General features: G+C 35.2%; 2 protein-coding genes across 4 annotated transcripts in view; both read left to right on the forward strand.

Annotated features, from left to right (window-relative positions):
• Positions 1 to 3821: 3821 nt before the first annotated feature.
• On the forward strand, positions 3822 to 48605 carry CASP8AP2 (caspase 8 associated protein 2). Of its 3 annotated transcripts, XM_074187163.1 has the most exons (11): positions 3822 to 3917; positions 14037 to 14119; positions 20621 to 20689; positions 27593 to 27693; positions 29444 to 29518; positions 30675 to 30790; positions 39075 to 41254; positions 42254 to 45317; positions 46127 to 46226; positions 46597 to 46649; positions 47847 to 48605. In XM_074187163.1, the coding sequence occupies exons 2-11, from the start codon at positions 14065 to 14067 to the stop codon at positions 47848 to 47850; spliced, it is 5817 nt and encodes a 1938-aa protein (XP_074043264.1). In that variant the 5' UTR covers positions 3822 to 3917; positions 14037 to 14064; the 3' UTR covers positions 47851 to 48605. The 3 variants fall into 3 exon arrangements, with proteins under 3 accessions (XP_074043264.1, XP_074043265.1, XP_074043263.1); XM_074187164.1 differs by lacking the exon at positions 47847 to 48605 and having other exon boundaries at positions 46597 to 46653; XM_074187162.1 differs by lacking the exons at positions 46597 to 46649; positions 47847 to 48605 and having other exon boundaries at positions 46127 to 46569.
• Positions 48606 to 67407: 18802 nt separating this feature from the next.
• GJA10 (gap junction protein alpha 10) overlaps positions 67408 to 72089 on the forward strand; it is a gene marked incomplete at its 5' end in the record, with an annotated part of 11051 nt that continues 6369 nt past the window's right edge. Inside the window, 5 exon segments of the mRNA XM_074190026.1 lie at positions 67408 to 68015; positions 68017 to 68096; positions 68099 to 68295; positions 68298 to 68325; positions 68328 to 68533. Of these exon segments, the coding sequence (XP_074046127.1) occupies positions 67408 to 68015; positions 68017 to 68096; positions 68099 to 68295; positions 68298 to 68325; positions 68328 to 68533 (1119 nt within the window).

A 72089-nucleotide genomic window follows, 5' to 3' on the forward strand; every position in this document is an offset into this window, starting at 1 on the left:
ACAGAAAGTTTGATCTTCAAATACAGGACTCAAGTGAAGTATAGAGATTGGAGGAGAAGGGTAAAATATGAGGGACTTAATGATGCTGAACTACATGTATTCCTGCATAGAAAAATGATACTGATAATACTCATAAGGAACTTCTCATTTAATAGAGCACGCAGAAGGAGCTTTTATGGATGGAGCACAGAAGAGAGCTGAATTTGAAGATATAATATACTGTAAAAATGGAGTCAATGGCTAAAAGGGAAATGTACTGGGTGTAAGAGAAAGGAGAGGTAGAATAGGCTAAGATATTTTTTATAATAAGATTTTTTTTTATTACAATGACTTATTGCAATGATATGTAAGGGGGGAAGGCAAGGGGGAATGAAGGAATCTGCTCTCATGAAATGTGGCTCAGAGAGGAAACAGCATATACACGCAATGGGGTATAGACATTTAGAGTAAGGAGAAAAGGGGGACAGGGGGAAGTGGGGGATGTGAGTGATGGAGGAGAGGGTGGACCATGGGGGAGAGTGGTCAGGTATAACACATTTTCTTTTTTACTTCTTGCAAGGGGCTAGGATTTGGTGGCCTGTCCTGGACCACGGGGCCAGGTGGTTGCTGGGTCCTTAGAGTGGGATGTAGGCTTGGGGCTTCTTGGTCCCAGGGCTGTTGATCAGTCTGCTGCACCACTCAGCTACTCTACAGCACATTTAAGAAGAGGGACAGAGTGAAAGGGGAAAGAAAATATAGTATATGATAGATGGGGAAGTACGAAAGGAGGGAGTTGCAATCAGCAATGGTAATAGTGGAAAAATATGGAAGTAGCTTTTGTGATAGACTTATCATAATGTAATCCACCCACGACAGAGCTGGTAGTGTTGCAACACAGACTAGAGCACATTTATTATTATTATTATTATTATTATAATTTTATGGGTTTTTGTGAGGCAGGTGGGTTGGGTGGCTTGCCCAGGTCCACACAGCTGGGTGATTGTTGGATGTGTGAGACTGGATTTGAACCTGGGTGCTCCTGACTCCAGGGCTGGTGCTCTGTCTGCTGTGCCATTTGGCTGCCTCTATTATTATTATTATTATTATTATTATTTTATTTTATTTTCATTTTTGCAGGGTAATGGGGTTGGGGTGGCTGCCCAGGGTCAAACAGCTGGGCAATTGTTGGATGTCTAAGGCTGGATTTGAACTCAGGTCCTCCTGGCTCTAGGGTCAGTGCTCTGTCCACTGCACCACCTAGCTGCCCTCATTATTATTATTATTTTTTAATATTAATTTTATTTTTTCTCTATTGCTCATGAGGGTCTATTTTTTGGGTGGAGGGGGTATTATGTTTACTCTTAAACAAGAATATTTTAGTAATGTATAGAAACATCATTTGTACAAAAATAAATGTAATATAGAAAAAATAAAAATAAATAAAAAATAAAATAGAAATGAAAATAAAAAAGATTGATTTATTTCTACCTGCTTTATAATCACTTGATTACATATAGTCTTTAGTTTTGTTGGTGTGAATATGTCATTTTGTGGGAGGGAACTGAAACCAAAACTCATTAATCAAACACACCATCATCAGTGCCTATGCTCCCATCAAGATGACCCCTGAAGTCAAAGAAAAATTTTATGAAGACCTGGAGACCCTTATCATCAGTGTACCAAAAAAAGGATAATCTTATAATTCTAGGTGACTTTAGTAGTAGAGAAGATTCAGATTACTAGACAGGAAGGGAGTTCTTGGGAGGAATGGACCTAGAAACAGAAATAGCTATGGTCACCTACTACTGAAGATTTATGACGTTCTCATCACAAATACTCTCTTATTTTACCTAAATGCAATAAAACTTCCTAGATGTACCCCTGTGCCAAACATTGGCATCTAATGAGCCCTCTGATCCTTTATGTAAAAGTTACTAAATCTTATGTTATGCTGATCATGGTTCCTTCAAATTTGAGTTGTTTCTTTCTCACTGCTTTCAATATTTTCTTATCTGGACGAGGGAGTGGGTTTTGAAATTTGGGTATAATATTCCTGGGAGTTTTCATGTTGGGATTTCTTTCAGGACTCTGACTCTAGTATACCTGGGCAGTTTTCTTGGATTATATTTTGGAACATGATGTTTGAGCTTTTTTTTTTAATGACTTCCAGATAATACAATAATCCTTTTTTTTTTTTTTTTTTTTTTTTTAGGTTTTTGCAAGGCAGATGGGGTTAAGTGGCTTGCCCAATACCACACAGCTAGGTAATTATTAAGTGTCTGAGACTGGATTTGAACCCAGGTACTCCTGACTCCAAGGCCGGTGCTTTATCCACTGCCACCTAGCTGCCCCGATAATCCAATAATTCTTAAATTATCTCTTCTTGATCTCTTTACTGCACAATTGTTTTACTAGTGTAATACTTCACATTTTCTTCTATTTTTCAATTTTTTTTGTTTTGTTTCTTGATGTCTTTTGGAATCACTAACTTCAATTTGTGGGATAGTCAGGGAGCAGTACCCCTCAAATCACTCTATAGTTTTGTACTGAAAAAGTTGATTCTGATTAAATAAATCACATAAAATATTTTCTTATTTTCCCCCTTATTATTATTATTTAATTTTAATTTTATTTTTCCCCTTGACTTTATTGCTCATATATTGCTATATTTTTGGGGAGAGGGGGTATTTTTTTTTGTAATCTTCCTGACTTTTCCTTGATCCACATTTTCAATCACTTCCCCAGCCTTGTCCATTCTCCTTCCTTCCCCTTTTCTGTTCTCTATCAGCTTCCCCTAGTTCAGGCCCTCATTACCTGGCCTAGTCTCCCCAATAGCCTTCCAACTGGGCTTCCCTGCCTCCTCCTTTCTCCAGACCAGCCTTCTCATAGCTGCCATAATGCTTTTCTTAAAGGGCCAGCATGATCCTGTCATTCCCCTGATCAGCAAACTCTGACAGCTCCCTATTGCCTCTGGAATCATTCACAAACAGCCTTTAGACAATTTTGGCTTTATTATCCATCATCCCCTCTCCCTCCCTCTCTGGTTCAGCCTACCTAGCCTTCTTGTAGCTCCTCCCTCCTCTACCTTTGCAAAGGCTACTCCGGGCCATTCCACCCCCTCCCCCTTCCCGGTGCTAGGAATTCCTTCTTTTCTCACCCTAGTTCTTAGAATACTGTTTCCTTTAGATCTCCTTTCTAGCCCCACCTTCTACAGGAAACCTTCCCTCATTCCTTAGCCGATAATGCATCCCCTCACCTTGTCAAGGTTGTCTTGCATTTTGGTATGTATTTAATAATAAATAGCATGAATTTGAAATTTTAATAAAATTATATCAGTATCATAGACCTATTTTGTCCCAGATAAACCAGGAGCATAAGGGAATACTTAATTTTGCATTTGTTTCCTTAGCACCTGACACGTAGTTTGTCATAATAAATTTTAATAAATAATAACACACATTTAGTAGTAAGTTTCAATGATAATGGAATGCCGTGGAGGTGCAGGGAGTCCTGCTCGGGCGGCTCGGACTTCCCGCGGGCCGCCTTTGCCGCAGGGCTTTCCCGCCGGGTCCAGGTGGCCTCTGGCCCCGGCCCCGAGCCGCGCCAATCACTTTCACTTTCTGCTTCCCCCGGGGAGTCCCTCAGGCCCCGCCCCTCGCTTCCTGCCCAGGCCCCGCCTCCTTCTCGTACACTATTGACATTTGCGGGGTTGCAGGTGATACTCAGTCCCTGAGTTTCGCGCCAACTGTGTTTTTTTCCCTACTAGAGGCGGGAACTAGGTACGTGCCCCGCGGACGTGCCTCGCGTCTTCTCCGATTGGTCCCGCGCTCCGAATCCCGCCTCCGTCCCCAATCCGGGCGCTAGCATTGGTGGAGAGACCCGCAGGACGGCGGCGTCGGGAGAAGATCCTGGGCTGCTGACCCGGTACGGAGGATCGGGTGAGTCTGCTCGGCGCCCCGCGATGCCCCCTCCCCCCCAGCCCGCCTGTCCCCGGGGCGAGGCGGCAAGGCCGCCGGCCGGGGAGGGCGGTTGAGGCGCCGGAGGAGCGGCGGGAGGGTGGGGGCGCGGCGGAGACGCGGGAGCCCCGGGCGCCCTCCCAGAGTTCGGCCTCAATTGTCCGGGACCCGGCGGGGTGGGCCGCGCCTTTCCGACTGAGCCCGAGCCCGCGGGTAACCGCCCCCCGGCCTCCCCTGCAGCCCCGCGGCTCGAGCTCCGGGGCCCCGCTGCCGAGGGCCGCGGCCCCCTCCGCCCGCCCCCCACTTAGCTGGCCCGGCGCTGGGTGGAGCCGGGCCCCGGGGGGGCTCTGCCTGTTGGGCCCGAGCTAGCCGCGGTGCACGTGCCTCGGCCCGGCCCGTCAGCTCCCCGAGGGCATCTGGGCAAAGCCGCCCGGAGGAAAGGGGGCGCGGACCCCGCGTCTCGCGTCGGGGGGCCCCGGAGAGGAGCCCGGCCTCGGCCGTCCCACGGACTCGGCCACCGGCGTCGGCTTCCAGAAAGTGCCGGCCGAGTGGACCTGCCCACAGGCCGGTCTCCGAGGCGGCCCTCCTTCGCCGCGCCGGTTTAGTGCCACCCCCCGCAAAGTTGTGGGGGGCCCGTGAGCTAGCGCCAGCGCGCATGCAGGAGCGGGCCTGTGTTTACACACGCACGAGTACGAGGTGCGATCCGTCCGGCCCGGCACTGGAGCAGCATTTCGTTTTATAGACAGATCGGGATTTTATTGTCGGAGGGAAGCGCCGCGGACTGATGCAGTTTATAACATAGATCACCACATGTGTGTGTATCAGTGACTTCAACTTATGGATTGACCCGGATTTTACTGGTGTGGAGAAGCAACTCTGCCCTTTTCACTTTAATAACTTGAACTTGTTTATTATCGTGTTAGAGATTTGCCCGAGATAATTGACCCTGCTGCATTTGAACTCAGTTCTATCCCGGCGTGCACATTTTGCCTCTATAGCCGACCTCGCTGCTTCTCAAGACACAAATCTATATTGCTTTTTGGCTTTATTTTAGGTTTTTTGCAAGGCAAACGGGGTTTTGAGTGGCTTGTCTAAGGCCACAAAATCATTAACTGTCTTGAGGTCGGATTTGAACTCAGGTACTCCTGACTCCAGGGCAGGTGCTCTAGCCACCCATTGTTATAACTTTAATGCAAAGAAGTAGTAAGATACTTTGCCTTGTCTGTAGGAAAGGCCTACAGACCAGGGAGGAAGGGATCAAAAGCTTTGGAGAGAAAGATGGCATTTGATTGGACTTTAAAAATTTAGAGCAATATCACAGATAGACAAAAGGGTGCTCACTTAATGGAATTATGTGGATAAAACTAGGAAAGTAGAGAGGGGTCAGATTGTTGGTCAAACTAACTATAGGTCATACCCCTCCCTTCTTAAAGAACTCAATCTGAGTTTATTGTATATATTTGTTTCCAGTGAAAGTTTTTGGTTTAACGTTTTTTTTTTTTGGATTTTTGCAAGGCAAATGGGGTTAAGTGGCTTGCCCAAGGCCACACAGTTAAGTGTCTTGATGCTAGATTTGAACTCAGGTACTACTGACTCCAGGGCTGGTGCTCTATCCACTGCCACCTAGCTACCCACAAATCTATATTGTTATAACTTTTTTTTAGGTTTTTTTTTTTTGCAAGGCAAATGGTATTAAGTGGCTTGCCCAAAGCCACACAGCTAGGTAATTATTAAATATCTGAGGCTGGATTTGAATTCAGGCTCTCCTGACTCCAGAGCCAGTGCTCTAACCACCACGCAACTTAGCCACCCCATAGTTATAACTTTAATGCAAAGAAGTTGTTAGATGTTATTATGAACTCTGTTTTTATAATGGAGTCAATTGAGATTGAAAGTAGTTGTGATTTGTTCAGGGTCCCACTAGTATTACTGAGACAAGATTTACACAGGTCTTCATGATTTCAAGTCCAGTTCTCTGTCCATTATGTACTACCATCTAAGGTAGTGCTCATGGAAGTAGAAGAAGAAAATTCACCCAGATGCCTAGATCTTATCAGGCCATTAGGAAACTTGAGAACTTATGTAATACCAGTAATTTTTGAAGAATGCTTTCCTGTCGTTGAACAACATAAAGTATTTGAATCATCCATATTATGAGGGCAAGCATTGGTAAAGTTCGTCCTAGCAAGGGGAGAAAAGGGAATAAATGCTGGTTGATTTGACTATGAAAGTTCTCTAGTCTCAGTTGAGGAGTTTTGAACTTTTTCCAAGTCTTTAGTCTCCAAAGTCAAAAAGTTTTACAAATACAGATCTATCCTATCTTTGCTTCTTGGCAAGACTACATCACAAACAAATATTTCATTGTTATTTTCTTGAAGTTTCTGAAAAAGGGAGACTGCATAACCTGCTTATTAAGACATTATAACAGCCTCAATTAGAGAAATTTTTTTCTATTGTCTGACTGAGGTGTCTCCTTTATTTTAAGCATAGCTAGGAGCCATTCCTCAATATCATTTGCAAATATATAACTTCTCTTTATATAACTTCTGGTAGTCCTAATAAAGTTGACATTGAATTAATATTATATTTACAAAGAACATTAAATATTCTAGCAGTTTCTGTGAGGTAGGTAATATCTATAATCTGCAGATCTTAATTTTTCTAAGCATTAGTGGTTTCATGGGTTGCTGTACTGCTAAAATTCATTATGTAGTGGTTAGTCTTGCATTAGACAGCCTCTACTCCTAGCTAGAGTTTAGTCCTTGGACAAGAGGTCCGTAGTGGACCCACAAAGAAACGTTTTCCAGTTTGGCATACTTCTGACATAGCTTTAGAGAAATGGCAACCTTTATGCCACAGGGAAGCTCAGAATAGGACTTGTTAGCTTAACAACCTTCCAAGTCACCAATTAAGCTCAATAATCAGTAAATAATCAATAGTCAGCAATCAGCAGGTATTTTTTAAGTGCCTGTTAGGTTCTAAGAACTGTGTTAGATACTGAGGTTCCAGGTACCAAGAAAGGATTATCCTTAAAGTGAACCCTTCTCCCAAAGAGTTTACATGCCAGTGGGGGAGACAAACACATATTAAATATATACATCACACTTAAAATTTAAGTACAGTTGTTTTCAAAGTGTTTAAACATAGGTAGTTGGGGAGACAGGGACACAAGCAGTTGGAAGGATCAAGAAAGGCATCAACGCTGAAGATGGTGCCTTAGCTTCATCTGAAATTAAGGTCTCTGAGGCAGAGGGGGAAAAAAAGGAGTACATTCCAGGTAGGGATAATGACCAGGGGTAGAGATGGGGTATCATGTGTAAGGAATGGAGTGAAAGTCATTTGACTGGGGAGGGAAGTAATATTGAATGACCCTGTGAAGATAGGGTTGGCACCAGTGTGTGTAAGACTTTAAAAGCTAAACAGAGGAATTGACTTGAATTAGGGAAATCAGGAGATTGTTGTAAAATTCTAGGGGGAGAGGTAGAGAGGACTTGAACTAAGATTGTTGCTGTGGAGGGGCGGGTAGAGTGTGAGATGTTGTGAAGGTAGGAACAACAAGATTTAATGACTGATTGGATATGTGAGATGAAGGAAAGTGAGGAGTCCAGGTTAATGTTTAGGTTATGAATCTAAGACACTGGAAGGATGGTAGTTCCTTCAATAAAAGTAAGGAAGATGGAAGAGAAGATCTAGGAAGAAGGATAATGAGTTCATTTTTGGACATGTAGACTTTCGTTATGTCTTCTTGGGTTTTTCTGAAATCATCCCTTTCTTTATCTCTTTAGAGTAGCCTAATATTCCATTACATTCCTACATCATAATTTGTTGAGCCATTATGCAGTTCTTTGTTCAGCTATACAAAAAGAGGGACTATAAATTAAAACATATTTTTGATCTCTTTGGGCTGTGAGTCTACTATTGGTATTCACAGTTTAGTATCCTTTTGGATTGTTATTGTTTAATTGTTTTAGTTATGTCTGAATCTTTGTGACTTATGGAGTTTTCTTGGCAAAGATACAGTAGTTTGCCATTTCCTTCTGCAGCTCATTTTACAGATGAGGAAACTGAGGCAAACAGTTACTCTCTTGCTTAGGGTCACACAGCTAAGTATCTGAAGCCATATTTGAACTCGGAAAGTTGTGTCTTCTTGACTCTAGGCCCAGACTCTGTTCTCTGTACGGGAAAGGCTGGATCATTTTACAGGTCTATCAAGAGTGCATTGGTATGCCTGTCTTCCCACAGCCCTTTGATCAACCATACCTTTTTAATTTTGGTCATACTTGCCAATTTGATTGGGTGAATGAGGTGGATCTTTAATGGTTTTAATTTTTATTTCTCCTGAGAGTAGTGATTTGGAGCACTTTTCTTATGTGACTGTTTATGTATTGGGGAATAGCTCTTGCTTTTAAAATTTTGAAGTCTTTTCCTATCTATAACTTATATATCAGACCTTTATTAGAGAAATTGGGTATTATATGCATTGTTCTATTTCTCCTCAGTTTTAAGTCTCTGCAGGTTTCCTGGAAACTATACCCTTTCATCATTTTGAACAACAGTGGTATTCCATGATATTCTTATCATAATTTGTTCAGCCATTTCCCTCATTTGCCACCATAAAAAGAGCAGCTATAAATATTTTTGTACTTATGGGTCCTTTTCCTCTCTATGTGATCTCTTTGGGGGTATCAGCTTAAGTTGTAGTACTGCTTAGTCAGAGGTTTAAAATTTTTTTGAGTTTAATTCCAAATTGCTTTCCAGAATGATTACACCAATAATAATGATACTTGCTGGCATTTATGATTTAAAGTTTGCATCCATTTTACATACATTTCCATTTCCATTTCCATCCTTCTGAGATAGATGCTATTATTATCATCATTTTACACATGAAGAAACTGAGGTTGTTTAGAGATAAAGTGATTTTATCCAGGGTAACATAGCCAAGTAAGAGTGTGAAGCAGAGGGGCGGCTAGGTGGCGCAGTGGATAAAGCACCGGCCCTGGAGTCAGGAGTACCTGGGTTCAAATCCGGTCTCAGACACTTAATCATTACCTATCTGTGTGGCCTTGGGCAAGCCACTTAACCCCCTATGCCTTGCAAAAACCTAAAAAAAAAGAGTGTGAAGCAGAATTTGAACCCAGAATGTCCTAACTTCAATTCTAGCACCTATGTTATATTATGACACCTACCTGCCAGCATGACTGGCTCAAGTGACAGCTCTACTAATAGTATATGTGTCTCTTTACCTGTGTCTGTTTTCTTTTGTTGTCATCTTTGCCAATCTCTTAGTTGAGGATAGGAACTCCTTTGCTTTAATTTGTACTTCTTCAATTATTATGGTGATTTGGAACATTTTAACATGTCACTGTTGATATCTTGTAGGTCTTTGAGAATGCTTTTCCTAGCCTTTAACAATTCATCATTTGAGGAATGCTTCTTATTATAAATTTGAACCAATTATTTGTCTTGGTAATGTGCCCATTATCAAATGAATTTACTTTAGATATTTCACTCCTAGGTTTCCCTTCTAATTTTAGCAGTATCAGCTTTGTTTATGCAAAAACTTTCAAATTTTATATAATTAAAAATTGTCCATTTTATTTTTTGTAATCTTCTCTGTTCCTACTTTTGTCAGAAGTTCTTTCCCATGTCAAAGGTACATATGTGTTATGATGTGACCTTGAATATCTATATCAAAAATCCAGATGTAGTTCTTTATTAATAGTATTTCATTGTGGGGGGGCGGCTAGGTGGCGTAGTGTATAAAGCACCGGCCTTGGAGTCAGGAGTATCTAGGTTCAAATCCGGTCTCAGACACTTAATAATTACCTAGCTGTGTGGCCTTGGGCAAGCCACTTAACCCCATTTGCCTTGCAAAAAAAAAAACACAAAACAAACCTAAAAAAAATAGTATTTCATTGGTCAGGTTTGATCTTTGATGAGCTTTGATTCACTGTGATAGAGGGCTCCAAGGCTGAATAACATGTGACTGCTGCGGGATATGTGCTTATATACTAGTAGAGGAAATAGTTTGTTCTAAACTATGTTCCAGGCTGTTTTTTTCTTTTTTGGGGGGGACTCACAAACAATGTTTCAGCTCTTCAATGACAGGGAATGATTTCATGAAGCAGATTTTTACAGGATGATCTTACAGGTAAAGTTAAGATTAAGGTGACAGTTCCCCACTGCCCTGCTAGAAGACTCAAAAATGGAAGTATGTTGGGCACATTTGGAAATAAGATTTTTGAGAGGGAGATTTGGAAGATAAGGATGGAAAGTTAGGTTAATATATTTGGTATTGGATATAAAACTAAGAAATTCACATTTTAATTGCTAGACAATGAGCTATTGAAGACTTTAAAATTTTTTTTACCATTTAACTTTTTTTGGCAAGGCAGTGGTGTTAAATGACTCGCCCAAGGTCACACAGCTAGGTAATTATTAAGTGTCTGAGGCTGCATTTGAACTCAGGTGCTCCTGACTCCAAGGTGAGATGCTGCACCACCTAACTGCCCCTACCATTTAACTTTTAATATTTTTCTACAGTGGTATTAAATACTGAAAACCAGATAAGGAATAACTTTAATGTTGTACCTAACATTATAAATTTATAACATTTTCTGCCCTAGAAAAGAAGTTTAGTAGGAAGATATAGTTCTTTGGGGTTTCTGCCTTTTATTAAACTGTTCTCTAATATTCACCTTTATCCATTTTTTCTTATGCCTTTTTCTTTCTCCTTTTTGTTTTTTGAGAGCTTCAGGGGGATCTCTAGTCTCTTCAATCCAATATTTGACTGACTGTGATTAAGGGGGGGGGCCTCCAAAGATGAATAACATGTGATTGCTGTGATGGCTTATTGTAATTTATGTTAGTTTGGGTTTTTATTTTGGTATAAGAATCAGAAACAATGTTTTAGCTCATCAATGACAGTATAACTAGTCAGGAATGATTTCATGAAACAAATGATACTACTTGAGCTGGATTTTACAAGATGATCTTAAGGTTAAAAATATGGTCCCTACTTTCAAGAACCTTACAGTTTTTTTCTTTAAAATGTTTTTTAATTTTATTTTTTCCCCAGTTACATGAATGTTTAACATTCATTTTTTGTAGAATTTTGATTTCCACATTCTTTTCCCTGCCTTTCTTTCCCTCCCCCTTTTCCAAGACACCAAGTGATCTGATATAGGTTATACATTTACAATCACATTAAACATATTTGCCTATTGTTCTTATTGTGAAAGAAGAACCAGAACAAAAGGAAAAAAATATTAGAGAAAAAATAAAATAAAAAAGTAAAAATGGTATGCTTTAGTCTGTAGTCAGATTTCATAGTTCTTTATCAGGATGTGGTTGACTTTTTCCATCACAAGTTTTTTGGAATTGCCTTTGATCACTGCATTGTTAAAAAGAGCTAATAAATAAATCATAGTTGATCATCAACAATGTTGCTGTTAATGTGTACAATATACTCCTGGTTCTGCTCACTTCATTCAGCATTAGTTCATGTATTTCCAAATTTTTCTGAAATCTGTCTGCTTATGATTTCTTACAGAATAGTAGTGCTCCACATTCATGTACCATAATTTGTTCAGTCATTTCCCAATTGATGGTCATCCTCTCAATTTCCAGTTCTTTGTCACCACAAAAAGAACTGCTTTAAATATTTTTGTACTTATGAGTACTCTTTTGGTTTTTGTGATCTCTGGGATCTAGTATATTGCTGGATCAAAGAGTTTTATTGCCTTTTGATTATAGATCCAAATTGCTCTCCAGAATGATTGGACTAGTTCACAACTCTACCAGCAGTATAGTAGTAGTAGGACAATATTTCCTATTTCCTAATAGTCGATAATCTCAGAGGAAAAGTAATAATGATGAAGGACTTGTATAAAGATGAACTTTGAGATATACATATTAATAATAAAATCATGTCACTAGGTAACAAAAAAGCATTTGAAAAAAACATAACATTTATTTCTCTTGAAAACACAAAACAGGGGCGGCTAGGTGGCGCAGTGGATAAAGCACCAGCCCTGGAGTCAGATTGACCTGCGTTCAGTCTCAAACAGTAATGACCTAGCTGTGTGTCCTTGGGCAAGCCACTTAACCCCATTTGCCTTGGAAAAAACCTAAAAAAAATATAAAGAAAAGACAAAATAGCATTAGTTAGCATGGTAAATACTATTTATTTAAAATTTAGACCCAACAGCATATGTAATGGACAAATGCAAGAATCAAAGATATTCATTACTATCACTCTTATTTGATGTTGTACTAGAAATACTAGCTTATAAGGATGAAAGAAGAAAAAAATTGTAGAAATAAGAAATAAACTATATTTTTTTGCAGATGATATGGTCTATGGCAAGATCCCTAAACATTTAGAAATAATTGAAAAACTTAGTAGCTTCAACTTTGTTGCAGGATATAAAAATAAATCCACACAAATCATCAGCTTTTCTAAAATACAGCAGGAAAAAATAGGGAAATTTCATTCAAAATAACTGCAGCAGGAGCAGTGAGGTGGTGCAGTGGATAGAGCAATGGCCCTGGAGTAAAAAGGACCTGAGTTCAAATTTGGCCTCGGACATCTAATAATTACCTGTGGGACTTTGGACAAGTCACTTAACCCCATTGCCTTGCAAAAACAAACAAAAAGACTCAGGCCAAAATAACTGCAGCATATGTAAAATATTTAGGAGTCCACTTAATAAAAGATATAATTAAATGAATAAAATTACACTTTATAGAAATAAAGGTCTAAATAATTAGAGAAATGTGTTTACTCATAGTTTAATCCATGAGTTATAGTGTAAAATGATCATCTCAAATTGATTTACATATTCAGTGCTTTATTATTCAGCCCTTCGAAGGTTTACTTTGGAGAACCAGGGAAGAAAAACAATAAACATCATATAAATTAGAGGTATCAAACTAGGGCTCAAACTGTTGGAATGTAGCTGAGATTAAATTATAATTTATATTAAGGTATAATTGAGAAATATTTAACAAAATAAATGAAAATGCAAATAAATGTTAATTTGTGGTTTTAAAGTCAGCAGTCTGAAAGCAATTGTTTCTGTTTGAATTTGACATCATTGATATAGAGGAACAGAAAAGTCTGGAGTCTCAAGAGAAATGATGAAAAAAGGAAGGAAGCATGCCTAGAAATAATACCTTGTCTCAAATTATACTACAGAATTCATCACTGGTTTAAAAAGTCAATGAGTGGATCAGATTAGATGTACAACATGCAGATGCAAGCAAAACAGAACAATGTTTTATAAACTGTAAGATGGCAACTATTGTGAAAAAAAACTGTTGGGGAAACTAGGAAAACATTAGATAACATTAATATAATTAAGTAGAAATGATATTTGAAAAGTGAATCTTCAGATAGAAAGTGATATAAGTGTGATCTGACAGTTATTACATCATCAAATACTTTCATAGTGACAATTTGTTGTATTTCATATTACATCTTGGAACATTTACAATTTTTTCCCTCAGTTTTTTTTCTTTTAATAAAAATAAAAATATTTTTTCTTTCACCTTGTTCCCCTCTGCATTGGGTGAAAACAACAGATACACAAGCAAAACAAATTCCTTCATTGTCCATGAGCAAAAGGTATCTGTCTCATTCTGCACCCCGAGATTGTTACCTTCTTGGAGTTGTTTCCCATGAGGCCTTTTAGAGTTTTGGTTGTTCTTTGTGTTATGGTGTTTATTTCTTTGTTAATATTATTTTTTGAAAGCATTTATGTACCACTCACACATTTATATAGTACTTTGAAGTAAATAAATATATAAATGTCTACTATTTTTACTGTTTATAAATTTTAAGAAACTTAATAATAGATTTCTCTCCCCCAATTTTGTCCTTTGTTCATAAAAGGTGAGGTGCTACTCTAAAAGTATAATTCTATCTTAAATGATATGTTTAGTGATTTGTTGCTAGTTGGATGATGTCAGATGGTATAAGTGCTTTCTTAAACTTAATTTTTGAAATTGTTGCTATATATAAATCTGAAAACTATATTTCCTGGATTGTGAAAAATTAATTTCATCAACTAAAATATGTTCTTAAACAAATTATAGATGGGGAACATCAAAGGTGATTAAGATCATGGCAGCAGATGATGAAAATGGTGATAGAACAGATTTATTTGATGTCCTCTTGGGTAAGACAATCTAATCGTTAAGTATTTTTCTGAAAATTTGTTTTCTTATTACAAAGTCACTAAGTGTTTTTTTTAGTTATATTTTCACTTTTTAATGTGTGCTTTGAAATGATGGATTTTGGCTAATTGATGACTAATTTTTATTTATTAAAATCAAATATATACTTGCATATATGTATAGTTATTACTTTGAAACAAATACATTTTTAATGAGGTGCTCAGTGGGGGGAAGTTTTTTATGGGAATGAACCCCAATGAAAATAAATATCAAAAATGTCTAATACAAAAAAAGTAACTTTATGACTAGCAACATGAACATAATTTTCAAGTACTATCTGTTCATAAACTTTGGTGATTTTTGGCACACGAAAATTTTAATCAGAATTTGAAAACATTAAAACCCGCTGTAGATAAATGCTGTTTTATCAAATATAAAAAATAGTTCTGTACAGGAATGCTATTTCAATAATCCTGCAAAATAATAATGCACTCTTTGGGCTAGATTACTAGTAAATATTAGGCTCTTAGACTCTGAAACTATATTCTTTTTAGTAAATGATAAAACAGAATTTTCTGCAACTTTATTTTTTTGCCATCAGATAACATTAATTATTTACCATTTCCCTCTGAAACTTTATTGGACCTCCAGAACTTTATTGAAGGAGGTCATCTGCTATTCTTCTAGAAAGGATCATCTATACTTGTTGCATTTCTTTCCTCATCTCCTTGCTTTTCCATTTTTTGCGATCTTTTTTTTAGCCTTTCCCCATGATTGAAATCTCTTTCTAAATTATTAAACTGTTAAAATTAATGGCCATTTTTTTTAGTCTTTGTTCTTTTTGACCTGTCTTAAGCTTTTGCTTATCTGATCATCCCTCTACCTGAATACTCTCCTCTCTTGGCTTCTGTGACAATGCTGTTAGAAACACTTTTGACACAGTTAAGCAGCAGCGGTTTATTGTAGCAAGAACTTAGAGAAATCCTATGATTCTGGCCAGAAATGGACTCCATTCCTCAAAGGGAGTGAGAACCCCGAGTGCAGAAGCAAAAAAGATTTTTATGGGATTAGTGTGATACAATTCCTTTAGCCCCCTCCCTTCCAAGAATTAAATAGGTCCAACTCTCTTCTGGATTACATTCTACCCAATAGGCCTTTCTTTATTGTATTCTTTTCTCTTCATGCATCCTTTATTATGTAAATTAAGCTTAATTTTGTGAGGAGTATGCAAAGTAATATGTATAAACCTTTTTAAGCAGGTACAGTCTTTTCTTAGGTCATTGCTAAGTTTCCCCTTTATTCTTCCCCTTTTGCTGCTGTTTTTGTTCATTCTTCTCTAGCTGCAGACTTAACTCCTTTATTTGATCTTGTCTGGTCCTGATTAAGTGTTTCTCCAAGAAGTTATGAAAAGTTAACTCTTACATCATTCTGACCTTGTATGTCTCATCTATTCATGTTTCTCACCAAAGAGTTGTGGAAACTAAACTTGTTTGTTGCTTACACCATCCTGACCTTGTTTGTCTTATGATTAAATGTGCAGGTGTGGAAACTTAATTTTTTTTTTATTGCTTACAATACTGTTTCTTCTCCATCTTTCTGTTAGACTATTTATCATTAATGTTTCCTTTGATGGACCATCTCCTACCAGCTCAGCATGATGTCTTCCAAGGATGCGTCCTTGATCGCTTTCTCTGAGCAATTTCATCAGCTTCCATGGGTTCAGTTGTTATTTCTTAGTAGATGATTCCCCAGTCTACATAGCCAACACTTATGCCTCTCTTGGATCCAGTTCCACACTGTCCAATGCCTGTTGGGCATACCCACCACTGTCCTTGTTTTTATCTTCCCAAGTTTGTAATTTTGAAGTTATCCTTGTTTCTTCTCTGTCTCTCTCTCTCTCTCTCTCTCTCTCTCTCTCTCTCTCTCTCTTTTGGTTACTCCTCCATGTCCAGACAGTTGTTAAGCTGTACTGCTCTTAAACTTTCTTTATATCATGTTACTGTGTTCTGGCTTCCACATCCAACTGGGCACTCCAACTCTATCCTTGTGACTTTGAGCTTCTGATTAGTAAGGTTTCATCATTTTTTTGCCTGTCTTGGGCCCCAGCTTCCTGACTATCTTCAGGCCATGTCACTGTATGTGTCACTACCACCCCCTTCTCATCCCTTTTCACCTTTAGCATAAAAATTACCATTATGGGAAAAATTAGCCAGACTTCATTCCACTATTCCTCTGATTTTGCTGATCAGATTTTCCTTGTCACCTCTTACCTAGATTTTATGTGTCCCCCCCCCCCTTTATCATATAAGGTTTTTTTTGAGGGTGGAGACTGCTTTACTTTTGGTATTTGTGTCAAAATTGCTTAGCAAATGTGTGGCATGTAGTAATTGCTTAATAGATCCTTTATTCAATTACTCTAATTCTGTTTTTCCAACACCTCAGTCCCTGTTGTCCATTGTATGTGGCTATCAGCCTAACTGCATTACCTCTCACACTAGTTCTCTCATTTTATCTCCCTACTTTATCTCTTCTCCCTTCAATCCATTCTCCACACAGATGCCAAATTGAAACTGTTAAAACCCAGGACCCACCATGTCATTCCCTACTAAAAAACTTTCAGTGGCTTTCCATTGCTTTTAGTATAAAATACAAGCCTATCAACTTAGCATTTACTGATCTTCTTGATCTGGTTCTCATTTACTTTTCCAGACTTACTTTTCTTACCCTCTTTTATGTGCTCTATGTGCCAAACAAACCCACCAATTTGTCATTAAACTTACTATGCTATCTCTCTTTGTAACTTTACACCAGCCATATCACTTCACTAGAATATACTTTTACTTATTCCTTCTTTTAAAATCCTTAATGTATTTCAAGACTTAGCTCAGGTGCCACCCGCTATGTGTGAACCACCCCCTATGTGAAACCTTTCAAATTTTAAAAATTTATGTACACGTATGTTGTATCCTTCAGTAGAATATAAGTTTCTTGAGGGAAGGGATGTTTTATTTGCTTTTATATTTCTAGTGACTTACATAGTGCCCATTACAAAAGTGGCACTAAACAAATGGTCAATTGAATAATGAGTGGTCTTTATTTTAAAAAAACTCCACAGGGGCAGCTAGGTGGCAGAGTGGATAGACCCTCGGCCTTGGAGTTGGGAGGACCTGAGTTCAAATCCAATCTCAGACACTCAAGAATTGCCTAACTGTGTGACCTTGGGCAAGTCACTTAACCCCATTGCCTTGCAAAAAAAAGCAACTAAAAATCTCCACATTCATCTAGCCTAATTGAGAGGTATGAAGAAATGAGAATATGTACAATATTTATACCTCTCATCTACTAAGACTTTCTGAATAATAATTTACTTTCCTAAATATTAGGCATCAATTTTCATTTATTTGATGGATCCAGTGATTTCTTTTTTTAAATTACATGTGAAGATAATTTTCAGCATTCAATTTTGTAAGATTTTGAGTTTCACATTTTTTTCCCTTCCTCCTTTCCCTCCCCCCCAAGACAGCAAATGATTTGATATAGGTTATATATATGCAGTCATGTTAAATGTATTTCCATATTAGTTGATACAATGATTTCATCATATGTTTACACTGTTTCTACAACCTTCTCATCCTATTTAATATCTATGTTTTTCTGTCAGCCTTGGCAGTGGATCTACCCAATTACCTAGAAGCCTTCTGGTCTTTCTCCTTTCTTTTTTTTTTTCCTTAATTTTTTTTTAGTTTTCTTTTTAGGTTTTTTTTTTTTTTTTGCAAGGCAATGGGGTTAAGTGGCCTGCCCAAAGACCACACAGCTAGGTAATTAAGTGTCTGAGGCTGGATTTGAACTCAGGTACTCCTGACTTCAGGGCCAGTGCTCTATCCACTGCTCCACCTAGCTGCCCCCTAGCCACCCCCTTAATTTTTTAAAATTGATTTTATCACCTTCATTTGCCACAATCTCCATCTTCTAGTGATCCTCACTGAGCCATAAATAGATAGGAAGAAAGAAACCATCCCTTGCAGCAACAAATAAAGAGAAAAATGGTTTAACAAATTCAGCTATTAGATTAACAAAGTCTGGCAATATATGGAATATATTATAACTATAGTCCCCTACCTTTGTAAAGAAGAGAGTTCATTTTTCTTAACTCTTCCAGGACTAAGCTGGATGATAACAGTCAGTATTCTTTTTTCTTTTTGTTTTTTTGGGTTGACATTGTTATGGTCTTTTTTTATGGGGCCAATTTTTATTTTTATTTATTTATATTATATAAATATTTTATTTGTTTTCCAATTATATACAATAGTAGTTTCTATCATTTTTTGGTAAGGTTTTTGAATTTTTTTTTAGGTTTTTTTTTCCAAGGCAATGGGGTTAAGTGGCTTGCCCAAGGCCACACAGCTAGGTAATTATTAAGTGTCTGAGACCGGATTTGAACCCAGGTACTCCTGACTCCAGGGCTGGTGCTCTATCCACTGTGCCACCTAGCTGCCCCAAGGTTTTTGAATTTTACACGTTTTTCCTTCCCCTTTCTCCCCCCCCCCCCCAGAAGATAATTTTTACATTGTTTCCATGCTCTACATTGATCAAAATTGAATGTGTTGAGAGGAAAAATCATATTCTTGAGGCAAAAATAAAAGATTAGAGATAGCAAAATAATGTAGTATATAAGATACTTTTCTTTCTCTGGATACAGATTGTATTCTTCATCACAGTTACCCTAAAATTGTCTTTGATTATTACACTGATGGAGTGAGCAAGTCCATTAAGGTTGATCCTCACCCTCATGTTGCTGTTAGGGTGTACAGTGTTTTTCTGGTTCTGCTCATTTTGCTCAGCATCAGTTCATGTAAATCCTTCCAGGCTTCCCTGAATTCCCATCCCTCCTAGTTTCTAATAGAACAGTAGTGTTCCATAGTGTACATATATCACAACTTGTTCAGCCATTCCCCAATAGATGGACATTCACTCAATTTCCAATTCTTTGCCACCACAAACAGGGCTGCTATGAATATTTTTGTACAAGTGCTACATTTTTACCCTTTTGCATGATCTCTTCAGAGTATAGACCCAGTAAATAGATGGACATTCACTCAATTTCCAATTCTTTGCCACCACAAACAGGGCTGCTACGAATATTTTTGTATAAGTGATACATTTTTACCCTTTTGCATGATCTCTTCAGGGTATAGACCCAGTAGTGGTATTGCTGGATCAAAGGGTATGCACATTTTTATTGCCCTTTAAAGGGGCATGATTCCAAATTGCTCTCCAGAAAGGTTGGATGAGTTCACAACTCCAGCAACAATGTGTTAGTGTCCCAGATTTTCCACATCCATTCCAACATTGTTCATTGTCTGAGAGGTATGAAGTGGTACCTCAGAGATGCTTTAATTTGCATTTCTCTAATCACTAATGATTTAGAGCAGTTTTTCTTATGTATAGTCATAATTTTTTCCCTGATTCTTAGTATGTATGTATATCTTCCCTCTTCTCTAAATTCTTTTCATTTATCCTTTCTTTTATTACAATAATATTTCTTTGCATTCATCTTCAATCATTTGCTTAGTTATTCTCCAATGTTGGACATCTACATTATTTCCATTTCTTTGCTACCACAAAAGTTACTACTGTGAATGTTTTATTTTTGGCCTTTATGAACTTTTATTTCTGTCTTTGTTTTCTTCTAATCTCTTAAAATTTCTATGTTAATTAATTGGTAACATTACACTATAATATCATTTTGTTTGTCTTATGGAATTAATCATACCAGAATTTTTACTTATAAAGAATATTTTTTCCCCTTATTTTTCTAAGCTTCTGAAGAGATAGTAATAAGGAGGGAAAAGTTTTTAAAATGTTAATATGGTCACCAACAAAAATAAAGAGAAGTTAGACCAGATTACAGATATAACTTCACAATTTTTATAACATTGCAAGCATAAATGCATATTTTGTTTTGATCTACATATTTAACTGTAAAGAATCCCAATATATTATGACTGGTGCTATTAAAAGGGAACAATTATAAAATAAGCCTTAAGATGGAAATATTAAAATTATCTGAAATAAGGAAAAGTAAGTTAGATACTAGACATCATTTTGATCTCTTTGATTTTCTCATGGATCTCAATTTATAAAGAATCTAATCATCTTAAACTGAGAAAGAAAAATATATTCAAATTCGATTTGTAGCAAAACTGTATTTGTACTTTGAATTTGATGCTTTTCCAGTTTGGATTGATTTGAAATGTAACAAGCTCTCCCTAATGTATAGTATTCTTAATTGTACTTTCTTCAAACTCTTCTCCAAAAAGTTTCATAAGTAAATTCTTTAACATATAACTCAGTGCCAGGTGGGTTCATAAGAAAAGTTTTTTGTCTGTATTGGGATTAAACTTTTCCCTTGTCTTCTTCAGGGAATACAGTTGTGCTAACATTGTTCTGAAGAGCATTGAAAAGTAAGGTTTTCACTATACATTGCTTTTCTTTCCTTGCAGCTTCTCCTCTTAAGAATAACGATGAAAGTTCATTGGACATTTATGCTGGGTTGGATAATACAGTAACTGGTAAGTTAAACGTATAAAATAAAAATATGTAGGCCCATTGTGTAGTCATCTTTAAGATATGAATAAGAACTCTTTGCCATTTGTCTTGCATTATGAATTGCTCATAAATAATTTGGTTTTCTTTAAGTGACAACTTATCATTGCTGTTGTTCTTCTGGTTCTTTTCACTTCACTCTGCATCGATTCATCCTACCCAGGATTTTTTGAAATCATCTCATCACTTAGCAGGTTGTGGTGACTGACTTTTTAGATTTTTTTAAATAAATTTTTAAAAAATTTTCAACAAATATAGAATAAGAAAAGAAAAAATATTATCATGTACACATTATGAGAAGATTCAATATAAAATTATCATTTCAAGAAAGCCCAGATAATAAATACTACTCATTGTATTCAGTACTGTTCAGCTTTTCTTTGCTTCTTGTAAGTTTTGTTTTATTCTCTGCTGTGCACTTTTGACTTTATTCTCTCCTCCCCCTCTAAAGGCTGCAGTACATTTCTATGCATATGCATACATATGCATATAATATACATAGGTATTTATGATGATACACTAATATTCATATTCATATATGTAAGCCTGTACCATGTTTGTTTCTACCTCACATCTATTTCTCTGAAGGTGGACAGCATCCTCCTTTAAGCCTTTCCAAATTAACCCAACTCATCATTTTCTATACTCTACAGCAATATTCCAACCCAGTCTCACATTTTTGTCTAAGGGATTGTCCATGAAAACCTCTTCCCAATTTTCTTCATTCTTTCCATGCTTAACTGCAGATATCTTAGATGAAATTTTCTGTTTTACACTTCAACAATGCTCTCACCTTATAATATTATTTAAGGTTCTATATTAATGAATGTTTCCTTCTTTTGAATGCATAGTTTCTGACCCTTTTTTCTTCCAAATGATCTTTGTTGTTTTTTTCTAACTTAGAAAGCTAATTTTTTAGTAATTTAATTGGGATGTCATTACATAGATAAATTAGGTCATTTTTTTTATTATATTGGTTTTTACAGACCCATGAACAGTAAATACTATTTCAGTTATTTAGATCTTATTTAATTTTTTATAAAAAGTGTTTTATGTTTATGTTCATATAGTCCCTGTGTCTGTTTTGGCAAGTTATACTCAGATATTTTATGCTGTCTAGTTATTTTAAATATTGAAGACATATAGTTTAGTTTCCCTATTTTTTCTTTTGATTAAATCTATTTTAATTTTATTGAAGACATAGTTTAGTTTCCCTATTTTTTCCTTTTGATTAAATATATTTTAATTTTAATATTGTCTGAGATCATTACTACCCTGCTTCTTTTACATAATAAATTCTATTCCTGATCTTTTTTCCCCTAATGTTTGTGAATTTCTCTAATTTTTATAACCTGTCCTTAAAGCAATATATTGTTGAATTCAAATTTTTAATCTCCTGTAAGTTTCTACCCTATAGGAAAATTTATCACATCCACATTTTAAACTATAATTACTTGTTATGTATTTTTCTCCTTCCTAATTTTTCTCACTGTCCTCACCCTATTCCTGTCACTCCTCTCTCCTCTGTTTTAACTTTATCTGCTACCTTGCTCTCCTATTCTTTTTATGTACCCTCACCTACACGAATACCTCCCTTATTCTTTCCCTCCATACTATCCCCTTTACCCTCTTGTTTATTTCTGAATTTAGAAGATTTTTATATCTTTCTGGATAGATAGATAGATAGATAGAGAGAGAGAGAGAGAGAGAGAGAGAGAGATATTTGTGGTTTCCTCTTTAACTTCTTCCCAATGAGCTTAGGGTTTCAGCACTACCTGCTCTCTCCCCTATTATTATTAGCTTTTTCTGAATCTTTCTCCCCTTTTTTTTGCCTGATTTGTAGGAGAAATTTGCTCCTTTTTATTTCTCTTTACACTTTTTTTTTTAAAGACTCATTCCATCATACTTAGCTCAGCCCAAGCCTTTCTTTCAGACTACCCAAATAAATATGACAGTGATAAAGGAACTTATATTTTCAAATATGAAAATTATATAATTTGCCGTTATGGTCCTTAATATTTATTTTTATAATTTCCTGAATGTTATTTCAAATTTTCCCATAAGTTGTGCTGTTTTTGTCACAAATAATTGAAAGTCTTTCATTTTGTTAAATGTTCATTTTTTCATTTGGTTTTATATTTTTCTGAGTAAGTTATCTTTGGTTATAATCCCAGCTATTTTGTTCTACAAAAGATAATATTCTAAGACCTATGGTCCTTCAGTGTAGTAGCTGCTAGGGTCTTCTGTAATTCTTATTTTAAAATTTTAATTAATTTTTTCTAGTTATATATAAAAACAATTTTTAACATTCTTTTTAAAACTTTGACTTCTAAAAGGCAGTTAGGTGATGCAGTGGATAGAGAGCACTGGCCCTGGAGTCAGGAGGACCTGAGTTCAAATATGGCCTCAGACAATAATTACCTGGCTGTGTGACCTTGGGCAAGTCACATAACCCCATTGCTTTGTCAAAAAACCCAACAAAAAACTTTGATTTCCAAATTCTCTCCCTTCTGCCCCCTCTCCCTCTGTAATTGAGAAAGCAATATGATATGGGTTATATTTGTATAGTCATTCAAAACATTTCCATAATAGTCATTTTGTGAAAGAAAATATAGTTGTGTTTCTTTACCCCCCCCAAGTAAATAAATAAAAAAAGTATGCTTCAGTTTATGTTCAGACACCATCATCTCCTCTGAGGATGGATAGTGTAGTGTTTTTTATTATAAGTTTTTGAGAGATGTCTTGGATTTCAACATTGCTGAGAAAAGTTAAGTCATTTGCTTCCTATTGTTACTTTGTATAATCTTTATAGCTCCATGATATTTAAATTGGCATTTTTTTGATTGTTTCCAATCTTTTTTACTGAACCTGGGAACTTTGAACCTTGGCTATGATATACCTATAAGTTTTCCTCCTCTTTCTTTTTGGCAAGGTAATGGGATTAAGTGACTTGCCCAAGATCACACAGCCAGGTGAATTAAGTGTCTAGATCCGATTTGAACTCAGGTTCTGTTGACTCCAGGGCCTGTGCTCTTTCTATTGTGCCACCTAGTTGCCTCCTGGGATCTCTTTCAGGTGGTGATCAGTGTATTTTTTTTCTATTTCTGCCTTCCCTTCTTGTTATAAATCTTCAGGACAATTTTCCTTAATAATTTCTTATAAATTATATTTGACTATTTTTGTATTATATCTCTTCAATTTGTGTTCTCCAGATCAGTTGTTTTTCTGATTAGATGTTTCACATTCTCTTCTATTTTTTTTTTCTATTTTTCTTTTGGTTTTTTGCAAGGCAATAGGGTTAAGTGACTTGCCCAAGGTCACACAACCAGGTAATTATTAAGTGTCTGAGACTGAATTTGAACTCAGGTCCTCCTGACTCTAGGGCTGGTACTCAATCCTCTGTGCCACCTAACTGCTCCTGATTTTGTTTTCTTATTTCTTTGAGTCTTAGAATGTCATTAACTTCCCTTTGCCCAGTTCTCGTTTTCAAGGAATTATTTTTTTCCTTAACTATTTGATTTTCTACTTCAGTTTGGCTGATTTTTTTTTTCATAATTTTCTTGGGTTCCTTTTTTTTCATTATTTTTTCTTGATCTTTCTTATTTGGTTTTAAAGTCATTTTTAAGTTCTTTCAGGAAGTCTTTGTGCTTGGTACCATTTGACATTTCTTGTTGAAAAGGAATAACTTTTTTCAATTTGCATTATTATCCTGTGAATATAAATCCAGATCTTTATCTCCATCATAGCTATCTATTTTTGGGTTCTTCCTCTTTTGCTTGCTTATTTTTATCAATTTTTTGTTTTATTATTATTATCATTTTTCTTTTTTAGGGTTTTTTTTTTTTGCAAGGCAAATGGAGTTAAGTGGCTTGCCCAAGGCCACACAGCTAGGTAATTGTTAAGTGTCTGAGACCGGATTTGAACCCAGGTACTCCTGACTCCAAGGCCGGTGCTTTATCCACTATGCCACCTAGCCGCCCCATTATAATCATTTTTAAAGCAGCTATCAAAGTTCCAGTTCTCAGGTTTGGGGAGTAATGCCCCAAAGCTTCAGTTTGACATTTTAATGTAAATTTTTTTTAAATTAAATTTTATTTCATTTTTGTCAAACATTTTTTTTCTTCTTTTAAACAATAAGCATAAACAGGAAGTATTGGTCATTTCCAACATGTATGTCTCATTCTCCATATTAGTCCTCCTCTTATAACATAAGGGGATCTGGCTAGATGGAAGAAAACACATTGACAGTAGGAAGAAGTAACAGTTAACAGTGAGGGGTGATAATGAAAAACTGTAAAAAGTAGCTAACTCAAAAAGCTTGGTAGTGGGGTGGCCAGGTGGTGCAGTGGATAGAACACAGGCCCTGGAGTCAGGAGTACCTGAGTTCAAATCCGGCCTCAGACACTTAACAATTACCTAGCTGTGTGGCCTTGGGCAAGCCACTTAACCCCATTGCCTTGCAAAAACCTAAGGGGAAAAAAAGCGTGGTAGGTTGAGGTTGTTTATAGGGACATTTGCAACTTTTGATGATGGCACTGTATGACAATAAATGAAAATCATTCAAATTATTTTAATATTCATAATTACTATTTTATCAGTACTTATGTCTTACATCCTTCAATCTTTATCCCATTTTATATTATGACATAGTGGAATGCTACCCTTATGTAATTATTTATTTTTGTAATTTATTATCTTCCATTCCTACTTTATATACTTGCTGGAGCAATCATGTAGCTTGAGACCACTACAGATTTTTATATATATATATATATATATATATACATATATATATATATATTTTTTTTTAACAAGTGTCTTGATTAGTCTTTTATCAAATTTCTCAATTTCCTTTATAGCTGTTTCAAATCTTCTATTTTCTCTAAAGCCCCCTATTCACCAGTATAAAGCTATAAGCTTTTTTTCTGTGAAGATTGAGGTCCTCTAACCCTAAATCCTTCAGCTTATCTATCTATTCTTATAAATTTTATGAATTTTTTTTACTTATTTTCTCTTTTAGAGAAAGGGTGATCCTTCACCTTCCCTCTCATTTCTTGCCTTTTCTTTGACCCTACTTCATGAGAAATTCCTCTGTACTTCTCTTTTTTGATTCTTTCCTCTCAACCTTCAGACATAACCCAGCTTTTTCTTATCTTTTTCAATTTTTGCCTCTTCAAACAATGCTCCTACTTTTGTAACTAATAGGCAAAGTTCCAGTTGGATATTTTGTAGTGCTTGATGGGTATCTCCCCTGGATGTCCTAACTGAACTTTTTATTTTTCCCTCAAATCTGTTTCTTCCTTTTTACCAAGATGGTAGTAATCATGGCACCACACTTCAACTAGTCGCCTACTGTGACTCTTCCCCTTCCCTCATTCAAGATACCCAGTGTAGTATCAACTCCTTGATTTAAAATTTTAAATTTAACTATCATCAACCACAACAAAAATTTATATAAATAACAAAATTAAAAATGGTTGTACATAATTCCAAATTATTTGCATTTCCTTTTTTTTACTTTGGTTGTAATTATCAAGGTTATATAGTCCTTCTTGTCCACTCTTTTTCCTCTAGTTTATACTTTGTAATTCATCCTTTGTGCTGCTGCTTAAATAATCTTTAATGCTCTTATCTGGTTGTAGCCTATTCAGAAAGCATCACTGATTCCTTAATGTACACCCAAGACCTGACACAGTTGGTTTGTCTTAGTTTTCCATTTTTATTTCATAGTACTCCATATTCCAACCTGGTTATATCACTCTTCAAGGTTTTTGTCTTTCCTTTTTTTTATCTGTTCCTGCCCTCTTGTGTTGTCTTCTATGCTTTTGATCTATCATTTGATCTATCGTTTCCTCTAAGTTCAAGATTTAATTTAGGTGCCACTTCCTGGGTTTTTTTTGGGGGGGGGTGCCACTTAATTTAAATGAAGCCTTCCTTCATTCTTAGCTGAACATGATTACTCCATTAAATTTTTTCAATAACATATAACCCAGACCAGAGATGCTTCCAAATCTTTTAAAATATAATGAACCCCATGGAGTCAGCTAGGTGATGCAGTGGATAGAATGCTGATCCTGGAGTCAGGCATATCCAAGTTCAAATTCGACTGCAGACACTTGATATTTACTAGCTGTGCCACCTTGAGCAAGTCACCTAAGCCAGCTGCCTTGCAAAAACCAAAAAAAGATGAACCCCTTTGACTATGATTCATTGACAAAGACATAAGTTTTCTGTGCATTTATAGTATATACAGATAATGTTCAGTTGTATCAGTTGTGTGTAGACTCTTTTTGACCCTATTTGGGGTTTTCTTGGCAAAGATACTAGAATGGCTTGCCATTTTTTTCACCAGCTCATTTACAGATGAGAAATTGAGGCACTCAACTGAGTGTCACACAACAAGTAAGTATCTGATATCAGATTTTAATTTTCAGTGATGAGTTTTACCAACTTCAGGCCCGACACTTTGGCACTTCGCTGTATAAGTATATGTAGATATGTACATGTACATATAGATACACCTACATCCGATAAAAGAGGTTCATTGACCCCAGGTTGAGAATTCCTGGTCTCTGCTTTTCTTATGCACATATCACATTTTCTCTTGTTTAATGGATATTTATGTGTCTCTTCCCACTGCTACCCTCATTTGATTGATCTTTAATTGCCAGTATGACAATATGATATTGCCAGTATGACATTTATGACCATAAATATATTTCCAAACTTAACAAACTCTTTGTTGTAGAGGTTGAACTGAATAATCTTTTTAAGTTCCCTTTCCTCTCCTAAAATTCTGTAATTCTACAGTATTTATTTCTAGACACAATCATATAGGTTAAGCCAAACATTATTAATTTTTGTTTCAGATAATTCTTCCAAACTCTGCCCACCATCGAGGAATTGCTTAGATTTGTATGAGGAGATTCTGACTGAAGAAGGAACTGCAAAGGAAGCAACATATAATGATGTATGCACTGACTGATAGAATGAGATAATGAAACTATGATTTTTGTGACCCCTGAAATACAGGATAAAATAATTTAAACTGAACAAATTTATACCTACATATTATTTTAGATTAGATTAGATTTAATATAGATGAATTAATTCCTGATTTTCTGTTCATCCCCCCCCGGCAGCGAGCAATTTTATATAGTTTGTACATGTTTGTACATGTACAATTATATTTAACATTTCCCTATTAATCATGTTGTAAAAGAGAAGTTAGAACTAAGGAAACAAATCTTAGAAAGAAAAAATATAAAAGAAATTTTAAAAAGTCAATATAGTTTGCCTTGCTCTGCATTCAGATCCCATAGCGTTTTTCTCTGGTTGTGGAAGGCATTTTCCATTAAAACTCTCTCAGGATTGTCATTCATCACTGAACTGAGAGAAGCTGTGTCCATCAGAGTTGGTCATCTCACAATGCTGCCATTAATGTATATAAAGTTCTCTTGGTTTTGCTCACTTCACTCACTATCAGTTCATGCAAATCTTTCCAGGCTTTTTTGAAGTCCGATTGCTTATGATTTTTTTTTTTTTTTTTTTGGCAAGGCAGTGTTGTTAAGTGACTTGCCCCAAACCACACAGCTAGGTAATTATTAAGTGTCTGAGGCCGGATTTGAACTCAGGTACTCCTGACTCCAGGGCCGGTACTCTATCCACCTAGCCGCCCTTGCTTATGATTTTTTACCAAACAATAGTGCTCCCTCACATTTTTGTACCACAATTTGTTTGGCCATTCACCAACTGATTCCAATTCTTTGTCACCACAAAAAGAGGTGCTATAAATATTTTTGTACATGTGATTCTTTTCACTTTTTTTGATCTCTTTGATAATGACTCAGAAGTGATACTTCTGAGTCAGAAGTGATACTTCTGAGTCAAAGGTTATACATTTTTATTGTTCTTTGAGCATACTTCCAAATTGCACTTCAGAATAATCACAATTGATCGAGTCACAACCATTCCAGTTTTTCCATATTCCCTTTAACATTCATCATTTTCCTATTTTGTCATTTTAGCTAATCTGATAGGTGTGAGTTGTTTTAATTTGCTATTCTTACTAATGAGAATATGATTTTATGTATTTATATAAATTCATAGATTTCCTTAGTGAGGAAACATCTCTGCCATTGCAGATCAACCACTGTTCTATAACTTGGAAACTTATAATTATCTTGGGTACTGATTGGTTAAAGTAGCTTGCCCAGGATCACACAGTCAGAATGTTCAAAGGTGGGGCTTGAACCCAGCTTATTTTTTTTCCAAGACTGGCCTATCACTGTACCATGCTATCTCTCAGTGATGATTCTTTTTTTTTAAAGCTTATTTTAAATAGTTATAACTTGTATGTCCTTAGTAGAATAAGTTGACTACAAGTATTTCAGAGTATAATCAATGATGATATTTCTATATTTTTTTCCTAATTTGTCAAGTGAGTTAATAAACATACTGAAATATATGTTATACTGTGGGAAATGATTGCTGGGAGCTAAATTGACTGTTTCTGTTTCTGTTTTGAATTTAGGTATCAAGGATTAACATGATGCAGTGTACAAGATACTATATCTTTTGGGCCTTCTAATTCTAAATTATTGAACTTTTAAAATGTTTCTTAATAAAAGTATCCTCATACCTTTTTATATGTATTAATTTGTAAGAATGCTTTAAAGTGTTTTAAATAGTCATAATCTGAATTATTTTGTGTTTTACAGTTGCAGCTTGAGTTTGGAAAATGTCAGAGACAAATTAAAGAGCTACTGAAGAAATATAAAGAAATACAGACACAGGTGCTCTATGTTTAGCATGTTTTTGATTTTTATTCTTGTCTATTTTAGAAAAAAATTAAGTGCTAGATTTGTGTTCAGAAACAATTTAAACTGATAGTTTTGGTAATTTTCAAGAGTTGTAAAAAACATTTATCTGACTGTATTACTCCCTTGCTCAAGAAGTTTTTCAGTGGTTTCCTCTTGCTTCTAGAATAAAATACAAATCCCTCTGTTTGATTTTGATTGACTTTGGCCTCCATTTCTATATTTAGTATTTTCGTGCATCATTTCTCAGTATCACTGGTCTTCATGATCTTCCACTTCTGTTTCTCTGCTGTTCTAGTATCCATCCCTCACCAACTACTTCCTAGTACTTCTTTACAAAGTAATCTCAAGTGAGGTCTGCTGGGAAGGCTGTTTGTAATCTTCTCCCATCTTCTAGTTGCTTGCATTTTCTTCCCAGAATTTCTTTATCTTGGTTGTGTGTGTGTGTGTGTGTGTGTGTGTGTGTGTGTGTGTGTGTGTGTGTGTGCGCGCGTGCTGTAAAACAATCTTTGTCTTTGCTTGGTACACAGTTAGCATGTAATAAATCTTGTTGAATGGGTAATGTTTTATGCTTTTCAGTTTGACTTTGATGTCATTTTTAGCAGGTGTATTGGAATATCACTTTGCTTAAATTTCCTACCAAGTGATTCTCAAAGATGTAAAACTAATTTTCCCTGTGACATTGTCCAAATTTTTCTTAACCAAATTGCCTATTTAAATTGTTGGTACTTTGGCTGTCATTGACTTCTGTTGATTGGAAGATGATAGTGGATATAAGGGATCCTATTTTCCTTTCTTTAAGTAACATTTCCCTCAATGTTGAAGAAAATTGAAATAGAATAAAATATTTGATAGGAACTTTTATATTATTATCAATCAAATCATGTTACTGTTAGATGCCAGGAAATATGCTTGATGCTAATAAAATATAAGAAAGAACAAAGAATGAAATGATTTCTACTCCAAATAATATTTTGTAGTAATCTTAACTCCTGTAATTAATTATTTAAGATATTCTAAAAATTCTTGTTGACCTACATAGTATTTAACTCATTCTTTTAAGAAAAGATTAACTTTTAATAAATGTTACTTTGAAATCATCTACATATATTTTTATTACTGTTTTATGTAGAATTTCAGCCTACAAAATGAGAACCAATCACTTAAGAAGAATATTTCAGCACTTATCAAAACTGCCAGGGTGGAAATAAATCGCAAGGATGAGGAAATTAATAATCTTCACCAAAGGTAAAATTTACGGGTCCAATTTTGTAAATTATCTGACTTGGGTGGTTTACCTTTATGTTGTTACCTTTATGTTGTATAAACATTTGTATATTTAAGTGGAAATGATTGAAATAATTTTGTCAATTTTTTATTTTTGTTGTACTAACTTATTTGTTTATGATGAATTATAAGTTTATCTTAATATTAGCACATTTTTCAGTATCATTTTTTTCCCCCAACATAATTGGAGGTTGACAGTATCATCTTAGTGTACTAGATATTTCTGTCTTGGACTCTGCTGTAGTACTATAGTATATATAATTGCATTATGTAGCAAATTTGTGTAGCATTATGAAGCAAATTTTCATTCCAGACTCTTTGTATTAAAGATTTGAGTGATTTACTTTCTTAAGCATTTTTGTTACATTGAAATTTGTAGAATTTTGATCTTGGATTTGGAACTATACCATCTTAAGCTGATTTTGTGTTTCCCCCATAGGGCAGCTAGATGGTGTAGTGGATAGAGCACTGACCTTGGAGTCAGGAGGACAGAAGTTAAAATATGACCTCAGAAACTTGACTCTTAGTAACTTTGTGACCTTGGACAAATCAGTTAAATCTGATTGCCTCACATCCAGGGCCATCTCCAATAATCCTGATTCATACTGACCCTTGAACCCAGATGGCTCTTGAGGAGAAACTGAGGCAGGATTTAGCTCAGCCCCACCTCACTCAAATCCAATTCATGTGCATGTCATGGTGTCATTTCCCTGATGTTGTGGACTTCTTTGAAAATGAAGTACAAACATTTTCCCCCCGTGCTTTTGGTTCAAACAATAGAAACTGGTTATGCTAGCTATGGGAGGTTTATACCTTTAAAAACCATGTTTTATGTATATATTAGATATAATATATTATATTCATTGATATAATAGTGAGTTAGAAATGTAAATATTTAAATTTTGAGGTTATGTTATTATTTGACTTAATTAAAATTAAACTTCATTTTTGTAAAAAAACAAACAAACATATTGTTGATGATGTTTCATCCGGTAACCTACGTAGGCAGTATATAGCATATTTTATGATGTCATTTCTCCTGTTAATAGCTTATAGTTTTAATGAACTGGCATAATTTATATATTACTGCAAAATTTACTCTTAGTTCTTCATTTAGTGTTTTTTGTAAAACTAGAATTTTTTTTGGTTTTTGCAAGGCAGTGGGGTTAAATGACTTTGCTCAGGGTCACACAGTTAGGTAATTATTAAGTGTCTGAGGTTGAATTTGGACTGAGCTCCTCCTGACTCCAGGGCTGGGCACTGTGCCATCTAGCTACCCCAGAATTGTAAAATTTTAATTTAAGATTTGAGTCACAAATCAGCCACCACAACATTTTGTAGTTATTAGTCTTGAGAAGTGATTATTGTTCTGTAGAGACCTTTCTGGATTTGACTTCTTTGAAGTATTAACTGAAACTTCTTTCTTCTATAAGATTATTGTTTAGAAAACACTTTTCTCCATTCTCATTTGATTTTCACAATCTTGGTGAAGTAGGTGTTACATTTTTAAAATTCATTTTACATATTCATTTATATATACACATTTTACTTATATACATTTATTGTAATATTACATTTACAGAGAAGTAAAAATGATATGCTCATGGACAGAAAACTAGTAAATTATAGAGTTAGAATTTGAACCTGAGCCTTTTCAACCCAAATCAGGGACATTTCTATTTTTAACTCAACTGCCCCTCTGTAAAAGGATGTCTTTGGGGAAAAAATAGCAAAAGGGGAAAAGGAGTGGAATTGTTGGGTCAACAGATATGCCTAATTAGTGTCTTCTGGGACATAGTTCTAAATTGCTTTCTGGAATGTCTTGAACTAGTTCACAGCACCACAAAAGTGCATTAATGTGCTTGTTTTTCTGTAGCCTCTTCAACATTTGTCTCCTCCCTTGCTTTCTTCCTCGTTTTCCTTCCTCTTTGCCAATCAAATATACTGCAAGATTTTCCCCACAATTAGCTATTTCCTTTTTCATCTTAGATTTATTAGTTTTATTATTGCAGACATATTTTTAAAAGATTTTATTTATTTTTAGTTTTACAATTTTTCCCCTAATCTTACTTCCCTCTCCCCACCCCCCACAGAAAGCAATTTGTCAGTCTTTATATTGTTTCCATGGTATACATTGATTCAAATTGAATGTGATGAGAGAGAAATCATATCCTTAAGGAAGACACATAAAGTATAGAGATAGCAAGATCAGACAATAAGATATCAGTTTTTTTTTTCTAAATTAAAGGTAATAGTCTTTGGTCTTTGTTCAAACTCCACAATTCTTTCTCTGGATACAGATGGTATTTTCCATTGTAGACAGCCCCAAATTGTCCCTGATTGTTGCACTGATGAAATGAACGAGTCCATCAAGGTTGATCATCACCCCATGCTGCTGTTTAGGGTGTGCAATGTTTTTCTGCTTCTGCTCATCTCACTCAGTATCAGTTCATGCAAATCCTTCTAAGCTTCCCTGAATTCCCATCCCTCCTGGTTTCTAATAGAAAAATAGTCAGACATATTTTCTATAATCATAATTGTCCATTTTATTTTATTCATTTATGATGAGACCTTTTATGTCTAGGTCATATGTTGGTATGTAATATGAAGTGTTGGTCTAAAATTAATTTCTATCATGCTGCTTTCAGTTTTCCCAGAATTTTCATCAAATAGTGAGTCTTTGGGGCAGCTAGGTGGCACAGTGGATAGAGCACCGGCTCTGGAGTCAGGAGGAACTGAATTCAAATCCAGCCTCAGATATTTAATAATTACCTAGCTGTGTGGCCTTGGGAAAGCCACTTTAACCTCATTGCCTTGCAAAAAAAAAAAAAACCCTAAAAAAAAAATAATGAGTCTTTGCCCCAGAACCTAGGGTCTTTGGATAACTGAAAATTCAGCTGTTTGTTTATTTGTTTCTTCTATGTTCAGTATAACTCATCTGTACACTTGATTGATTTTCCCATTTTTTAACTTAGCATTAAATCATTTGAATCATCACTTCTTTGTGGTAATTTGAGATCTTGTATTGCTTGTTCCTTTTTTTAATTATTTCACCTTAAGATTTTTGACCTTTTGTTTCTCTCAATGAATTTTTTTCTAGCTCTATTAAATTTGCTAGTTTTGATCTTTGCTAGTCTGATTGGTATGGCACTGAATAAGTAAATTTATTTTAGTAGTATGTTACTCTTATCATTTACTTAGAGTATTTCATATTCAGAAAGATTCATTCCTTCTGTTTCTATGGCATTTGTATAAGTATTACCCTTCTAATGCCATTCAAACATAAATTCAGTTATCCCACATTTGTGTTGTTTATCTTATATAATAATTTTGTACATATCCTATACAAGATCCAGTGAATAAATTAATCTGTTGCTCTGGTAGCAAACTTAACCATACTTGCTCATTAGTACTTTGATTATCTCCTAGTTACTCATCCTGTTCCTTGGATTCCAGGCTTATTAGGGGATGCCCCCCTTCTATTGATATTAGCATTTCAAGGACTTTAATTGTCTTTAACTATTTCTAAAGTAAAATGTTTACAACAATTGAGGATATTTATATTCCTGAAGCTAGCAAATCATTTTTAAATACTATGAAAGCCCATCTTTAGAATGGACCCTACTGTTGTCAAAAGCTCTATCATAATCTTTCATGACTCTTTGCTCCTCATATTATTTGCTTTTATAGAAAGGCATAATGGCATGGATAATCTAAAGCAGTGAATAGCTTTAGTTATAATTTTTATTTGATTTGGGAATCCTTTTCCCAACATCATCACCTACATAGTAATAATACTTTTGTCCCTAAACAGTTATAGTAGTTTCCTTTATGTTCTCTGCTCCCCCATTTAGCTTATAGGGCTCTGGCAGATTAGTGGATTGAATCTTTTTTTTTTGGTATCCTTTATTTTAAAATAACCAAAACAAATAATATACTTTGCTTGCAAAATAAGGATTACAAAACCCACAGTATGTTTTGCCATACATTTTTTCTTAGAAATAAATTATAGACTCATCTAAAAACTTTATGTTCTCTTGAGAACATCTTTGTTACTTGTCTTATCTCTCTACAAATCTATCTTTGACTTTCTTTTCTTTTTTGTTAAAGATATTATGAATAGTGGTTCTATTGATTTTACTTTGTCATTTTTATTTTTTCTTTAGATGGTGAAAGATTTTATTACATTAATAAGTTAAAGACATTTCTAATTATTAGACATATATGAATTAAGTAGCTGTGGATATTTGTAGGATAGGTTCTTTTTATCCATTTCATCATATCTTTAGATAAAGTCTGAACAGTGTAATCTTTGGGTCCCCCAGGAGACAACTTAATCCTTTCCCTCAAAAAACCCCCACCTTTTTGTTGCTGGTTTTTTTCTTTGTTAAATTGTGTAATTCCCACCGTACCTCAAATCAAATCTTCTTTTACAACAAAGGAAAATAGATAAAAACAAAATACATTGAGTTATTTGACAGTGTGTTCAACATTCTGCCTTCATTGACCAATACCTTCCTACCATGAAGATCAAAGCATATTTATTATCTGTTTTCCAAGACCTTCATTGGTTTTAATTCATTCGGGAAAGTTAGGCTTCCTTTTAGTGATCTTTTTATCATTTATGATGTTATCATTGTATGCACCCTCTTGTCAGCAGTTTATCTAAAAGAAATGTTCATATTTACCATTTATTACTGTGACTTAACTCCAGTCTATTCATTATGCTATAATTTGTTTGATTATTTCATGTTTGGTCCTTATCTTTTTTTTTCCTTATTTAAACCTTACTGAAATTTTATTTTTAAGACCACAGTGTATTTTCTTGAATATCTTTAGTTTTTACTGCTAAGCTGAAGTCTTTGTATTTTGATGTTTAAAATGCAGAACCAAGAGATATGTACATTTTCTGTTCTGTTACAGAGAACTGACAGTTTTTTGAGAACTTAATGTTAGGTTTTCAATGTTGTTGACTTTAAATACAAAACATATTTGCATGGTGTTCTTATTTTGAGTAATTGACATTATCCTAGAGAAGACAGTCTTCGGAGTAGAGGTCTCTTATCCTTCTCTAATTGTCCTTCAATACTTTTCAGACTTATTGTTCATTCCTTTTTGTTTTAGGATAATGAATTTCCTTTAAATTCTTTGCCTGAATCCTTGATCCCATTCCCTCTTTTGCCACCTCTAAGATATTGGTGTAGCAGTCATTCTCCTTATAGCCAGAATTTTTAGTCTTTCACCTCTCTTCTACCTACGGTTTCCCTAATGCTAAGAAATCATCCTATGATCTTTCTTATCTGCATTAGTTACTCTGACCCCTCTATACATATCTAAAATTATAGAAAAAGTTGTGTACATGCAGTTCAACTTTCTCAACTCTGATTCTTGTAATTTGAATTCCATTTATACTTTTTTTCTTTAAATTTCTTTTCTTCAAGGATTTCCATTTACTTCCTAATTTCCTGATGTATTTATTGATGTTTTTTTTAACAATTCATCTTTCTTGATCTCTGCTGTTCTCAATACTCTTTAGTCCTACCTGTTTAGTTCCTTGTTTTCAGTGCTAACTTACTCTCTTAGGTACTACTTTTTCAGTCTTTCTCTACTTCACTGGTTTCTCTTAGTACTTTCTTCCACTCATTTTATCTTTAGTTGAACAGTTCTCAAATTTCTCTTCCTTAGCTCCAAACTTACAATTCTAAATGTCTACTGGATGTCTCTCTTATGTTTTGGCAGCAGTTCACATTCAACACATTCAAAAATTCTTTCAGTAATTTTTTTTCTGGTTAGGATCGTAGGATTACAGGAACATAGTTTTATAGCTAGAAAGGATCTCTGAGCTTATCTAACCAACCTCTTCAGGCTAACTCACCTTCACAGGTGAGTGAACAGAGGCTTATGGAGGAGGTGACTTTTCAAAGGTCTTTTTGGTGGCAGTTATCTGAAGTAAGATTTGCTTTCAGTTTCTCTGATGCCAGAATCAATGTCCTTTCCACTTTACTATACTGCCTCCTTACTTCCTTGCAGTTCTCCACTCAGACCTCCATAATGTGATAGTTTGACATTTATTGTGCTGTCATATAACTTCCTCGAGGTATAATGAGTTCTCCATTGCTAAGGTCATCAGACCTAGGGCATCTAGGATATTGTGGAAGGAATTCATGATTTTGGTGGGAATTGGACTAGACAAACTTTTAAGTCTCTTTCAACTTTTTAAACCTGTAGTCATTGAATCTGCTTTCACTCCTCAAAGCTAATCATTTGCAAAATCATATTGATTCTGCCTCCACAATTTTCATTGTCACTTCCCTGGACTAGTATTATTATTATTACAGTACCCTTCTATCAGGTCTACTTCCCTCTGGTCTGTTCTCCCTTAGGTTCATCTTTCATATTATTGTCAGACTTATTTTCAATTTCATTTAATTTCAGCAAATATTTATTAAGTGATTCATATATGCAGAACACTGTTAGGTATTGTAAGAGGTACAGTCTTATAAAGAAAGTGACCTATATACAAATAATTACTATATATATATATATATATATATATATATATATATATATATATGCTTTAGAGTGGTATAGTTGAAAGTACATTGTGAAGTGTGACAAGGGGAATCAAGAAAAGTTTTATGAAGGGGTGACATTGAGTTGAGGATGGGTAAGAATTAAGGCAAAAATGAGGATCTGATCACTTTGATCCCACTCAAAAATAATTCTGGCCTTTTGAAAAAACTTAGGTTTGAATAAACTAAATTGTCTTTCAAATTTATCAACTACCAGTTGCCACCTAATCTGTATTTGAGTTATGCTGAGTTCCAACTAAATTGAAATAATCACCATTCTTCCTACATAGCCATTGTTTTTCCTGACTTACAATATTATTCTAGCTTTCTATTTTTGGAATACCCTCATAATTTACTTATATTTCAGAGTTTAGCTTGAATTTTACCTTTCCCAGGAACCCTTTTCTGATTTCCCTCCAATTATCTTTTCTGTTTTTTCCTTATTTCTACTCCTTTTCAAATGTTTTAAGAGACAGTGTCACATAATGAATCCTGGCCTCAGATCCAGGAAAACTTCAGCACAAGTCCCTCCTCTGATACATACTGACTGTATGGTGCTGATTAAGTCACTTAATCTCAGTGCTCTGAGCAAGTTGCAGAGGGGATAAGTTATTTTAATGGAGAGTGAGTTTCTTCTCAGAGTTCTCCATATCAATGAAACCCTCAGGTTCAAACCCCAGTTTGAATGTTCTGTTGATATTCTTTTTTTCTACATTACTTTCTTTTCCCAATATCTACTTATATCTCCCATTTACCCCAAACCTCCACTTCCAACTCCAGTAGCATCTCTTCTTGTAATAAATCACACTGGCCATGTCTGAAAATATATACTTTATTCTGCACCTGTAGTAACTCTTTCCAGACAACCAGAAGATATGCTTCATTGTCATTGTAACTAATTGGTCATATATGTAATCAGAGTTGTGAAGTTTTTCAGTTTTTTTGTTTTCATTTACATTATTGTGGTTGTCATATAAATAGTTCCCTTTTTGGTTCTTAGCTCTATATCTTACATAACACTTATGCTGTAATTGTTTTCTCTTTGTTGAATAATTATTTTTACATTTACCCCATTATTTATATGTATGATATTCATTTTACTGGATTGTGAGTTCCATCAGGGTAATTATCTTAATTATAATTCAATTTTTAGTATTGTTTTTGAACTTAGACATCCTTACTACCAAATCAAGGGGATCTCCAGTGTTCATCAGTGACATCCATTAAAAATCCATGTATATTAACTACCTTACTAAGTACAAGAAAGGTACATAATTCATGCTACAAAAGAAATAAAATGAAAGTTTTTATATGCCAAGTAGGAGGGTAGAAGAATACTCTAGTACTTCTTGAGAGGAGAAAGAGAACTATGCAGTGACTTTTGGATAAAGATTCAGGCAAAGAATATTTGTTTGCATTGAGAAGGAAGCAAAGAAAGTGAAGGGGAAAGATAAGAGCTTCATGATTTGAAAACTGGTACATTAAGGTTAAATATTGTAATTTATTGTTTTCTTAAATAAAGACAAATAGGCTATGCCAATTCAATGACCAAAAAATTAGTCCTAAGACTCAAAAATCTATTCTTCAAGTATAGCTAGTAATTTGTATGAAATATAGTGTTACTATATATACCAATAATTTTTCTCTTCTAATCATTTCTGTTTTCTAAACAGACTTTCAGAATTTCCACATTTTCGAAATAATCACTCAAGAATCCCTCCAGGATCAACAAATTCAAGATCCTCGGATACAGTTAAAACAAAAGATCTCAAATTCAGATCTCCACGTTTAGATGATAGTCCTAAGGCTGATCATCGAGTGAAAAATGATTCTTCCAAAGATGTACATCATAGCACTTTATCTCCAAACCAGGAAAAAGAAGTTAAATCACACAGTGAAAAAAGAAGCACTTCACATTTACCTACATCTGCTGAAAAACGTTATAATGGTGGCATTTGGTCAAATCAGCATAATCAGGTGCCCGAGGAGAGTTCAGAAGATGATGGTAGAAGAGGAAGAAAAGAAGTAAAGAATTATGAACAGTATAACAGGGGAACTGACAGAATAAGAAAAGGCTTATTTCACAGTGGCAGTGGAAATGGAGAAAAAAGAAGCATAGATACTGATCGAAGACCACAAGGCCCTCGTGATAAAAGTGGTAAAATTGAACCAAAGCCAGAAAATAAGAATTCAAAGTTGAAAAGCAGCCCAGATTCAGATTATAAAAGTGACTGGAATAACTCTTCCTGGGAAAAAGAGGTATCTAAAGGAAGGTCGCATACTCGAATAGATCCTCAGAGTGATGAAAGACTAGAAAGGCAAAGTGAAAGGTCACAGAACTTAAATAGAAGAGAACCTAGGTCATATGACAAAGATGATAGAAAAACTGATCCAAAATCCAAATTGATAGTAAAGGATCATGAACAGTGGAGAAGATTTGAAAGAGTACCCCCTCCCCATTCATGGAATGAAACGGCAAGAAATTTTCATAAATCAGTTAAATCCCATATAGAAGATAGAAGAGGAAGGGAAACAGAGTTTAAGAGAGACAGAAATATAAATGATTATGGATTTCAAGACAGAAAATCTTCACCTGTTTCAAACAGTAGGACACACAAATACTTTGATTCCAAGGAAGATGACACTAAATACCATACATATTCAAAAACAGAAAGGCACAGAACTGAAGATAAAAGGAAAAGAGAAAAAGAAAGCTATGAAAACAGACATACCCGCTGTGAAAGAAAAATGCCCACGGAGCATTTACAAAAGACTGAAAAAGAAATTAAGAAAACTATTGTTGATTCAAAGAGAAAGAATGAACAACTTGACAAAAATGAAGGTTCAAAGGTTGAAGAAATTTCTGAAGAAAGAGATAAGAAGGAACTTAAGAAAGTTGAAAGTGGCCAGAATGAAGCAAAAAGTAACCTAAAGTTAAGTTTTATGGAAAAACTAAATTTAACTCTTTCTCCTGCTAAAAAGCAATTTCTGTGTCAGGAAGATAAAGTAAACGATAACCCTAAATCTAGTGACATACATGCCTCTGAAAATTCAGTGCAGGCAAAACCATTAAAACCAATGTCTAAGAATATTGATGGAAAAGAGGAAACCAAGTCATGGTTACTTGAAAAAAATGATGTTATACCATCAGGCTCTAAATCCAGAGTCATCACTTCTGAAAACAAAGCGAAGAATACAAATGATTCTTTAGTAAAATCTGTTGGAGACAATGTACCTTGTGACTTGCCTGTTTCTAGTAAAGAATCACGACTTCAGCCACAAATGGAAATGCTAGAAACAATCAAGGATAATACAGCTCCTGTTGTAATGAATGTACTGCATGCAGCTGTTCCTAGTAACTTTGGCTTGGAATTGGAGAATATAAGCAATGATGAATTAGACTCCTCTGTTGTTCATGAAAATATTAATGGTATTAAGTCAGACCCTTCAGTGGAGGTGACTAGTACCAGTGAGAGTAGTACAGTGCTTCCTGCTGGGAAGCATCCCATTGTTCCAGGAACACTCTTATCTAAGAATAGTGACTCTAAATCTGCTCCACCTGTTGAAGCTATATCTCCTGTTGAGAAAAATATTTGTAATACAGAACTGTGTTTACCTAAACAAAACTTAGAACCTTATCTTCAAATGAATATGATGAACAGTAGAATAGAAGATGGAGAAACAAACTCAGAATACCATGATGATGAAAATTCTGTTATGAGCATTGATCTCAATCAAATGAGACCTATTCCAAATGTCATCAGTCCATTGAATAGTCCAATTCGACCTGCAGCTAAAATTCTAAGGATGGAAAGTCCAGGCAGAATTCCAGTATTAAAAAACAACCTTAAAGGTAATGGTTTATTTTGTTTTACTATATTTTAAAATATATAAACTGCATTGCATAGACATTAAGAATTGGTACTTTGCAGCATGGTCTACTACCAAGAAAACTGACCTCAGTCGTGAAGATTTGAGTTGAAGTTGCTTTCTCTGAAATATACTGTCTATGTTGTAATGCTAGGCAAGTCACTAGCCCTCTCTGCCCCTTATTTTCCTCAGCTGTAATATGAAGGGATTGAATTAGGAAGCTACTAAGGTCTCTCCCAGCTTTAAATCTGTAATCTTTTATAGTTGTTTGCTTCCTGTCATACATAACTTGTGTTAAAGATGATAGGATTTGAATTCATTTCTTCCTGTCACCAGTACTGCCTGACATCAACTGCCTCCTTTGACTTCCTGTAAGTCTAACCAAATAGATACTTCTGCTTTCATCTTCTTCACTCTCCCTGCCCTCATCTGTTTGCCATCACCCTTTCTTCTGTTCTTTTTTGATTGTTTTGCTGCTGGTATGATACTTAAGTGTGTTAATTACAAAGAACTTCTTGGTACCTGAGCCAGGAAAATCCCTTATCTCTTTTCCTTTAAGTTGCTGTTTAAGAAAAACAGGAAATACATAAAATAAGAGCACACAGAGATAACAAGGTTTTGGCAGTAGTGGAATTAAGTATATTTAGAGTATAAGTGGTAATATCACCAAGAATTAAAGGCAAAATATGCAGAGATAAATCAAGTTGCGGATGATTGTTCTGCAAATAATAGAGTAACTATATATTTAAACTATAGAATTATTTAATTAAATATTTATAAATGCACTTGTGTGCAAATCACTTTGTACTAGCTCCTGTGACTATTGAATAGCATATTTTATACCTAAAGACCAATAATATGTACTAAATAGATAAATTTCTATTTTTTAAAAAAGTTGGGAAATAATTAAATATTTCTTAATTTTTAAAATTGCATTTAGGCTACCAATATTAAAATGTTTCTTAAACTTTTATTTTTGTAGATTTGGTTCCAGCAAATGTGATTAGCCCTCCCTCTAAGAATTTATCAAATGAACTCAACAAAGAAAATCAAAAGCCAGTCTGTAAACCAGATAAAGGTTTAGAAGTCAACCCCCATACAGATTTGTCTTCAGATGAACTTGAAGAAGGAGAAATTGTAAGTGACAGTGAAAGATCTAAACCACAAGGAAATTTTGAAAATAATAAAAATGCCAAACCAAGAACTTCTGTTGAAGTACAGAGCACAAATAGTAGTCCCCAAATCAGAAAATCAAGTACTACACATTTGGATGAAGACACTGGAAATAAAATGTCTGTCAAAGTCCATCAAATCAAGAACAGGAAGGATAAACTATCAAGTGATTCCACTAAGTTTTCAAAGACAGATGATAAAGAAAAAATAGTGAGTACTTCTTGCCTGGAAAAGATAGTTCAGATTATTGTTGAGCCCTCTTCTGTTCAAGAAGTTATGCAAATGCTAAAAGTTATTAGAAAACATGTTAGGAAAAATTATATGAAATTCAAGATAAAATTTTCGCTACAACAATTTCAACGGATTATTGAATCTGCAATTTTGAATTTTACATCACTGATCAAATATTTGAATTTGTCTAAAATCTCTAAGTCAGTGGATACTTTACAACAAAGTCTCTGTGATATTATAGAATCTAAACTTAGGCAGGTTAAAAAGAATGGCATAGTTAATCGTTTGTTTGAACAGCAGTTGCCAGATATGAAAAAGAAGTTGTGGAAGTTTGTAGAAGAACAACTGGATTATTTGTTTTCAAAATTGAAGAAAATTTTGACAAAGTTTTGTGATTCCAAAAGTTTGGGTAGTGACAGTGATGAAGGAAAACTTGAAATGGCAAGTAAAGATAAATCAAAGTACTCAATTAATCAGATTTTGAATGTTGATCATTCTAATAAAGGATCTCTGAAAGTCAAATCCCAAAAGACAGAGCAGTCAGTTGACCACAGATCAATGGCATGTCAGAAACCTGAAAACAAACATTACCAAGATCAAAAAATCCTCAAATCTGATGCAGGGAAACAAAATATTGAAAGATGTTTAAATAGCTCTGTAGATAATACAAAGGACTCTTCATCCAAAGTATCATTTTTAAAACAAAATGAATTTCAGAGTACACTAATTTCCACAAAAATTACTGAAAACACAGTAGAAGGCACAGAGACAGCCAAAAACTTGAATAAAAAAGTAGAACATGGTTTTGAAATTCTTACAGAGCAACAGGCATCTAGTCTGACTTTTAATCTAGTGAGTGATGCCCAGATGGGTGAAATATTTAAAAGTTTGTTGCAAGGTTCTGATCTTTTAGATCAGAGTGCTAACTGTATTGAAAAGTGGGAATTGAAGACACCAGAAAAACAACCTTTAGAGAGTCAGAAGAATGAACTTACCCCAACTTGTCATATAGAAGACGTTTCAGGAGTGTCTTCTCCAAGTCTTAAAGCAATTGTTGATCTTAATTGGTCTTCCTCGTCATTTGAAAAGACTCCATCTCTTTCATCCAGACTTCAGTTGCCAGTTTATCCTGATGTACTAGATGAAAGTTGCATGTTTGAGGTTTCTACTTGTGTAGCTTTGAGTAAAGAGAATGGGTGCCCTTCAGAAAAGAGTAAGTCCTGCATTTCCTCAATTCTTCTTGAAGATTTGGCAGTATCTCTAACTGTACCATCACCCCTGAAGTCAGATGGTCATCTTAGTTTTCTAAAGCCTGAAACTTCATCTAGTTCAACTCCTGAAGAAGTTATTAGTGCCCATTTTAGTGAAGATGCTCTGCTTGAGGAAGAAGATGCCACTGAACAAGATATTCATTTAGCTTTGGAGTCTGATAATTCAAGCAGTAGATCAAGCTGTTCCTCATCGTGGACAAGCAGACCTGTTGCTCCTGGATTTCAGTATCATCCCAATCTACCAATGCAAGCTGTCATAATGGAGAAATCCAATGACCATTTCATTGTTAAAATTCGACATGCAATACCAACTTCCTCATCAGGTCTTGACCAAAATAAAGCAAGTGAACGGCCTACATTGTCTTTACAAGAACAGGAGAAAGAAACCAGTGGAACTGTAGAAAAAAAGATCTGTCAGAATTCTAAAATTCAGTCTGTGGAAGAATCAGAAAATTCTAAGAGAAATGTAAATACTAATAATTTGGTTAATGAAGATCAGAGTTCTATTGTGCAAACACCAGTTCCTGATATATATGAGTTATTTAAAGACCCATCCAATAAAGTAGATCACAAAAATGAAATTATAGGTGAATGTTTTGAATTAAATCATATGTGGGAGCCAAAGGTTCCTGAAAGCATCAAAGAGTTGCCTACAATTGTAGAAGATCCACAACATATAGAGTGTAGTCTTGAAAACTCATACATAGATTTAACAAAACCTTCCATTGAGATTGAAAACCTAGGGAAACTTGCAGCAGACTCTATTTTAAATAATGATCAGTTGGAATGCCCAGCAGACAGATTGGATCAAGTTAGAATTGCTGATAAACCTTTACAGCATGTTGCTAAAGATATATTCATTGATTTGACAGAAGAGACTTCGAATGATTCTAAAGAGTCTGCTTTGCCTGTGATAAGTTTAGATGATAATAAGAGTAAAAACAAAAAGGAGCATCTGACAAATAAACCTTCAGAATCTGTTGTTGAGAGTACATGTATTGATTTGACAGTAGAACTTCCTAGTGAGAGTATATTAAGTAAAGATGATATTGGATTAGAATCTACATTAAATCGTGATTGTGTTGAATGTAATGGAGTTTCACCAAATATGCAGAAAAAGCGAAAAAACCATTCTGATTTAAGCTATTCCACTAAAAAGAAACAAAGAATTGAAATTGAATTAACCAGTGAAGAAAAGAAAAGTACTGAAAGTTCTGAAGAGAGTGATGCTGCTCACCAAAAGACATCTTATAAGAAAAAAGCAATTATAGAGAATAAAGATGCCTCACCATCAACTTTTCCCTCTCCTACAAGTCTCTCAGCAAAGAATGTTATTAAAAAAAAGGGAGAAGTTGTGATTTCATGGACAAGGTAAGATGCTTTTAATATAATAAAATAAATTATATATAATATTTTGTTATTATATAATATATAATAAATATAATAGATGCTCTTAATATAATATAATCTATGTTTTTAAAATACATTTTCAGAACTTTGTACTTATGTAGTTGGGGAGGGAGAAGTATGCCATTATACTGACTTCAACTCCAAAGGAATCAGTACTATATCTAAAATAGGCAGAGTAATAGGTTAATAACAGTAACTAATCCATTAATTTATTGTGGAATGGTTTATTGTATTTTATGGGGTAAAACAAGAATTTATTCTGACATTTGTTCTTCTAATATAAGTGCCAGTATTTTAGTTATAGCTAATGTTGTAAGCTCTCATTTATTTTGAATTATGAAATTCAGAAGAAGACAATTGTTCTTTTTCACAACTTAGGAATAATTTTAACTATCATTTATTACTTTCAGGTTTATAGAGTGCTTTACATATATTTTCTCATTGATTCTTACAACTCCCTAGGGTAGATGCTATTGTTATCTTCATTTTACAGATGAGGAAAGTGAAGATGAAAGGTTAAGTTACTTTCCCTGGGTCATACAGCTAGCTATTATTACTACTGTCAGAGCATGAGATCCCTATGTAGTAAATTTTTTGATGCAATTTTCTATTATTTGGGGAAATTACAACATGTATAAAATGCTACCTCATATTTCTAGAATCTAGAGCTATGCCTAAATTACACATGCATCTTTAACCCATTATATTGTTAGTATTCCTCTGATCTGATGTATGGTTAGCTAAATAATATTTGTTTTTTTTCTCCTCAGAGATGATGACAGGGAAATTTTGTTGGAGTGTCAGAAAAGAGGACCATCAGCAAAAGCTTTTACTTTCCTAGCTACCAAGTTGAATAAAAGCCCAAATCAGGTATCTCAAACTTTGTTCTTATTGTATTTAATTATTTTTGTGACCATAAATGCACAAATTTGCATTTATTAATTAATAACAAGATTTATATATACCCAACAGTTGACCTTACTATTAATAATTCTCCTACCATCTTATATTGATAATATAATTTCACAAAACACTACTACATATATTATCTCAACTGATGTTATGACAAACTCTGGAAATCAGTGGAACAGGTAGTGTTATTTTCATTTTGCAAATGAGAAAATACATGCCCATATAATAAACATCAAACTCAGGGACAAGCTCTTGGAATCTTAAGAAATTATAGTAAAAATTACATTTGTTACTGAAATCTTATTAAAATGCTTTTTTAATTTTTCAGGTTTCAGAAAGATTCCACCAATTAATGAAGCTCTTTGAAAAGTCAAAATGCAGGTAGTTAATGCTTCTTGACATAGTTTTCAGACTGAGTTCTTCAGCATTTTCTCTGTGCAGAGTGACTGGCTTATAAAATAGCTTATAAATAGCTTATAAATTACTTCCAAAGGTAATTTAGAAAAGATGTGTCAAATACATGGTCTACAATGTTACCAAGTAGAGTCTGAACTACTAAGATTTAATTTGGAAATATTAAATAACAAAATAAAACAGATAATGGAACATTTTAAAACTAACTCATTATGCAGACTGTAAGGATTCCTATGTATGGATTAGTCACCTCCATTTTTATTTAAGTTTGCCACCCCTGGTTCAGAAAATAAAATTTGTGAAAAGTCCAACAGAAATGTGTTTTGAAGTTGAGTATATGTGCTTTAATACTGATTTTGGAGAGATTTTTAAAGAACTGTTTTTAAAAAAAAAAAACTTGTTGTGGTTTCTATTTGGCACAAAGTTGTCAAAATTTTTGCAAAGATTTTTTTCTGATTTCTTGAGAAGTATTATGCAGTAGTGAATAAAGAGAGAACCAAGAAGACATAGATTCAAATACCACCTCTCATACACTGGCTTTATGACACTGGCCAATTGACTTAAATTCACAATGCTCCAGAAAATTCTCTAAGACTGTAAGTAGCCAAAGAGATGAAGAATTGCATTAGGACAATGGATTTTCTCTCCGCACCAATAAAATCATAATTCTGGATCACAAAGTTACTTTGAAAATTTCTCTTGACCTTTGAGTTTTCATTATTAGGTAGGTCTTATCTGAAGTACATATTACATTCAGTTGTTAACATATAATAATGTTAAACTATTTTTATTTTAGAATTCATGCTCATGTAGAAAATTATAGCTTTGATATTGCAATTTAAACTGATTTTATATTTTAGACTTAATTTGGCTACTACAGTATAACTATTATGCTATTTTATTCTTATTGCATTATTAAAAGTTTAGACTAGCTTATATTATTTTTTCAAGTATTATTAATTTCATTATAATCTCTTGGTGATAATAGTAAAAAGAAACTTAAATTATAAAATTGACCCTTTTAGAAAAATTCTAAATTTAGTACCATTATCTGTCTAAATTATCCATTATCCATTTATCTATTCAAAAGAACTATCCTCTAAGAAATTTGAGTATCAGAAAGATGGAATAATAATAATATTTAGCCTCTTCCTTGCTTTACAGATAATTTGCTGAGTTCCTTGGAATCATAATTGATACTCTGTACTACATGGAAGTTCAAAATCCTCGTATTTTAAATATATATCTACTGAAAAGTCTGTGGACTTTTTAAAAAAAATTTGGGTTTAATCTTTCTGTGACAATTCTATTTTTTTTCACTCATTAACTGACTCAGATTTTTTTTTTAGTTACTTCAGGGGCAAATAAACCTGATGTCAGCCTATTATTTTTTTTTAAAAGGTTCTAGCTGAATATTTTTTTGTGGCATAGTTATTTTCTAACATTTTAAGATGCCCATATCTGTGTGAAATTTTAAGCAGCATCACTCTGTATAAAAAAAATTTGCCTTTGATTTTTCAAAATAACAACATACCTGAAACTGCAACCCACCACCCCAGTTTCATGGGGTTTGGTTTTTTAACTGTAAAGGAGTTTATAGTTTTCATATCAGGTTTTTCATGCTTCTGCTTATGTCTCCTATTACTTTGGTAAATTGTAAAAACTCTTTAAAATGTTTTTGTAAATATGTATAAATCCATGTATGGATGTATAAAAAAAACCCTTGTTTGTGTGTGTGTTCATGTGTGTGTGTGTGTGTGTGTGTGTGAGAGAGAGAGAGAGAGTGTGTGTGTGTGTGTGTGTGTGTGTGTGTACATATGTGGCTTTGCCTAGCCAAAGATTTTTAACTGTACAAATTTTTTTTGTATAATTTAAGTTTGATTACTGTAACAGTAATGTGGCAAAATAAAACTTGGAAAGTTGTTTGAGTTTTTATTACTGATTGTTTCAAAATGTGCTTAATTATACATGGTTTTTCTATGAATTAAAAAAAATTAAATTAATATAAGGCAGTTGAGGTTAAGTGACTTGTCCAAGGTCACATAGCTGGGTAATTATGTGTCTGAAGCTGGATTTGAACTTAGGTCCTCCTGACTGCAGGGCCAGTGCTCTATCCATAATGCCATTTAGCTGTCCCAGTTTCTCTATGAATTTTGATAACTTTTTCACAAAATGGTTTTATGACAAAATATATCATTATATTTTTATGCCACAAGTTTTAGCCATTAGCAGAAGGAGGATACTTCATTCATTTCCAATTTGGAACTACTACAGAAAGAGCTCCTATATTTTTTTACATAAGAGATTTTCCTATTTTGATTGCTTTGGAGCATAGACCTTTTAAGTGCACTACCTAGATTAGAGAATATACACATATATAGTCTGGTAACTTAATGGGCATAGTTCCAAATTACTTTTTAGAATAGTAACACCAATTCATAGCTCTACTAATAGTGCACAAATATTGCCCTCCCTCCCCAATTTGTCATCTTCCTCTTTTGTCATCTTTGATAGATGAGGTAGAATCTCAAAATTGCTTCAATTTGCATTTTTCCAGTGATTGAGGAAATTTTATTTTATTTTCATCTTTAGGGGAATGGTTCCTAGTCTTATAAATTCGAATCAGTTTCTTCTAGATCTTGAAAACGAGAGCTCTGTATCTAAAAAACTTTTTGCAAAGATTTTCCCATTTGCTCATTTCTTCTAATTTTTACTACATTTAATTGTGCAAAAACTTTGTCCATTTTACATGATCTTCTGTCCACTTATTTAAAAATGAAACTTCCCTTTTTAATAAATGTGACAGATAATTTTCTTGGTTCTCCAATTTATTATGACTTTTTATATTTTAAGTCATGTATCCATCCATTTGGAAATTATTTTGGGGTTTGGTCCATACATAATTTCTAATACTGCTAGCAAACTTTTCTACCTTTTTTTGGTCAAATAGTAAGACCTTCTATTATTTGGGTTCTTTGAGCATATTTTACACCAGATTACTATGTATTGGGTTTTTGATCTTTTGATCAATCGCTCTTTTTTTAGTTTTTTTTTTGCAGGCAAATGGGGTTAAGTGACTTGCCCAAGGTCACACAGCCAGGTAATTATTAAGTGTCTGAGACCAGATTTGAACCCAAGTACTCCTGACTCAAGGGCCAGTGCTTTATCCACTACGCCACCTAGCCACCTCATTCTTTTCTTTTGACCATTGCCAGAACATTATTACTTTGCATTACACTGCAAGCATACCCTTCCTTCCTGCTTCTTTTTTTTGTCACTTTTGAAATTCTTGACCTTTTGATCTTCTACATGAATTTTGTTATGTCTATAAAAAGATGTTTGATGGATACAGCCCTGAATATAAATTTGGGTTGTCTCAGCCTATCCATGACATTTAATGTTGCTCTATTTAGTTGTATCATCCCTGGGAAAATTTTTGAAGATATACTCACAAGTATTTTATAGCTTCTGTATTTACTTTTATTGTATTTAGGTATTGATAATAATTTATCAGATTCCTTTTAGCATAATGTAGCTTTCCTGCTTATCTCTTTTCATCTTGTTTTTAATATAGCCTCACCTGACATGATTTCTACCCTTGATTTTTTTTTTTAAGGTTTTTTGCAAGGCAGTGGGCTTAAGTGGCTTGCCCAAGGCCACATGCTAGGTAATTATTGTGTCTGAGGTCAGATTTGAACCCAGGTACTCCTGACTCCAGGGCTGGTGCTCTATCCACTGCGCCCCTGAAAGCTTTGTAGATTTTGCTCTAGTTCCTTATTGTAACACTGTGTGAGTCATACTTTTAAATCATATATTATTAGATTCTATTTTCTAATCCATTCTGCTATCCTTTTCTATTTTATGGATGAATTCATCCTGTTTCATTCATAGCTATGTTTGTTAATTTTGTATTTCCTGCTATTCTGTCCTCTTGTAATAAGGAGCTGGAAGACAAGGAATTTACTTTACATTTAAATAAAATCTCAGAAGTAAAAGAATCTGTTTCTTTTCTGTTAGAGCTCTTATCTTTTTCTTATCCCATCCCTTATCTGAGTTTTACTTTCTTCCTTTCCTTTTAATCTTTCTTTTCATGTTTCTTCAATATTGAAATTATTTTGCTTATGATTAGAGCTTCATTTAATCTCCCTGCCCTTTGTCCCTGGTCCTTGTATTTTCCCTTTGAATCTATACAAATTTCTCTTTGTGTGTGTGTGTGTGTGTGTGTGTGTGTGTGTGTGTGTCTGTCTGTCTGTCTGTCTGCAGTTGTATTCAGTATTCCTTCTCATGGGATATCTTTTCTCTTCACTCTTTTCCATGACTATAAACTTTTCATCTTATGTTCCTATATTATGTAAATAGCATTTCCCCTCCTTTTCCTCTTTTATTCCTTAGTTTAGTCCCTTTTTTCTTTCTGTTTTTTGTCTTCTAGGATTGTCAAAATAAAACCATGCATAGACCCTCTGTCATTTTGACTTTTCTCTTTGACCCTTAAAAATATTAGACTTGGATAAAACTTTTGTTTCTTATCCCCCTATTAGCTTGCAAATATTTCATACCTATATTCCCATTTCATTATTCAAATATGCTTTACTTTTCTGTATTTCTCTTGGTGCCATTTCCTTAGCCAAGTGTCTGCTCAGTCCTAATCTTTTCATTGAGAATGTTTGGCAATCTTCTATTTCATTAAGGGCCATTTTTATTCCTTTAGAGTTATACCTCATTTTACCAGAAAAGTTTTTCTTCACTGTAAACTTTTATTGCTTGACTTTTAGAATGTCATTTTCCAACCCCTCTTCTAGTGGCAGCTTCTAAAACTTTTGTAATCCTTATTGTTGGCTCTTGATATTTGAACACCTTTTTTAATTTAGAGTATATTTTTCTTGAACTTGGAAACTCTGGTGTTTGGCTATGATGTTTCTAGGAGTTTTCATTGTAGGATATTTCCTGGAGATGACTGATAGGTTCTTTTTATTTTTCACTTTGATTCTAAGATTTCTGGGCAATTTTCATTTATAATGTCCTGAGATATGCCGTACAGATTTTTTCTTGTAAATTTTTGTAATATACAATAATTCTTAGATTATTTCTCCACCTGCCTTCTAGGCTAGGTGTCATTCTTGCCTCCCTAGCTTTTCCATTCTGTTTCTTTAATTTCCTCTAGATATTCCTGAATTCTCTGTGACTTGGGCATTTTTTTTTATGGTAGGCTTTACCTTGCCTTTAGTTACCTAATTTGATCATTTTATAGATGAAGAATCTGAGGCAGGCAGAGGTTAAGTCACTTGCCCAGGGTCACATGGCTAGTAAGTAGTTGAAGCGGGAGTTCAGTTCAGTTTTGTGCTGCCCTTCATTATGTTTATTTGATTTTATTTTCTTGGAATAGATTTAGTATTTTATTTTCTAACTACACATAAAAACAATTTTCAACATTTATTTTTAAATTGAGTTCCAAATTGTCTCCTTCTGTTCTCACTCCTCATTGAAAAGACAAGCAATTTGATAAAGATTATTACATGGGTTGTCATGCAAAACATTTCCATATTACTCATGCTGTAAAGAAAACCATAGTTTCAAAATTTAAAAATTCAAGAAATCCAAAAAGTATTCTTTGATCTGTATTCAGACTCCATCATTTCTTTCTTTGGGGATAGATCACATTTTTCATCATGAGTCCTTCATAGTTGATCATCTTTTATTATTGCTTTTATGTGCAGTTTTTTCCTGGTTCTACTCATTTATTTCACTCCCTATCAGTTCGTAAGTCTTTCCAGGTTTTTCTGAGAGCATATAGCTTATCATTTGTTATAGCCAATATTATTCTACCACAATCATATATCACAACTTTTTCAGCCTTTCTACAATTGATGAGCATCATCTCAATTTTCATTCCCTTTCCACCAAAAGAGTTGCTATAAATACTTCTGTACATGTAGGTCTTTTGTTTATTAAACTTTTTGGATACAGACCTAGTAGTGGTATTGCTTGGTCAAAGAGTATGCACACCTTATTTATTTTAAAGTTTATACAAAATTACACTTATGGCAGCTCCCTACATTTTTTTCTACTTCTATTTTTTTAATTTTGGTAACTTTTTATTTTATTTTTTTAGTTTTATACAAAGGTAATTTTTCAACCTTCATAAGGTTATGAGTTCCACATTTTTTTACTACTTTCCCTTCCATCCCCATAACAGTGAACAATCTGATATGTTATACATGTATAATTGTGTTTAACATTTCCATATTAGTCATCTTGTGAAAGAGAAATTAGAACCAAGGAGAAAAAGCCGTGAAAAAAGAATGGAAAAACATAAAAGAAATTTTTAAAAGTGAACATATGCTTTGCTCTGCATTCAGATGCTCATAGTTTTAGTCTTTATTCTGGAGGTGGATACCATTTTCCATTACAGGTCTCTCAGGATTGTCTTTGATCAGTGAGCTCCTGAGAAAAGCAGCATTCATTGTAGTCGATCCAATTCACAATATTGCCATTAATATATACAACATTCTGTTTCAGTTCACTCAGCATCAGTTCATGCAAGTCTTTCCAGGCTTTTTAAAAATCTTGACTGCTTATGATTTCTTAGAGAACAATAGTACAGTCCTCAGTTGATGAATATCCCCTCAATTTCCAGTTTTCTATCTCTACAAAAAGAACTGATACAAATATTTTTGTACATGTGTTACTTTTCCCCCTTTTTTTGATCTCTTTGGGATACAGACCTAGTAGTGGTCTTGCTGGATCAAAGGGTATGCCCAGTTTTATTGCTCTTTGGCATAGTTCCCGATTGATCTCCAGAATGATTGCATCAGTTCACAACTCCACCAACAGTGCATCAGCATCCCAGTTTTCCCACATCCTCTCCAACATTATTTTCATTTTTTGTCATGTCCCTCTATACTTTTCTCTCGCCTTTTCCCTTATCCCTTCTCACCAATGTTTTGCTTCTAACTGCTGTCTCTTTCTTATTTCTTTTCTATCAGTTCTCTTACCTTTTCTTCTCTCTTTCCCCTTTCACTTTTTTTCCTGCTTTTACTTTAACTTTACCGTTACTTTTCCTTTCCTTTTATCAGCCTCCCTTCACCTCTTTCCCTTTGCCTTCTTTCCCCTCCCTCCCTCCACCCCTTCCTCTATAGGGTAGAATAAATTTCTAAACCCAATTGGGAATGTATGTTTTTTCCTCTTTCATACTGATAGCCTCTGTCTAAATACTCTTCCCCTCAATGGTCCCATTAGAAATGCAGTTCTCAAGAACCATAAGAATCATCAAATTCTTATCAATTGATACCCACACCCTCTTTCCACATTTCCTCCAACTATCATAATAGAAATATAGCTCTCATTAAAGTATCACATTTTGATTGATTTATAGCATACCCTCTCTAAGTATGCCCCTTTCAGCTAATCTAAAAGAAAATTCTCAAGAGTTACAAATATTGTTTTCCATAGTTTAATATTGTCTTACATCAATTGTCTTAATTTTCCCCCCTTTCCATTTACCTTTTTATATATCTCTTGAGTTTTGTATTTGAAGATCAAATTTTCTGTTCAGTTCTGTTTTTTTTTTTCTGGTAAGTTGAAAGTCTTCTATTTCATTGAAAATCCATCTTTTACTCTGAAATAATATGCTGAGTTTTGCAGAGTAGCTGATTCTTGGTTGTAATCCAACCTCCTTTGCCCTCTGGAATATCATATTCCAGGCCCTCTCATCCTTTAATGTTTAAATGGGTAAGTCCTACATAATCCTGACTGATTCTCTGATATTTAAATTGCTTCTCTTTGGCTGTTTGCAGTATTTTCTCCTTTAGCTGAGAATTCTAAAATTTGACTACAGTATTCCTTGGAGTTTTTATTTTGGGATATCTTTTCTGGGGGGTGATTGATGGATTCTTTTGACTATTTTATCTTGTTCTAGAATATTAGGGCAGTGGGGGCAGCTAGGTCATGCAGTGGATAGAGCACCGGCCCTGGAGTCAGGAGTACCTGAGTTCAAATTCAGTCTCAGACACTTAATAATCACCTAGCTGTGTGGCCTTGGGCAAGCCACTTAACCCCATTTGCCTTGCAAAAACCTAGAATATTAGGGCAGTGTTCTATGATAATTATCTGCAAGATAGTGTCCAGGCTCTTTTTCTTATCATGCTTTCAGGTGGAACGGTAATTTGTAAATTATCTCTCCTGGATCTATTTTCCATGTTGGTCATTTTTTCAGTCTTTTGGTTTTGTGCGTTGGAATCTTGGTGTCTCATGGCATCATTAGTTAACATTTGTCCAGTTCTGATTTTTAGAGTTTTTATTTTCTTCAAGTGGCTTTTGTATTTCCTTTTCCATTTGGTCAGTTTCACTTTTAGGCGAGTTATTTTCCTTTTCCATTTGGTTAATTTTCTTTTTTGAAGAGTTACATTCCATTTCCAGTTCACCATTTTTTACTTACAAAGATTTGGCCAAGTTTCCATTTTTTCTGTAATCTGTTTACATTTACTGGGATCAAGGGAAAACATAGAAAAATGAAACCAGAAGTTATCTCTAATAGTAAATGCAATTATTTTCACATGAGTACATAAATTGGGGAATATAGTGCCTAGGGTCCTTTTAACCATCAGCTATGTTTTCCTTGATCTCTCTCAATTACGGTCAGAACACGAGAGCAATCATTTGTCAGGACTTTACAAGAAAAGTCAGAAAGGTGTGAGCAATCCTGAGAAGGAAGTGATAGGGAAAGTATAAACTAGGTATCTTTTAACATGATAAAATATCTCTCCACATTTATAGTCAAAGAAAATACCAGTCTTTTAAATTGAGCACACTGACCTGGTGGTATTTTTTATAGAATTGGGAATAAAGATTGTGGTAGTCCACAGCTAAAGATTCCCTCCCCAGGGAGGGAATAGATCATTGTGCTTATGTGGAAGAATTCTTTTTCCTTCTGCAGCACTGATTCATTCCTGGTTAACACTCCTTTCATATTTTTGAACAAATCTACTTCTGGTTTCTTGACCTCTTTGTCTAACTATCTGATTCTCTTATTTCTTGACTATGGTGGGCGAGCCTTTTTTGCAGAACACCCAAATTGGCTCTCTCCCATTTCCTCATGTGTTAGATATTATTCTCCTTGGGAATTGTTTTATTTTCTGAGTTGATGCGAATTTCATTTTCTCATTGACCATCTGTTCAACAGCATTCCCATTTTTCCTCCAGAAATGAGTGCTTCTTGGAGCTTCTCCATGAAATCCTCAGCAGCCTCATCCTTGGAGTAGATCTGAGTCTCATACTTCTGGGATTGAGAACAGGATACTGGACTAGACTTGGGTCATCCTCACAGTATAGCTTCTGCACTTTCTGACATCACACTTCCCTTTCTCTGGTCTTTCTGACTTACATGGTACCATGTCATGAAACTATTGGTAAAACTCCCTAAAAGTAGGGATTTGAGGGCTTAAGGAAGAGCAAAAACCAAATCAAGTTAAAAGCACATTTATTGATAGTGACCTTCAACTAACCTGCATTGATGAAGCCTCCCAGTTTTACTTTTAAAGGTATTGTTTTCTTCTGTCAATTTTTCATAATTCTAATGCATGATTCATTTCTTTTCCCAATTTATTTTTCTCTTTGGTTTTTAAAATCTTTTCTGAGCTCTCCAAGAGGTGTTTTTTTGATTTGAGACCAATTCATAAATTCCTTTGAGGCTTCACATGTGGCATTTTGACACTGTTTTTCCCCTTCTGAGTTAGTGGTTTTTATTATCCCTATCAGAATAATAGTGGTTTGGTTTTTTGGAGGTTTTTTTGCACATTTTGATAGTTGAACTCTACTTCTGAGGCACAGCAGGTATAGTCCGAAGTTTTTTGTGCTGGGGGTGGGGATCTGGTCCCTGAGTTACTGCTTGCCTATGGTATTTCAGGTGCTATTGGTCTTTTCCCTCAATTAGGATAGTCCAACTTGGGCACACCTGTTGCCTAAGTGTTCCTGGGGCTCAAACTTTGGCTTCTGGGCTGGGGTGGGACCCTCACTGCTGGCCTGATACAATGCCAGCACCTGAGCTACACTGTGGCTAAAAGCTTCTTAGTGGCTTTCCAGCTCTCCAGCCTACCCTGGGCTATACTTCTGCAGTTCTTCCACAATATCTTGTATTGAAAACTTAATTCAGTTTTGAGTTTGTTTTGTGTGTGTGTGTGTGTGTGTGTGTGTGTGTGTGTGTGTGTGTGTGTGCTGTAGTCGTAGGTTCTGTTTAGAGGCCTTATTTAAAGTTGTTTTGGGAAAAGCCCTGGGAGCTTCCCAGCTTGCTGCTGCCATCTTGGCTCTGTTCTGTAAGTCAACCCCCTGCTTGTTGACTAAAATTTATCAGTTTCTTTATTTTTCTCCAGTTTTCCCACAGAGTTGGTTTCTGGCAAATGCTTATCTAATTTCCATGATTGTATCAGTTCTTCAAGCTTAGCCCTAAACAAGAGAAAGGAAAATGTATCCCTTTCTGTCTCCGTCTCTGTCCTGTAATATATGGAACACAAAAATGATAGCTATAGTGATCATAGCACACATTAGAGGATAAGAATCTAATTCAGTAACCTAATACCTTTCACTCATGTGGAAGCCTCATAGGATCACAAATATTGGAGAGACACTGGCATTGTCAAGGGAGATGTAGTGGTCTCTTTGCTAATCTTTCCCTTGGTAAAAGCCAGTGGAAGCTAGCTCTGGCAACTGAAATCATTCTCTCTGGCCCTCACTGCAGCCTGCCTCACCATCCTTCCAGGACCTCTTATGGCCTTTTGAAATTCAAGAGTCATCTGGCCTAATCCATCTCCAGTTTGCAGCTAGTTGTTTAGTTAAGAAGAAAAAAGCATAAGCAAAGAGAAGTGGCCTATGTCAGTCAAAGGCCTCCCTCCCTGAATCATGTACAGAGCAAATGCTCAGGTAGGGTGCGGGAGGAGGTTTCCATCATTTCCCCCACCCAAATCTGAACAGTTCTCATGCTTGGAAACTGGAAAGAAAAGATTTTGAGAAAATGAGAAATGATGGGTATGAAACTGCTTATGATGTCAGCTTTGGGTAACAACATAGTTTTGTTGGTTAAATGAATAGTTTTTGTTTTTGTTTGCTTCAGGAAAAGATATAGTGATGAGTTTAGGTCAGAAAGGTCAGACTACAAATACCCAATAGAACTCCCAAGTATGAATAGAACTGGGTTAAAACATAATTGGGAAATATTTAAAAATGCAATATAACAGTTGCTAACTGTTGAGGTTTTATAGTTGTGTCCAAATCCTTCAGCACTCCATTTTGGGGTTTTCTTGGGAAAGGTGCTGGAGTGGTTTGCCATTTCCTTCTCTAGCTCATTTTATAGATGAAGAACAGGGTTAAGTGACTTGCCCACTTCACTTTGAACTGGTGACTGTGAGTCTTCCTGATTCCAAGCCACATTGCCACCAAGCTATCCCCAAATAATGTTAATTTGTGGTTTTCAAAGTCAAATTGTGAACAGATGGTGCAGTGGATAGAGCCCTGGAGACAAGAGGACCTGAGTTCAAATGCAGTCTCAGGTACTCACAAGTTATGTAACCCTGGACAAGTCACTGTGCCTTATTGGCGCAGCAGAAAGAATATGCACCTGGAATCAGGAAGACCTTTCTTCCTGAGTTCAAATCTCACTCTAGTCTCAGACCCTAGTTATGTAATCCTCGGCAAGAGGGGTCCCACAGAGAGGTAACTAAACAAAAACAATTTGTTTTGGATCTCTTGTATCTTAATTTTCTCATCTGTAAATAAAGGGATTGAACACTCTTTCAGGCTGCCTCCATCTCAGAATCTATAATTGTAAGATCTATCTTCTGAAGATCCTCTGAAGGAAGATAATATAATGGAACAATAGTAACTAATAGTGATACAGTGCTTTGAAAATTGTAGGGGTGGCTAGGTGGCACAGTGGATAGAGCACCAGCCCTGGAGTCAGGAGTACCTGGGTTCAAATCTGCCCTCAGACACTTGATAATTACTTAGCTGTGTGGCCTTGGGCAAGCCACTTAACCCCATTGCCTTGAAAAATCTGAAATTTGTAAAGCATTTTACATGATCTAACCAGATCATAGATTTAGCTCCAGAACAGACCTTGCTCATCTAGTCCAAATACTTTTACTTCACAGAATAGGTTTGCCCAGGTTCATATAACAGGTAATAAGCTTCCTACTAGGAATGTTAAGAGTTTTTAAGTATTAGAGGCAGAATTTGGACCTAGATCTTCCAAACTTAAACTCATCATTCTTGCCACTATACCATGAGTCTCAGAGCAACCTTGAGTAGTTGGCAGAACAAGTGGAATTAGAGATAAGGAAATGAGATCAGAGGGGTTAAATGATATTTCCATGCTTACTTAAGAAACAAAAGAAGAATTTAAACATCACCTCTTGATTCCAATTCACTGTTGTTCTCCTTCTCCAGTTCTATCTAACAGCTAGGAGGATGCTATTTAGGGGAATTGAATGCACCTGTTGACTGATAATCTTGCTATAAATATAATTTTGAGCCCCTCGTCTCCCCCATCTCTCTAACTACTCAGTCTTAACTTTCCCAGGCTTCAATTTCCAAATCTATGTAGATGGTGCTAATAGTTGCACTCCCTTTTTAAATTCAGAGAAGTGCTGAGAGAATAAGCCAGTGTGCCCACGGTTACATGACAAGTATGTGTTAGATTAACTTGGAACATCTTGAGTCAGAGAGCAGCTCTCTCTAGGATGCTAGTTTCCCAATCAAACTGATGAAATGACAGACTTTGTCCTTTTTAGACTTTGAGTATATTTATATATGAGTGTAAGGCATCTGTGTTCAGGAAGACCTGAATTCAAATTCTGTCTCAGACATTTACTAGTTGTGTGACTGTGGGCAAGTCATTTAACCCTGTTTGCCTCAGGTTCCTCTTCTCTAGAATGAACCAAAGAAAGAAATGGCAAATCACTCCAGTACCTTTGTCCAAAAAGCCTCAAATGCAATCACAAAGAGCTGGACACCACTGAAACTGAACATGTACTTACTCACCATCATGGATTGTCTTTTGTCTTTTGTCTTTGTCTATTCAATTACCCTGGCAAACAAAAGAGGCTAATGGTTTAAAAATGAGAAAATTGACCCTGGTCAAGAGTCAAGAGCTCTGGAGAAGCTTTTAGGAAAGTTATGAGCTGTTAAAGACATGCTTTTCCATTGGGATGGGGTGTGGAGAAAGAATTTCTCTCCCTCAATCACTGACACCAGAAGTAGATAGCTATAGGAGCCATGCACTTTCATGTGGCCTAAAAGGAGAATTCAAGGGAAGGAGTGAGGGCAGGGGAAAGGGGAGGGGGCCAGATTTTGATCCCAGACCTTTGCTTTTTAGCAGAGAAGGGAGATTTCCTGGGATAGCACCATTGTTTGAGATGCCAAAGTTAAAGTTCCTGAGTTTAGAATTCCAGGCACTATTTTCTCTAGATCCTTCATGCACAGCCATCAAGGATTCCATAGAATCATACATGTAGAACTGGAAGGAACCTCAGAGGCCAGCTAGGAAACTGAGTCCAGAGATAAAGTTACTTAAGATAATAAGCAACTATGGTTGAGATTTAGACTCCAGCCAGAGGATTATAGATTTAGGGATGGAAGAGACCTTTGTGATCATCTGATTCAACAATATCCTCATTTTATAGGAGACTGAGAGCCTGTAGAGGTGATGGTGCAAAGTGGCAGAACAAGGATTTGAACTCAGATCCCTGACTCCCAATCCAGCACTTTCCACTTTATCCTATGACTTCCCCTGGATTCTTCCTGTCCAAAGCCTTAAACCATTTCATTTAAGTTAAAAGCTAAAAGTGACCAGTGAAACAAGTAGTCCCTGTTGGTATTCTAAGATCAAGACCAGTTGGAGGAGTTAAAAAACATTATTGGCTCCTAGTCCTACCAGCCTCTCATTGCAAGACCTACATTTATTTGTTCCCTAAGGAACAAATCTGTATAGATGCGTAGGTCCTAGGTTTTTGGGGAAGATATCTTATAAATACTGTGTTATTTCAACCTTTAAGCTAATTCATTCATTCATTCAATAATACTACTATATACCAGTTCTCATAGTGTCCTAATTGTGTTCTTTGGGTTATTATTTAAAATGAACTTGGGCCTCGTGAATTATATTTTTAGAGGTGGGGGTCCCTCATTTTACCTTGACCTGTAAATATAAGTTGGAAGGGGAATAGGTTACTACAATTAAAATATTACATAAAAGTGAGAGTTGCTATTTTAGCTCCAAATATCTCTGATTATTCCATTGAAGAAGGAAGGCCCTCAATATTTTTACTAGCAGATTTTTTTTTTTTTGCAAAGCAAGATGATACTGCAAAAGATGTAATGGCCATCATGTTGATTTGTCTCATCAATGTACAAACTATTTCAAAAGTCAAGAAATGATAAACATGAACCCTTTGGATGAAAATATCATTGGAGTTCATTTTGACCCAGCTTTATGTATTTTGTTTCAGCCTCAGAAAGTGTAATTAGTTCAAAGCAGTTGCCTATGAAATCGGACGTGACCCATTGATTTTTGTGCATTGATTTCTGTAGAAACTAATGGACCATAAGAAAAGTCACACAATCTAAATAGCATCCCATCATACCATCCTCATTTGTTTCAGTAAATATAATTGTCCTCATGGAATTGACCAGCAATGGCCAATTAACAGAACAGTTGAAGTCTCCAAAGGACAAGCAGAGCTTTGGGGATGGCTGGGTCAGACTTCACACCACAGAATAAATGTGATTATTCTGACTGTGATTATTCTGACTGTGGGCCCTGTAATCTTCTGGTAAGACGGCTTTAGGACTGGCATTGGGAACTCAAAATTCCTGCTAGCCAGGCACTTAGAATCATTGCTGGTTCCTTCCAATATTGTTTTGATGGCTCTGTTCTTCCAAACTCAAGGCAACTCTTTCTAAAGAGAACTTGTGAGGCCAAACACTCTGTTCCGTAGCACACATAATGAAATCATGATGGCCTAAGTGCTTGAAAAGTCATTCTTGGCCCACAAGGTAAGTAGCTGACAAATGGACTTCCTCACTTAGGAGTAAGTGTGGATAAGCCCTGTGCTTTAGAAAGATGAAATAGTATTGAAAATACCCAGAAAGTAGAATGAATGAATTTGTGTAAGGAATCTTTGGGAGAGTTGGGGGCACAATTTTGGAACATATGAATCAGTACATATAAAACAGCATTAACACTTGATAAAATACTATAAACAATATTGATTATATAGTATTAAAATTTTACTTGTTTAAGGGAAAGGAGAGATTTTTTTAAAAGCACTTTGGGGTAGGGTTTATTTCAGATGATCTATTTTAAAAAAATGAATGGCTTTATTCTTTTTGACATTTCCATTGTATTCCTATATATCCTTCCAACCCCTACCTCCAAAATCTTTGCTTGAAACAAAAACAATGAGACAAAACATAACAATACAGCAACTGTGTCTATCTCAGCTGGTGCATCCATGGTCATTTGAGCTCTGGATTCAGTATTAACCCTTGCAGTTGTCTCCTCATGGTATTTTTATTTATGTTTAATATAATATTTTAGATATTTTTATTTTAAAATATTTATATTTATAATTTTATATATACCATAATTTTATATTATATTTTAAAGCTATGTATGATGTTCTCCTGATTGCTTTTTTTTATTCTGTGTCAATTCATACAAATCTTCCTATATCTCTGAATTCCTCATATTTATAGTTTATAAAGATTCATATGCCACATATCAAAACAGTCCTCAAATAGTGGGCACACATTTTGTGTGCTGTTAAAAATATTTTGTTAATATTCTTCTTAATATCATTTATTATTTCCCAATTATTGCCACCTCACTCCCTTGCTTCATACCTTAAACCATTTCTTGCAACACAACTCAGCTAAGCAAAACAAATCAAAACAGTGTCCAGGTCTGACGACTTTTATCTCATTTTCCACTGAGAGGAGAGAGGCACAGAGGCACAATTCACTGTCAATCTTCTGAGATCATGATCAGCCACTGTATTGATCAGAGCTCTTAAGTCTTTCCATAATTTTTTTCCTTTTTAATTGTTTTTGTGCTTTAGATTCTTCCTACTTTGCTCTGCATCAGATCAAATATTCTACCAGGTCTTTGAATTTTTAATAGATATCTTTTCATATGCTACAATAATATGCCATTGTATTCATATACCATAATTTGGCCATTTTCTGATGAAGGATTACCAATTTTGTTTCTAATTTTTTCCTACTACCAAAGGGCAGATATTTATATTTTTGGAATATGTATGACTTCCTTTTGCCTTTGACTTCCTTAGGATATAAGCCTAGCAGTATAATTCCTGGTTAAAAGGTATGAATTTTATTAACTTTTCCTTCATATTTGTTTAGTGGTTTCCAGACTGGTTGGAATTGATCAAAATTTTAGTAGAAAAATATAATCAGAAAATGTTTTAACTATTTTTTGACTAGTAGTGTAGCATCTTCTCTGGTTTACTTTCCTAATTTGGATTTCACAGGTTGATTTCAAGCAGGGTTGACTGTTAGCTACTTTAGTTCAAGGTACTCTGTGGGTCTGAATTCTGAAAGATCTAGCTCACAAGACCCTGTTGGTCTTTTCATTTTTAATAGTCAGCTAGAAGTCACTAGAAGACACACTTAGCTCAAAGCAAAGACAATTACTAAGATTACATAGTAAGACCAGCAGCTTCAAAACATTCACTTAGTAAACCTGAAGTACACTCTCCCACAAATATAGCATTGGGGAAAGGAGTGGGCTGATGGTAAGGTACGTATATAGAGAACACAGGTTACCAGACTTGTGGTCGAGGCAATTCTCTTCTCTGACACTGAAGGGCTCCAATGTCCTTTGTCTTGGTATCTTCATGTACTTTTTACTGGGTTCAGTGTCTCTGATGGGCAGATTGCTCTTCTGGGCTTCATGGGCTATTCCTCTCTGTAACTTGCTTCCTGAATGCCAAGGCTAATTCTTGAATCCATAGCTAGTTCTTCTCTGCAGCTAGGAGTCACACTTCTCAAAACTTCCTTCGTTGATTTTCTCCTTGACTATCTGGGCCTGTTCCCTATTGAGAAGTAATTCCTTCTATTAGGTGAATAGTTTCTCTAGAAAGGACCATAACTGATAGGGGATGGGGAATGAAGAGAGGGTAATCCTCCAGGCTGTACTCAGATAGAAAGAAATCGACCAATTCTCTTTCAAGAGTTGGGTTTTTCCTCCATTTTAGGCTTCTCTCTTTGCTGCCAGGCCACAAAGTTTTCCAATTTCAACTATCTATCTTCACAGTGGTAGTCTAGCTTTTTAAAGTCCTCCAGAGACACGGCTAATCTTTGACAGGCCAATGATGAGCCATCTTCTACTTCCACCAGGGGAAACTTCACTTTTTGTAAAGAGTCAAGGGAATGGGAGGAATATATACACTTGCTGTATTTAGCCTATGAACACATTCTCAGAATAACATTTTTAATGTATTAAGCATTAAATTTATCATATATTTTATTTAAGTAATAATGTATTTAATATATAATATATATTATTATAACAATATATAATATAATATAATTTGAAAAGAAATCAATAATATTGAAATGTTTCAAATTGTTAAAAATGTAAATTCACCTAACCCAGATTAAGAACTCCTGCAAGTTGATCTTGTATGCTGTTATCTCTGTTCTTTGCACCATCCTGGTCTCACTCTTTTGGAAATGCTCCAATTTGTCCATTTCTGTCCCAAAATATAGTGGCCAGACCTGATTACAGTATTTCAGAGTACAGTGGGAGAAGGACCTCTCATTCTAGATGCTTTTTTTTTTTTGGTTTTTCACGGCAATGGGGTTAAGTGATTTGCCCAAGATCACATGACCAGGTAATTATTAAGTGTCTGAAGTCAAATTTGACTCCTGACTCCAGGGCCAGTGCTCTATCATCCACTGCACCACCTAGCTGCCCCATATCTCTCTTAATATAGCCTAAAATTGTCCTTGTTTTTCCTTTTGGTTGCATGTTAATTCAAATCAATGACCATTTGCAGAGTGCTTACCACCACAAAATGTGTTAGGTACTGGGGATATAAAGAAAAAAAATATTCCCTGACTTATAGAAGAACATGCCGACAGTTAAGTTTCACATATATTATACACTTACATATATTTATGCTTACAAATACATACATATACATACACACACACACACATATATATATATATACATATATATATATATATATATATATATATGAACAGAATACAAAATAATTCTTTTTGAAGGAGAATGGCAATTAACAACTGGAGGATTAGTAAAGATTCTATGTAGGTGAAAGTGTGTTTTGAAGTAAGTTTTTATGAGATGGTTGGTAGGAGAGAATTTCCGGTATAGAGGATAGCCTATAAAGAGACATAGAGACAAGAGATAAGTAAGCCTGTTTGCCTAGAATATAGAGTACAGTAGAGAAATAATGTAGTATCAGTTTATTGTGATAGGTGGCTGTATGATTCTGAGAAATTTTAAGTTCCAGATAGAGTAGTTTGTATATTATCCTAGAAACTACTGAAGCTTTTTGAGCAGGGGAATGACAGTCAGACTTGTGTTTTAATATTAATTAAAAATATTAATTTTTTGCCATCCACACTTAGAGAATGAACTATGAAATTTATATGGAGATCAAAGCATACTATTTTCACCTTTTAAAAATTTGTTTTATGTTTTTTTTCTCATTTTTCCCTTTCATTCTGATTTTTCTTTCACAATATGACTAGTGTGGAAATATGTTTAACATGATTGTACATGTATAATATCAGATTACTCACTGTCATAGGGAGGGGTGAGAGAAGGAAGGGAGGTTGAAAAATGTGGAACTCAAAATCTTACAAAAAACTGAATGTTGAAAACTATCTTTACATGTAATTAGAAAAAATAAATTTAAATTTAAAAAGGGAAAAAATATTAATTTTAAAAATGTGTATGTTGAGAATGGATTGGAGGAGAGACACTTGACTCAGATATATCAATGAAAAGACTGTTTCAATTTTTCAGGTAAGAGGTGATAAAGACCTGAACCAGGGGGATGGCTGGGTGAGGAGAGTGGAGATGCAAAGAAGAGGTAGAATTGACAGGAAGGAAGGAAACAAGCACCCATTATGTTACAATCATGGTGCTATATGCTTTATAAATATTATTTGATTCTTATAACAACCCTGAGAGGTTGGTGCTGTAATTCTATTTTACATTTGAGGAAACTGAGGCAGATAATGGTTACCTGATTTGTCCAGAGACACAGAACTAATAGGTGTCTAGGTTTGAACTGAGGTCTTTCTGACCCAGACCCAGTGATGTAGCCATACCCTTCCTCCCCCCAGCTGCCTATGGACTTGTTAAATGTAAAAAGATAGAGAGTCAAGGATGACTCCTAAGTTTTGAACCTGAGTAATTGGAAGAATGATGGTGTCTTCAAGAAAAACAGAGAGAGTAGAAGAGGTAGATTTCACTGGGAAAGATAATGAATTTTGTTTTAGCCTTGTTGAGTTTGAGATGCCTTTGTGACTTCCATTTGAAGTCTTACAGGGAGTTGGAGATGTATAGTTGTAGCTCAGGAGAGAGATGAAGGTTGGGTGTTTAGATTTGGGGATCATCTGCCTAGGGATAACATGGAAAAAGATGAAACCACTTAGAAAGCATATAGAGAGAAGAATAAGGGGTATAAGGTGAATGATGATTCAGCAAAGGAAACTGAGTTTTCACATTATTGACTAGCAGACTATTAAAACCCTCTTTATTTTTTCAGATAAACTCTTACCTAATCTTGTTTTCCTGATCTTGTGAGCTCAAGTAGTATTTTACATTTTTCTCTATTGAATTTCACCTACATAGATTTTAGCAGATTTTGTAAACCAAAATATTAGCTACTCCTCTAAGCACACCTCTTGTAGACATTGAGTTTGCAGAAGATTCCTAAATTTTCTGGAGAACCACATGTTCCCTTCTCTTTGAAATAAATCAACCAGTCGTCCACAGCTTCCATTACTAAAACATCTCCATTGACCCAATCCTGTGTCTATTGTTCCTTTTTGTGTCTCCAAATGCTAATACTACTTGTACTGCTAGTCTCATCTGGCCATGAGAAACATTCAGTCATTAAGTTCAATTTCTTCAAGTTACAGTAAGGAAAACTGAGAATAATTTGCTTATGGTCACAGAACTGGTACCAACACTTAAAACTTCTGTTTGGATGTGATTGGGAGTGGGAAGAGAATAAACTAGAGTAAAGAATAAAATATGACTCCAACATAACTCAGGTTACAAGCATGTAGACCATTACCTCTCCAACTATATAAACTCTTCCTTTTCAGTTTCCTGGTAGCACTAGTCTTTTCATAAAAACTATTACTAATACCTAGGAAACTTATATTTTTCTCCTTTCCTGATTAGTGAATATGTTATGGAACCAAGTAGGGGGCTTAAATTTGAAGGGGGGAAATAAATCAGCAAATACTTGTCAGGTACTAAGCAACTTCAAGACACTGAATTAGGTCCATGGAAGATACAAAGAAGAACAGCAATTTTGCCCTTCAGGAACCTAGAGGTTAATGGAATAGACCAGACAATAAAAAGATAATTATATGACTTTATATGTGATAATTTAAAAACGACAGATGTTGACTGCAATTAGTAATGTTAGAGGATTGTGAGCCATGAATACAACTTCGAGGCCAGCTGAAGAAACCAGAGCTTGACCAGAGGAAGTATCAAAGAACAGAGAGGGAAGTGAGATTAGAGGAACAAAGGAAAGTACACAAAGCCCCCTGTGAAAAGATGCCTGCTATGGACTTATATACACTGCATATTTTGACTAGATCTATATTGGAAGTACAATTCATGATAGGGCAGTATATTCTCTATGAATTTCAAATGCACCCCTTTTATAAATGCAGTCAGTTTTCTTGCCCCAATTTAGTGGACTACTTTGTGTCCAGGCCCACAGAGAAAACCATTTTCGTGTTGTTCATGCATAGCATAGCAGCTATCTCTTTATTCCTTAACATTTTGGAAATATTTCACCTGGGAATCAGGAAAATCATGAAGGCATTATATAGAGGGTCTAGCACTGAGACTGATAAAGGGTCTCTGCCACTCAAATTGAAATTCATTGAAGTAACCCTTTCTTTATTGCCTGAGAGGCTTCCATTGTTCCAACCTGTTCAACATATCTGGCCAGAGCAACAAGTAATTGGGATTGATAATATACACCATAAGCAAATTTGGCAACCCTATCAGCACAACCAGAATGAGGGAGAACATCCACCTGAAAAAAAACTGGTTCCAGAGGGATCATCTCCCTAGAGGGCTCAGATTCAGCTCTGTTTGTCCGTCTTCTATTGTGGCCTGTCCTTTCAACATCAGCACCACGGACAGCAGCCATGGTCTTCCTTCGGCAGGAGGGGCATTCTTTCCAGATGGTAGATGGGCAACCTTGCACATTGCCCTTCCTGCACACTATAGCCCAGGGAGCAGCCCCAGATTCTCTGGAACCACCTAAGCAGATCCTCGATAGACCTGACTACTCACTGCAGCAAGGGCAGCATGGGAGAGAGGGTTTTGACTCAGCAGAGAGAGAGGTAATCCAGGTAACCACAAGGCCAGTTACCTATCCAGAGCTTCAGAAAACTCTGAGTTCCCACATAGCCCTGTCTCTGATGTCCAGCCCTGGGGAAATGACAGTGCCTCCAGCTCTCCACCTCTACCTCCAGGTACAGGGCAAAGAATATTAATGGCAAGCAAAGACCAGCAAATCCCTGCTCATGTGAGCTATACCCTGCTTTGTGTAGTTGTCAACATACTTGAGTGCTCTAAACTCACACTCTCTCTCTGTTTTCTTCCCCAGGGATACCTTTTCATACCTGATAAGGAATAGTGATTGGTGGAGGGGAGAAGAGGAGAGAGGATGTGACTTTTTGAAGGATCAATTATTTATCTGAGTCATCTTAGTTTTACAGAAAAAAAAGTATATCGTGCATATGAGCAAGAAGCCACACTATTTGAATATCTTTTGCATCTTAAAAATGATCTTCAAATATTTCACAGTAAAGATTTAACAATTTTTTTAGGTTTTGTTTTTTTTTTTTTTTTTGCAAGGCAAATGGGGTTAAGTGGCTTGCCCAAGGCCACACAGCTAGGTAATTATTAAGTGTCTGAGACCGGATTTGAACCCAGGTATTCCTGACTCCAGGACTGGTGTTTTATCCACTGTGCCACCTAGCCACCCCTAGGATTTAGCAAGTTAAAAAAATAGTAGTTTCTTTTTAAGATAAAAGAAAGGAAAACCCTTTTTGCTTTTGATCTGGACATTAGACAAGAAGAATATTAGACAGGTTCTGCCCTCTGAAAAGCCACAGTTAGATAAGGGAGCTCCATAATTGTGATACCCCCAAGACATGAATCATTGGATTATAAATTTAAAGTTATGGGAGACTGGACATAGTGAGCATTTTGTCCAATTCCCTCACTTCCAAAGGCAGGAGGTATCTGAAAGTGTCATAGATCTGGAATTGTTCCTGTCTGTCACTATCAGTTCCTATTGTGATTTAAAAATAAACATCATTTGATAGGAACTACATTTCCCAGACTAAACTCATAAATGAAATGCTATATTTAAATTGCTTTATTAAGTACTATAGAAATGAGTTACTATAATTATTTCCCCTATCTTTTGTATTATAATGATTTCATATTTACATCAAGCTTAATATCGCTTACTGATTTATAGTGATAGATTACATTTATATAGTACTTTGTGAGTACATAATGCTTTCACAGATATGTATGTGTAAATATATGTATATATTTCATTTAATCATTTCAATAGCCCAGTATGGTAGATAGCTATTATCCCCATTTCACAGTTGAGGAAAACAGAGGCTCGGGAGGCTTGAAATTATCCCAGTCTCATTAAGTTAGTAAGTGTCAAGATCAGGCCTTAAAGCTTGTACTCAGTTTTGACTGTCTTGGTAGAATCTAAGCTTAATCAGAAAGGGAATCCTTCAAAGGCATCTTAAATGAGCTGTAAGGTTGAGCTTTTTTTTCTTTGTCTGAAGTATCTTCAGTTATCTCTTCTATCCTTTATTTCCCCAAGAGGAAGGCAGCATGACAACTTTTATTTCTGACTTTCTGACTCCAAATCCAGAGTTCTTTCTGCCATAATATAGATTTCAAGATGATATTGTCACTGAAATGGAGTCATCTCTAGTGTTCTTTTTTCCTCCTCTCTGTTCTCCTCCTTGAGGAGCTTTCATTGGATTTGATCTCTTTCCTGAGACCCTTCTTTCAACTAAGAATAACCCATTTCTTATCTGCTCTATTCAATTACTCTAAATAGTGCATGTAGAGCTAGTTCCTTGGATCTGTCTACATCACTGGATGATTTCTGCCACCTAGAGACCATTGATGGTAATCCCAATTAAATACAGTTTAAGTAACCATTTACTTCTGCTTATACTTGTATATGTAGCAAGATAATTTCATTGTTTCCTTTCCTGAAAGAATGACTCACAAAACATATTTCTTCCTTCCCTCCTTTCCTCTTTAAAATTCTTAAAACATTTTTATAATTTTTTTTGCATCACTTTAATTTCTGAATATAGCCCTTCTCCTCTACCTGGTGAGCCATTCCTTGATACAAAAAAAAAAAAAAGTCAGTGAAACTAACTTACACACACACTCTCCAAGTCTCATGCTTTATGCAATATTTTACATCCATAATCTTCCATCTTTACATCAAAGAAAAAACTTCCCTTGGTTCTGGGGATCTATTTTTCTCAAAGTTAGTACTTCTCATGGAATGTTCAGGGAGGACAAGAACCTTTGGTAGGACAGTCTGCTGAGCCTTTTTCAGGTTTGCTCATCTACCTTTGGTGTTCATCTAATTCTAATCTACCTAATTCTCACTTGCGGTTTCAAGAAGCTGTAGCATGGGTATCAGTAAAACCATCTTGGCAGATGGGTTAAACCAGTGTGGACCTCAAACCCCTCAATTAGTTATGGAAATGACTACCCCAAGTATGTGAAGACTTCTCCTAGTGTCTCCTGGTGACTCCAATGGCCAAGAAGAAGGCTTAAGTAGGTGCTGTGGAGTTCTTAGAGCTTGCTCGGATATTAAGGATGCCAAGGTCATCCATCGCGTCTTAGGTCATTTTCAATCTTCTTGACTTTCTTTCTGCCACTAAACTTTGATGACTCTGGGAGAGAGAGAGAGTGAGGTTGATCACTTTGTGAAAAACTCCCTCATTTAAATCCAATACATGGGCAAGTCATCACCCTATGCTGTCTTCTTTGAAAACAAAGGAAATACAACAAATACTCATCGAAAGCAATAAGTCAGGGGAAATCACACAACAGAATCTGTATACATTTTAAAAGTAGGCTTTTATTTTAGGTGTGACCTTGAGAAAACATATATTGTCTCTCATCTTCATCTTCTTTTCTTCTTTTAGCAAATTCTTTTAACTTTTTATAGCATTTTGTTTTTTTATTTGATGTTTTTTAAAAATAGAGTATTTTATTTTCATTTAAAAGCCAGGAGGCATATTGGCAGTTTGGGTCTTCCTCTGGAACCACAGATACAAAGTGATGATGATCCATCTGTAAATGAGTAAAGGCATTGTAGTTAAACCATACCACCCACAATGAAGAGAAAATCACTAAAGAAACCTACAGATTTATTTGTCATTCAAAGTTTAGTATGCTAAAAATATATCAATATCACTTCTCAATCTTTTCTCTTAGCAAAAGAACTTTATAAAAATCTTTTAAATATTAGACTTTTGTACAAATAGACCCTATAGTGATACAAATAATTTGATTTAATAGCTCATTTGATGCCTTTTTGCATTGATTCTCCTCCTCTCTAGATTCCTGAATTCCCTTTTTTTCTTTCCCCATTTCTTCTCAAGCTAGCATTTCCAGACATATTTTAACAAAAGCCAGGGACACTAATTCTATCCTTTGCTTTGCTATTCAACTGAAAAGGTCTATGAGTGATTTAAAAAAAAAGATTGAGTTTTTAAAAAAAAATTCAATCTATGCATCTGATGGAAGGAAGGTTTAGGGAAAATTATAGGATCATGAGTAGTTATTCAAAGTGGTAGGAATTTCTAGGATCACTGAAACAAAGATGGCACTTCATTTTTTTCTTTTTTTAAACTTTTAACTGTCAATTTAATTTTTCTCAATTAAAACAAATAGTTTTAACATTTATTTAAAATTTTATTGAGATCCATTTTCTTAACTGCCTTTCTCTTTCCTTGAAAAGGCAATACTTTATGTGTAGTCATGCAAAACATTTCCATATTACCATGTTGTAAAGAAAACACAGACAAAACCCC

Source organism: Macrotis lagotis, chromosome 5 (assembly GCF_037893015.1).
Source record: "Macrotis lagotis isolate mMagLag1 chromosome 5, bilby.v1.9.chrom.fasta, whole genome shotgun sequence".
In the NCBI taxonomy this organism is placed as follows: domain Eukaryota; kingdom Metazoa; phylum Chordata; class Mammalia; order Peramelemorphia; family Peramelidae; genus Macrotis; species Macrotis lagotis.

Bases quoted from the DNA above. Each gene is read 5' to 3' on its own strand.
- CASP8AP2 (XM_074187162.1), top strand. From the start codon at position 14,065: ATGGCAGCAGATGATGAAAATGGTGATAGAACAGATTTATTTGATGTC. The intron at 14,120-20,620 runs GTAAGACAATCT...CTTTCCTTGCAG, and splicing joins TTTATTTGATGTCCTCTTGG to CTTCTCCTCTTAAGAATAAC. The intron at 20,690-27,592 runs GTAAGTTAAACG...TTTTTGTTTCAG, and splicing joins GTTGGATAATACAGTAACTG to ATAATTCTTCCAAACTCTGC.